Source organism: Leucopleurus acutus, assembly GCF_964270905.1.
Source record: "Leucopleurus acutus genome assembly, chromosome: 2".
Lineage (NCBI taxonomy): Eukaryota > Metazoa > Chordata > Mammalia > Artiodactyla > Delphinidae > Leucopleurus > Leucopleurus acutus.
Window position 1 is genome coordinate 177,813,452 of NC_139143.1, and position 70,980 is coordinate 177,884,431.

General features: G+C 48.7%; 2 protein-coding genes across 2 annotated transcripts; both read right to left on the reverse strand.

The window, feature by feature from the left end:
* Nucleotides 1-731: 731 nt before the first annotated feature.
* On the reverse strand, nucleotides 732-21,079 carry CDA (cytidine deaminase). The gene is made up of 4 exons (XM_082832447.1): nucleotides 20,847-21,079; nucleotides 9,896-10,007; nucleotides 4,699-4,756; nucleotides 732-1,237 (listed from the first exon to the last, which is right to left on the reverse strand). Exons 1-4 carry the CDS (start codon nucleotides 20,998-21,000, stop codon nucleotides 1,121-1,123), a joined length of 441 nt encoding a protein of 146 aa, XP_082688573.1. The 5' UTR covers nucleotides 21,001-21,079; the 3' UTR covers nucleotides 732-1,120.
* A 24,037-nt stretch (nucleotides 21,080-45,116) lies between these two features.
* FAM43B (family with sequence similarity 43 member B) lies at nucleotides 45,117-46,103 on the reverse strand (the record flags this gene model as incomplete). The annotated part of the gene is made up of 1 exon (XM_082832855.1): nucleotides 45,117-46,103. The coding sequence occupies one exon, from the start codon at nucleotides 46,101-46,103 to the stop codon at nucleotides 45,117-45,119; it is 987 nt and encodes a 328-aa protein (XP_082688981.1).
* Between the last annotated feature and the right edge of the window lie 24,877 nt (nucleotides 46,104-70,980).

Below are 70,980 nucleotides of genomic sequence, written 5' to 3' on the forward strand. Positions count from 1 at the left end.
GTTTATACCTCTCTCTCCCCATCAGACGGCAAGTTTCTCAAGGGCAGAGACTGTTTCTTATACATCTTTCCCTCTGCAGTATTTGGCATATAAAAGAGACTCAGTAAATAAGGGCAGCCAGACATCAGCTGTGGGAGAATGGGAAAAACACTCAGAGTCAGACAGACCTGGTTCCAACTCCAGAACTGCCACATCCCAGTGCGTGGCGAGGAGCAGGCACTGTTTCTAGAGCATAGTGGGAGTTACAGGACCTGGGTTCTGGTTTGAATTTTGCTGCAGTCCTAAAGCAAGTTACTCAACCAGGGCCCTCATCTGTAAGAAGGGGGAGATAGCTACTTCGCCGAGTTGTCAAGTACTTTAAATACAAAATAATCCACGCAAAAGTACTTGACACAGAGTAGGTCCTCATAGAGGCATTTGCTCTGCTGTCTAGACAAACTCACGCCTCCCCCTTTATACTTGGGGGTGACAGCATCCAGTGCCCGGGTCTAACTGAGCCCAGAACGACTCTAGAAACGGCCGTTGGCAGTAAGATCCAGCCCAGCGGCCTCCCATCTGGAGAAGGCAGGGGCAGGAAGCCTAAAAACTCAGCTCTCCACACCAGCTACACAGGTCCAAGGTGCCTGTTTCCTCTCCCAGAAGAAAGAATCCAGGTCTTTCTATAAAGACGAATCACCCTGCCCCTCCTAAGAGCTACAGCAAGGATTGAGACAGCAAAACGTGCTCTCCCGAATCAGTATGTTCTGTAATGTTTATAATTAGAAAAGTCGCTCAGAGCAGGATAGAACCTTAGATAGGATAGAACCAAGCAGGATAGCACAGACTTGGCAGGACGGAAGAGAGGGACGGGGGCGCTCTGAGTCCTAGGGAGGACCAGAAGGGTTGCAAGGAGGGGCTGTAGGCCCAGGCTGGAGGGAAACCCTGTATCACTTCAGTAGAAACCCCAGTGCTTGAGTGTAATTTGGAAAAGTCTTCTCTGCCCAGCGCCTGTGGAGTTGGGGACCACTAGGCAGGCGTCCCCAGGTCTGTGAGTACATCTTCATGAAGTTCTCTGGGTGGCTGTCCCCTTAAGCACGTGTGGGAACCCAGGGTCTCCCAGGCGGTGGGTGTTCCCCGTCCCTCACTGGATCTTCTGCAGGTCCTCGGGCCCAAAGGAGGCAGGCAGCAGCTCCTGGACTGTCCTGACAACGTACGTGCCATCCGGCTTGGTCATGTAGACAGCCCAGTCAGTGCCAAACTGGAAGAGACAAAGCCAGTGTGAGGGAAGCAGTGTGGCCAAGGGGTGAGGGCTGAGGGCTGACCTGGGTTTGAATCTGGCTCTACCTCTTACTGTCTAACATGCGTCTCTGTACCTCGGTGTTCTCACCTGTAAAATGGGAATGACAATAAACATACCTGGTGCATAGAGGGAGGAGCCCATGAAAGATGGCACATTAAGCAGTTAGCACAGTGCTTGCACGTTGCTAATGGGCGATCAATGCTCCATTCTCTGATTAAGGACTCATCCAGGGCTTTACAAGAACAATATCTAACCCCTGGGGCCAGATCCCCTCCTGCTGTGAAAAAGAACAACTAACATCTGCTTCCCTTAGAGCCTCTCCATAAGTCCTGACAGCCAGGAGAGGTGGCATGCCTGCCTCATCACACACCCGACATGGAACATGCAGGATTTCGCCATCTACCCTTTGAGGGAGGGGGATAGTATCCCCATTTTACTGATGAGGAAACTGAGGTTTTGCAGGGTAACGTCAGGAAAGCAGAGTTTTAGCCCAAATCTCTGTCCCCATCTTTCTCTTACATGCTGGCCGTGTGATGTGGGGCAAATGATTAAACTCTTTGGGTCTCTGTGTGTGTCTTGATCTGTGAAGTGGTTTTAGAGACAAAAGACTTATTAGGCAGGAAGATAGGTGTCCTAGGTGGAGAGTTAAATCAGCTGTGGTGTAATGGAGAGAGTCCTGGAGTTGGAGTCAACAGCCCGAGGCTCTGCCTGGCCAGTGCTGTGTCCTGGAGGTGCCTGCAAGCGGTGTCTGGCGCGTAGTAAATATTCCATCAATGGAAGCCATTCCTACTGATGACCTGTGCTTCCTAGTGACCGCTCAGCTTTGCTGTCTGCTGTTCACGCTTCAGTCTGAATCACCAACTTATTACCAGGCACAATCCATCTCTGGCTTTTTATTTTATTTTACTTTATTATTATCTTTTTAAAGTTTAATTTTATTTCTTTTTTATACAGCAGGTTCTTATTAGTTATCCATTTTATACATATTAGTGTATACATGTCAGTCCCAATCTCCCAATTCATCCCCCCCACCCCAACCACCCCCACCACTTTCCCCCCTTGGTGTCCATAACTTTGTTCTCTACATCTGTGTCTCTATTTCTGCCCTGCAAACCGGTTCATCTGTACCATATTTCTAGGTTCCACATACATGCGTTAATATACGATATTTGTTTTTCTCCTTCTGACTTACTTCACTCTATGACAGTCTCTAGATCCATCCGTGTCTCTACAAATGACCCAATTTCTTTCCTTTTTCTGGCTTTTTAAAATTAATGTTTTAAGGAAGGAAATGTTTCTGCTTGGCGGGCTCTGCCTGAGGGTATGGGTGTGAGTTGAGTGGAGGTGAGTTTAAGCACCACCAGGCCCCTGGCCCCCAAGCTTCATCTCTTATTATTTGCATCTTGGTTTCAGTTTTGCCTCTCCCTCCTTCAGCTTTTCCATTCCCCTTCTCTCGTCTGCCAGCATCTAATCTGTTTGGAGAAAACAGCAATGAGCAATTAGACTGAGGCGGGGCCTTGGGAGTCAGGGAGTTGGCATTCTGGTGTGCTTTCCTTATGTGGCCTTGGACATGCCATGGTGCTGGGCAGCCGTTTGTGCCCCTCTAACGGGAGATGAAGTGCCTATTGTGAATTCAGTGCCTTCGTGGTGGCATTTTTCATCTGGATTTGGGACATGAGTTCTGCTAATTGTGCCTGATTTGCAGTCCTGGCAAGAAGCAGAAGGAGGATGGAGATATTTGCATGTTCAAGAGATGCTTTGAAACCCCCAAGGCACAAAAGCAAAACTGAAGGAAGCCCCACTTCCCTCCATTTCAGACAGTTCCCAGAGCAGAAGCCCCCATGGAACAAGCAGGTCCTATGCTGCAAAGCATCATTATATCTCCACTGGGGCCGAAAATAATTTGTTCCATTTATAGGACCGTAAAGGCAGGGAGGCTTCCGCGGGAGCGTGGGCTTTGCAGTCAGCCTGAACTGCGGTGAATGCCAGCTCGCCACTGACCAGCTGCACGTCCTTCAGCAGGTCATTTCACTTCTCAGAAATGGGGATAATGACCCACACGTCTCTCCAGGTGGGCGGGATGGAGATTAAATGAGATGCTGTATTTACAGGGGCCAATGACGTCACATCAGAGCCCAAGGGCGTGGGGATTCTTTAAACTGGTGGCTTTAGCCTCTGGGGACTCTGGAGGACACAGGCCCCTTTGCGAGTCCACCAAAGCCACGGACATCCCCCCTCCCCCAATGTACGTTTACGCATCAAAAACTTCACTGAGCCCAGATTCAGAAGCCACGGCCAGATCCACCCCTTTGTTTTTAGGATTGAAGAAACTGAAGTCTTCCACCAAGAAGATCTTTGTAAAAAGTACATCAGATCCTTTAAGTTCCCTCTTAAAAACAACCAGTGAATTCCCTTTATTCTTTTCTTCCCCCAACTTTTGTTTCAATGTCATAAAATCATTTTAACCATTTTTAAGTGTATGATTCAGTTCTCTTTATTCTTGGAATAAAACATACCCTCCATTCCTGGCCTACTGCGTGATTGGCCCCTGCCCACCCCTCTGACTTCACCTCCAGCACCACGCACCCCAACCCCTGCCCCCGTGTTCTAGCCTCTTTGTCCTTCATACGACTCATCCAACTCACCAAGTATATGGGCGTTAAACTTGCTGCTTCCTCTGCCTGGAAATCTCTAGGCCTTGGTCTGCCTCATCTTTTCTCATTATTTATATCTCTGCTCAAATGCCGTCTTCCAAGAGAGGCCCTTCCTGGCCATCTAAAGCAGGGGGTTGGCAAACTTTTTTCCATAAAGGGCCAGGTAGTCAACAGTTTAGGCCTTGCGTGCCATAAGGTCCATGTTGTAACTCCTCATCTCTCCTGTGGTAGGACCAAAGCAGCCAGAGACAACGTGTGAGTGAGTGGGCGTGCCTGCGTGCCAATAAAACTTTATTTACAATAACAAGCAGCAGTCTGGATTTGCCCCTGGGCTGTAGTTTGCCGCTCTGACACTGACCTAGACTCAGCTGCCCCTTCTGTCACTCTCGACTCCTTTTTTCTGCATTCTTTTCTCTGTAGCCCTCATCCCTCTCAGAAACTCTACTGTTGATTTATTCTGCTCCTTGTTTGTCTGTCTCCTGCACTAGACTATAAAGTCTGTGAGTGCCGGGCCTGGCCTGTCTTTTCACTGCTGTCTCCCCAGAGCAAGGTCAATGACCAGCACAGAGCAGACACTCAGTAAGTATTTGTTGAATGAAAGAATAATTTCCAGTGATTCACGCAAGTTTGGGAAGGCCTTAGGAATCAGCCAACTCAGCAAACAGGACAGTTGCTGTGTCTCCTCGCTGGCAGCTTGGCTCAGCTCCCAAGGCCTGGGGAAGAGCAGGGAGGCATCCGTTCCAGAAAGAAAGGGAAGCTGCTTACCTCTCTCATGACCTGCCGGCAGGCCCCACATGGGGAGATAAAATCATCTTGCAAGTCACTGCGGAAGCAGAGAATCAAACACGGATCAGTCTCTTCGGAGGCCAGAGGACAATTGCTAAAATTCAGGCCCCAAGTCCTGCCCTCCTCCAGATTAAGTCAAATCCCACAAGGCAGTTCCTGGCTCACAGGTGTGCTGCGTCCTAGAGGCTGAGAAGAAGCGCACAGAGCTTTCCGCACTTGCGAGAGGCAAGGCCACGGGCAGGACCATTACTTTCATCAGTGAGTTCAGTAAACATTTAGTGAGCACTTACTCTCACCAACGCCACAGGGACACAAAGGTTAAGGAGAATTTGTCTCTGGCCTTCAGGAGACTGCTCAGCCCAGTGGGTGACATAGAAAACTAGATGAGTTATCATTTCAAACAAAATGCAGTAAGAATGCATGGTAACTAGGAGACCCTCCCTGACTAGGGAGGGAGAGAGAATATTTTATGGTGGAGGTGGCATCTGGCCCGGTCCTTGGAGGAAGTGTAGAGTCCATACGTCACCATTAGTGAGCACCTGCTCTGCCCCAAGCTCTTTACCAGGCACTCGATAGACATTATTTCATTTAATTCTCAGTATAACCTGAGTGTCAGAATGACCATTTTACCTTCAAGAACATATATTCAGTGAGATGAAGTAACAGAGTGCTATTCTGAAGCTCTGGGGGTTTCTGTGTTGCAGGCAAGGGATGTAGTATGTGCAAAGGCCCTGAGACATATGTGAGTCAATGAGAAAACTGGGTTCCCTGTATCGGAGAAAGTCAGAGAAGAGAAGCCTACAGCCAAGGGGTTGTCTCTGAGAGTGAAGGCAACTGAAGGCAGTCCTCCAGCCCTGAGCAGGACAAAGGATGGTGTTTAAAGAAAGAGTAAACTGTAAGAGCCTCCAAGCCTGATGAAGCACCAGAGGTTAAGCCAGTGGCCACCATCACCCTTGCTCTTCTGAGACCCACAGCTCTGTGATACCTCTGGACGACTACAGGACTTAAAATTTGGTTCTCGATCAGCTCTTCCTTTTGCTAACTACATGTGACTTTGACCAAGTCATTTTAACCCATGCAAGGGTCATTTCTTTGCCTATAAAATGTGGGGAATAATGCCATCCACTTTGTAGGAATGCTTAGAAGATAAAATGAGATCAGGTGTGCAAAGGCCTTGGTAAACTTTAGAATGCTATACACACATTGTTATCGCCTCTGCTAATCACTGGCACTCTTCCTTCACATATATAAGCTCTGTCATAATTTTAGTACCTTGTCATATACAGTTTTATTACATACTGTGTGCTTTATGTACTATTGTATAATTAATTTGCCTTATTGTGTATTAACAATAATTATCATATTGTTTAATAGGTGCCTAGAATGTGCCAGGCATCCTCCGAAGTCCTTTATAGTCATTATCACATGTTAATCGATGGACATTTATTTATTGAGCACCTACTATGTGCCAGGCACTGTCAGTGCTGGGGATACAGCAGTGAACAAACCAGGCAAAATTCACTGTTCTCAGGAGCTTTTGACTAGTGAGATGAGCCAGATAACCAACCAACCAATCAACCAACCAGTCAACCATGTATCAAGCGGAGACAGAGACAGATGCTATGCATTGAATAAAGCAGCTGAGGGGAGAGAGAGTGGAGGGGTGCTATTTTATTTAATCCCCATGACAACTCCCTTTTACATGTGGAGGTCCAGTCAAAGGAAGCTTCTGCTCATGGAAAGGTGGGTCCTCTCTGAACACACTCTCAGCTTCAGAGTGATCCCATGGGAACGTGAGAGGGTGGGGACCCCTGCCCAGGATGCACCCTGAGCCAGATGAACCCATCTGGTTTCCAGGTGACCGATGTTGCAGCCAGAGCCTCTCATAAGCTCTTTGGAGGCTGGACTCTTGTTATTTTTTATTTCATTGCACACATGTTGGCTCAGAGTTTGCTCTATGATAGGCAAGCATGGGAGGGAGCAACAAAGACCAATCAGAGAATCCCTGACTTCAAGGACCTTGCCGTCTGGAAGGGAGATAAAATCTGTGTGCCAATGTCATAACTACAGGCAGACTGTGGTTAGGGTTACGGGAGAGGTGTTCTAAGTGAAATTCAGCCTCCCTTCCATGGCCTAGAAGGCCCTGTATGATCTGGCCCCTACCAAGCTCACCATTTCCTTTCCCAATCTTGTGACATGCATGGCTAACTGCCCAAGGGACAGCCCCTTGAAGAGGGTGACCTGCGTTGGGGTTTTCAAGGTGGGGTATGAACATGCATTCGACTGGAATGTTGGATTTGGTCTCAGGTTCAACCACCAAAAGTCACAAGATGGTACATCCTGGCAGCAGAGCTCTGAGAACTGGGAGACAGCCCAATAATAATGGCTTACACTTACACTGCACTTCTCTGGGCCAGGCACTGTGCTAAGGGCCGTATGTATATTAACTCATTTAACCCCTTATAACCTTATAAGACAGGAGCTATGTAGGTACTCTTACCATCTACATGTTAAAGGTCATGAAAGGTGAAGTGACCTGCCCAAGGTCACAGAGCTGGTAACCAGGATTTGAACCCAGGATCTGTCTACTCTGCCTTTGGTAGTTCTGCAGCTTGCAGAAGTAATAATGATAATGTTAAAACAATAGTTTTAATTTATTGCACACCCCGAGTCCTCCCGACAGCCCAATGGGTAGGCATCACTCTCCTCCACTTTACAGAAGAGCTGGCCTCAGATTGTTGAAGCAATGTGCCCAAGGTCAGTAGTGGAGAAGGATTTGAAACCAGGTCTCATTAACCCGGGAGCCTGGCCTCCTAAGCATTACTCAACATTCCAGCCAAGAGAAAGAATGAAAAGCTTGGGAGAAGCATCCCAGAAGGTCCTGGGTGCACGGGAACCTTTTCTCCTCCCTTTCCCTTTCTCCCTCTCCGCTGCCCTTTGCCTCTTCCACCTTGTGCCGGGTGTTGACAGTTTCCTGTGGTTTGTGCTGACCTTAGTCACACACTGAGGCCAGCTTATCAGACTTGACAGGCTGGAAACCTATCGACTTTGATGATGACAGCTAGGGACCCAGTGGGGCAAGCTTATCTCTCTGTCTGCAAAATCCCATCTGAGCTGTGCACTTTCCACTTTACAGATCTCGAGGGGGCTCTCTGAGACGATTCACACTCATCATCGTTAACAAGGGAGCTGGCGCCTCCCATTCACCCTCTAAACCCACACTCTCAATTTAACAAATCATTAGTGCGGTAATGACTGCTTTTCTGGCTCGGGAACGCTGGCGCAGGCAGAGTACCTGGAGAGGAGCTGTTGGGTGCTGGAAAAATGCGTTTTTTGTGTAAACAAGGACATTTGCTAATCATCACTAACGAAACTCAGTCATGCTTTTTAAGAGTAGATAATGACCAAGAGAAAAAGCCTTTCATCTGGAACATTCTAAACAGAGCAGGGCCACCTTGCCATTATCCTTTTGTTGACTTTGGCCTCCTTTTCCCCAGAATATCATTATTTTCTTGGATCAGGTTTGAAACTGAGTTACCCCCACCCTCTTTTTATAAAGTGTAATTCACATCCTGATCTCTGTTCGTCCGCACAAAATGTTCCCAGGGCGGCCTCATTTATTCCTCCCAAAGCCGGAGGGAAGCCAGGATAGACCTTGGTCACAGGGAGAGCTCTCGGAAGCTGGGGCCCTTCTCCAGAAGTGCATCCTTGACTTCCGTTACTCAGGGAAGAAAACCTTCAATAATGTGGACCACCTTGGGGGCCAGACTGAGGCCAAATTTAGGATCTTATAAAAGAAATGGGGGGACTTCCCTGGTGTCACAATGGTTAAGACTCCACTCTCTCAATGCAGGGGGCCTGGGTTTGATCCCTGGTCAGGGAACTAGATCCCACACACATGTCACAACTAAGAGTTCGCACGCTGCAACTAAGGGGCCCGCCTGCCACAACTAAGACCTGGCTCAACCAAATAAAAACACATAAATAAATAAATATTAAAAAAAACAAAAAAGAAATGGGGTCTGGTTTCTGTCACACAGACGCCATAGGCCTTGCTCTCAGCCCCTACATTTCCGCCAGAAAGGTCCTGCATCTCCACCACAATGAAGAGATCATTCACACCTAGTCCATGACCCATGCACCCGGACGTCCCTAAAGACCAACACTTGGTCAGCCTTGCAGTCTCTTTCCGGGTGGATTCAAAACTTCCCAGGTTATTTTCCTTGCACCGTTATCTTGCTACGAGAACTCTCTCTCATAGACAATGCAACAGTACACAGAGAAGCAATTCGTCATTAAATCAGACGCATAATGGGGTCCAAATTAATAAAAGAGCCCATTCACATGTTTTGAATCCTGAAGCCACTGAGTCTGGGTCCAGGGCCAGTAAGAACTCAACAAATTCCCCTTGAGGGCACACACGTGGGAGCTTGGATAATTATGCCTGGGGCCTGGAGAGAGAGCTAATAAGTGCTCTGGCTCAGCCAGAACCTGGGCTGGAATCTCATCGGTTCAGACCATAGCCTGGGTTTGCCTGGGTGTCACCCCACCAGCTTGTCCTTTTATCCTGGTTCTTGCACCTAGAGGTGATTGATGCCAAGTGAAGGAGCTGGCACAGTGAAGGACGGATCTCAGTATCAGCTCAAGGAGAGCAGGGAAGAAGGTTTCCTTTCCTGGCACAGCATGGCACAGTGGAACGAGCCCTGGAGTCAGATTCTAGATATGTATCTGTCTCGGCTTCGCCACTAATTCCTAGGAAGGTGGCTTATCATCTCTGGGTCTCAGTTTCTTCAACTGTAAAATGGGTATAGTGGCCAGGCAAGTCTATACCAGGTGATTTTTAGGTCCCTCTAGCTTTGCTTCTATGCTGCCTTTCTATTGTATCTTACAGGGATGCTGTTGTGTTTTGCGCTGTTATCAGAACAAGAGCGCACCTGCCTTTGTCTTAGAGTTGTCTTGCTTGTTTACCTGCTCTTCAGGCTCACCAAGGGCAGAGTCCATTTCTTATTTATCTTCTACCCTCAGCACTCAGCCCAGCCCCACAGTGCCCCACACCATAGGAAGCGCAGCATAAACGCATGTTAGACGAATGAATGAATGGATGAATAACTGGTGTGTGGTGGGTGTTGGCTGAATAGATGAATGAATATTGCTGTGAGCAGCCTTTCCCACTCACCTGGAGATAGCGATTGCCCTGAACTCTTTGTACCCTTCTGAGATGGCCTTCTGGATGGCGGTTCGTTCAGCACAGACGCCCAGTGGGTAGCAGGCATTTTCTATGTTGCACCCTGAGAAGAGAGGAGAGACCAGTGCTATTTGCAGCAGAGCCACTTCCTGTTGCATGTGTAGAGTAAGAGGCTTACCCCATTCCAGTGCTGGGAGGGACCCGCTACTAGGAACAAGGTGCGGGCAAGGAGAGGGCAACTTGACCAGAAGCGTTGGGAGACTCCGTGACCCACTGGTGCAGTGGTTTTTCCCAAGAACCTCCCACTCTCATCACTTATCTGATGCCTGCATTTCGAAGCACAGCCTGGAAGCAGCAACAGCATCACAGGGCAGATTAACTCAGCCTCATCTCCCCATCAAAGGTCAGGTCAGGGCCAAGGGAGATGCCAAGGCTTAAGAAGATGAGCAGAGCCCCCCACCCTGGGTCTCAGAGACAGAAGCCACAGGGTGGGGTGCGGTGGTGATCCTGATTCAAAGATTGCACCTGAGTAAAAAAAATTTTTTTTTTAAATAATTTTTGGCCATGCAGCGTGGCACGGCATGTGGGATCGTGATTCCCCGACCAGGGATTGAACTTGTGGCCCCTGCAGTGGAAGCGTGGAGTCTTAACCACTGGCCCGACCACCAGGGAAGTCTCCAAAATTTTTGGTGTGGATACCAGCTGTCAGAGTTCAACCAGGGTTCTCTGTGAGTTGTATTGCAAAACAAAACTGTCAAAACCAACAAACTAACGAACAAAAGCTCTCAAGCTTTGCAAAAGATGTTTGTGATTGCACAAAGGGATTCCACCCCAGGGGTGTTCTCTGGAGTGTTCCTGGGGGCAATGGGCAAGGGCTGCTCCCAGGTGACAAAGCACTGGCATAGCCAGATTGGCTGACTAACAGACTCCGCATTTTCAGGGAGGTGAGGCCATGAACCAATGGCCACAGGAGCTGGGCTTTCCCCTGACCATCAGGCTGTCATATTCAGTATGTCACTCTTCATAGCTTGCCTTCTCCCTGAGGCAGGATATTCATTGTTCCCCAGTATTCATTTTCTCCTTCTTCCTTTAAGAAATACAAGTGATTCCCATTCCCATATGGCTGATCACATGGCCACGCAGAGACTATATTTCCCAGCCTCCTTTGCAGCAGAGTACGGCCATGTGACTAAGTTTTGGCTAATGGGATGTGACCCAAAGTGAGGTAGGAAACTTCTGGATCACACCTTTTGTAAAGAGACTGCTTGCCCTTTACTTCCTTTCTTTTCCCCTCCATAGGCTGGGTTGGGGCGGGACGGCTTTGACCAGTGCTTTATATTCACAGGGATGGAGAAGCAACAGCACAGAAGGAACCTGGGACCCTGGCCAACTCCTGGAACAGAGCTGAGTTGCCTACTTGCCCTGGACCAGCTGCCTACTCTGAATCATCATGTGAGAGAAAAAGAGAATTCTGTCAGGTATGAGTCATTGTATTTGGGGATATTTATTTTTATTTATTTATTTATGGCCGTGTTGGCTCTTCGTTTCTGTGCGAGGGCTTTCTCTAGCTGCGGCAAGCGGGGGCCACTCATCGCGATGCGCGGGCCTCTCACTATCGCGGCCTCACTTGTTGTGGAGCACAGGCTCCAGACGCACAGGCTCAGTAGTTGTGGCTCACGGGGCTAGTTGCTCCGCAGCATGTGGGATCTTCCCAGACCAGGGCTCGAACCCGTGTCCCCTGCATTGGCAGGCAGATTCTCAACCACTGCGCCACCGGGGAAGCCCTTGGGATATTTTTGTTACAGTAATTTAACCTGTATCTAACCAAAACAGAAATGTGTGCTAAAAATAAGATGTAGCTTTGAGCAAAAAAAAAAAAAAAAAATCAAAAATATGTGGTCTTGACTTAGCAGTTGGGCAATAATGTGAAAGAAAATACAGATGTGGCAAGATGGAAAGCTGATGGTCCTCGCTACTCTGCGGCAGATTATTTGGTAAAACCCCACCCTGCAATAACCTGGAAGGCAAACCATGGTACACACTCTTAGGACTTTCCTACCTAGCAATGTGAATCAGCCCTGTGGCAAAGATCTGATTCAGGCTGTCATTTCCACCCAGTCATTGTTTCAGGTGCCTCAAGGTAGCCACCATTAAAATGAGGCAGCCGGGCTGGGCTGGGCAGGGAAGCCAGTTAGTAAAAAAGGGAGTTGGCGGGCTTAAGAACTATTGCACAGAAAGGATTCTTCGGGTGTGCTACTCCTGTATGAAAGTGGAAGCAAACAGACCAGAAGGTTTCTAAGTTTTTGATAGATTTGGAAAGCCAGAGAAACCAAAAGTCTGGCCTACAAAAGCCTGGGATTGTTCCATTTCTAAAGAAATCTGGGGCCCCCAAGACTCCACCATCAGCAGTAAGTTGAGAGAGCTGTGTGCCCCCAAGGAGAGCATTCTCTCTGACACCCACTTCAGAGGTAAGGCTGAGGAGGATAATGGTGGAGGAAGAAGCTCCCGGAGGGCAAAGCCAGGGGCCCCAGTGGGCAGTGGACAAGGGGGTCACCCCCAGGGCAGAAAGGGGAGGCAAGGTGTACCCCGGGGCAGGGAGTTTTCACACTTCTTGCCCAGCAGGTCTGATAACTGCACGGACTGGTGGCCAACAGGTGTTCTGTCTTCCTAATGGGAGATTTGATGACTGTTAGCCTTTCCTGCTCCACATTGCGTATGGCCAGAGTGGGTGTGAAGTGGGGGGCAGATGATTATTTTTTAGTTTTCAGGCCACTGGATTAGCAAGGCCACACCCGACCTGAGAAGGTGGGCTGTGCACCACCAAGGGATCCTGCTTTTAGAGCGGGATGCAGTGACTGGGTGGACTTTGGGTTGTCACCCTCAGAAAATTTATAAGTGGGTCCTATGTGTGGGAAGAACGATGTACGGATACTTACAGGCCACAGGGGGTCTTGTGGCAAAGACTAGTCGTTCCCAGTGTCCACACTCTCAATAGAATCCGTTGGAGTTTAGTTGGGCACATGCCTACCCAGCTGGAGACCATGTTTCCCAGCCCCCCTAGAAGCTTGGGGTAGTCCTATAGGGTTAGCCAATGGGATGTGAGTGGAAGCGTTGTGTGAAACCTGACGCACACTGGGCCAATCAGAGTTGAGCACCTGACCCACACTAGGCCAATCAGAGTTCTCCTGTGTGAGGGACCATCAGTCCCTCTCTAACACCAGGAGCTGGGCCTGGGCCCAGCTAGTTTCCCTTCTTTATGGAGAACACCAATAGGAGGCAATGAAATGGACGCTCAGATGAGAGATGGTGGGAAGAGTCCGGCCTCCTGATGCCAGCTGCCCTTGAAGCCCAGAAACACTCCAGCTCTGCCACCATTTAGTTATAGGAACCAGTGCACCCTCCTTTTGCCTAAAATAGTTTAAAAAATAGTATTCCAATCATTTGCAACCCTGCAGAAATCAGTTAATACAGTTGGGATACAGGACAGGGAGCCATCAGGGAGCTGCAACCATGGAAGGAGTGGTTGATATTCAACGACTGCCTACTTTGGCAAAGCATTTGTTCATATTCACATGTGAGTTACTGTAGCCTGGATAAGTGGCCCCTAAATGCTCAGGCTCTCTGCTAGGTCAGTGAAAGTTAAATGAATAAATGAATGAGTCTTTCTTGCTCCCTGCCTAGTCTCCCCAGACAGGTTCCTGATGCCTGCTGGAAATGGCTTCCTTTAAACATACCCTTGCCTGCTCAGACCTGCCTGCCCCTCCCACCTTTGCCAACCTGTGACCTTGCTGCATTTGACTTCTGCCTCTCCCAGAAGCAGAAGAGCTGCTCCCCGCTCCACTTCCCGTCTAGCAACCCTCCCACTCCTGCCTCATCCCCGCCTCAGGGACACTTTTCCCATTAGACGTGATTCACATAAATCTTGGGTTTTGCTGATGTGATGTTAAAGCAAATGGCCGGACTGCAAAGGGCCCGGCCTCTCAGGATGATTGCCTGTGTCTGCTTTGGAAGTTCACAATGACCTCATGTAGAGAACTCTTCCTTCACTGTGTGTAAAAACTTCAACGGGCCACTTAAGGAGAGGGAGAGTTTGTTCTAGAAGGGAGTGCCCTCACATACCCTACTGTTCAAATAGACGTTTGTAGAAAGATCCGGTAGGTTTTGTTCTGCCCTGGGACCCTTTGCCCTCCTGGCTCTGAGGATTTGGGAGAGGGACTGCACCTCCTTGAGGCTCAGCGTGCTCATCTGTAAAATGAGATGACAGCACCTGCCTCGCAGGCCTCTAGTGAGAATGAGTTGAGATCGCGTGTGTAAAGCAATGAGCACAAAGCCTGGCACAGAGTACGTGTCCAGCAGCTCCAGCTGCTGGTTTTTTGTTTTGTTTTGTTTTTTGTTTTTTGCGGTGCGCGGGCCGCTCACCGTTGCGGCCTCTCCCGCCGCGGAGCACAGGCTCCGGACGCGCAGGCTCCAGACGCGCATGCTCAGCGGCCATGGCTCACAGGCCCAGCCGCTCCGCGGCATGTGGGATCCTCCCGGACCGGGGCACGAACCCGTGTCCCCTGCATCGGCAGGCGGACTCTCAACCACTGCGCCACCAGGGAAGCCCTGGAGCTGCTGTTCTTAATTGCATGAAAGTCAAGGCTTTGGTGGTGGAAGGCCTGTATGACTGAGCTTCTGTTCCTTCCAGACAAGGTGTCACAGTGGCCCTGTCTCTGTCCTTCAGGCAACTTTGAAATTCTTTCCATGACTACAAGGCCCTCGTAATCTGGTGCCAACCTGCCTACCTCCTGGACCTCAACTCCTTTTGCTATCCAGCTGTTCCCCAAGTATATACCTGCCACAGGGCCTTTGCACCGGCTGTTCTAACTGCCTGGAACTCTCCTCCCCCTATAAGCACATGGCTCACTCTACCCAGGTCTCTGCTCAAACGTCATCTCCTCGGAGAAGCCTTCCCTGATCACTCTATCTAAAATTGTTTCCTCCCCCCTCACCTCCCACCCTCTTAATCCATTTATCCTGTTTTAACACTTCACACTTTCCTGAAATGAATGTCTTTAATATCTAATTCCCCCACTATCCCCCAAGTAAAAATCCCTGAGGGCAGGGACTTTGTCTACATTGTACATTGCTGTATGCCCAGGGCCTGGAACAGCCAGTGTGCCCAGGGCCTAAAACAGTGAGGCCAGCGAGGCTCTCAGTTACTTATTATCGAAAGAGTGGAATTTCCCCCTTTAGTGCTAAATCTCTGAGATGCAAATGAATAACTGTATGTGGGGCCTCTAGCAAGTTCAAGTGTAATTTCCAAGTCTCGCTTCTAAAAAAACAGAAAAAAAAGAAGAGGAGGAAGGGAGGAAGGAAACCCACAAACTGTTGATCCTGAAAGGCCAGACAATTTTGTTTTGCTTCCCTAAAGCCCAGGGCACAAAACGTCATCTATACAGGCAAACCAACTCCATTCCCTGTGTTCCCTTCACTGACTCTGAAACACACAGGAGAGACGGGCTGGGACGGCACCAAGTTAGAGATCCATAATTATAAGATTGGACCAGAAATAATACTATGATGACAGTGCTGTATTACTCATTGCTTTGTTTTCATCTTTTCTTTTATTGCTCTCCTTTTATCTGCCAGGCACTCGTGGAACACTTCATCTGCATTCTGTTGTTAACCTTTTTAACAACTCTGTAAGGCAGATCCTATTCTAACCCCATTTTACAGAGCGTAAATCTGAGGTGGGGGGTCAGGGAGTCAACTCACATCCTGGCATGACAGATACAAAGAAGTGTCTTTCTCTGTGGCATTTCAGTGAGGCCATGTTCTGAGGAGGTTTGTTGCTTAAGGCAGGGCTGGAGTCGGATGTCATCAAGACATCAGCCAGGGAAGAAATTCACAAGGAGGTGACTGGGACCCAGTCCCCCAGAGAAGAGAGCACTGCCGGAGAGCACGTCCCCCTCTCTGCGTCCGCTCTGCCTCCGAGGGATCTTAAGATTCGAGCGGGGGTTCATCACACTCAAGCAAGTGGGCCTCGGCACCTTCTGGAGGGCTTCTTAAAGATTTCTCAGCTCCACCCCTGGAGCTCCTGCTTTAGTGGTTCTGGGTTGGAGCCCGTTAACTAGCACTTCTGACAAGTTCCCAGGAGGTGCTGAGGCTGTGGGTCTGGGACCACACGTGGGAATCACTGGACTAGAGAACTGTCACGTTCGCGTGCTTGAAGAAATACTCCACTCTCTCCATGTTCCTGCCTCTGCTGCAAGTGCAACGCACAGTTTCACGAATGGATCCTATTCCAACTCAGCTATAGAGACGAGGGATTTTAGTGAAGCTCATCTTTGTAATAAGCTGCTTTCGAGTGACAGTGCAGAGGACCAGTGGACGAAGCTGGGGTGGGGGGCACAGCGGGAGCGAGGCGTGGAGGGTGGGCAGGGCTGTAAGGAGAGGAAGCTGGTTAGGGAAGCCTGCTTTGACTCACCTAGAAGTGCTATGGGTGGGGCTGGGAGCCTGCATTGGGTCAAACGCTGTGGAACGGGGCCATATAGAGCTCCAAAAGGTGGTCCTGGGGGAGAAAGGGAGCCCAGGGAGGGAATCAGGGGCTGGTCAGGGGAAGACAGATGAAGGATTAGGTTTAAAGGTTGAGCCAAGAAGAGCTGAATTCAGCAATTAACCAGCATGTCCTTAAACGTTTTTTTTTGTTTGTTTTTTAACATGGTTTTTTCCTCACAAATTAATTACACGTGATCCAGAAAAGTGCTCCCCCTGCCTCCCCGCCAAATGTCAATGAAACATTGGAGTGCTGCAATCCCTCTGCGGAAAGGGAGAGACAGACCACCACCCCAAGAGCATGAGCTGAAGGAGAGAAACTCCCCCATCCCTTGGGTGATGCCCGCAGGGTGGTCCTCCATTGAGTCTCCTCCATGCCCTCCCACCCGGCAATCCACCATCGCTGGCTGGGAGCCCCGGGCTGACTTCGTTCCCCCAGCCCCCTTGTGTCCCATCTTAACTCTTCTCTCTGTGTCCTCACTGCCCCTTCCCCCAGCATCTCTTTCTTCTCTGGTGAGCTCCTCCTCTCTCTTTCGCTCTCCCCACAGCAGTGACAGAAGGTAATTGTTGTAGTTATTAACTACCATCCTGGTGGCCCAGCTGCAAGGGGCACAAGGCCCTGGCCGGGGTCAGGGGTAATGGAAGAAATAAGATCATCATTATGAGATTGTGACAGCAAAGCTCTCAGACTTGCTTTTGAATTGGACAGAACACCAGCTGCCTCTGAGGGTGCAAACTCCACGGAGGCTGGTCTTTTGTTCAGCTGGAGACAGTTACAGAACTGGGCAGACTTGGCCCGCTACGAGTTGTAAACTCAGTGTCTAAGTTCAGCTGTGCCCTCTCTGCCTCCTAATCGTCTCTAATTCACCCCCTGATGCCCTATCAGGTTTCCTCTGGTTGTTCAAGGTCCCTCCTCTCCAAGCCCTGCCTCACCGCCATCTACCCTCCCTTTCCTTCTCAGTGAGGAGATTCAGGGATTCTGGTAAATGCCCTCCATCTGTCCCCCCTCCTCAGCACAGCTCTCTCTGCCCCCTTCTGTGTATCCACATATCCTCACGCAGCGAGGGGCAGCAGGAAAAGCAAGGAATTTGGAAGCAGATAAATCTGACCCTCAGTTATCTCATTCATGAAATGTGTGTTGGCTCTTGGTTTGGTCTGCTTGGCACCTCCGCAGTCCTTCTTGTGGTAACAGACCCACCCACCCTGCACTGAGAAGGAATATGTGTGTGAATCAGCTGGCCCCATCACGCTACCCCATCACGACAACCGTGATTGGCCCAGGGATGTGCATGTGATTGGAGATGGACCAATCAGAGCCCTTCCCTGGAATTTTTCCATCTCGAGCTAGTGGGGGAGAGTTCTTTCCTCTTTGCTTTTTAAGGCTGTAAGAATGTAAACCAGGGATGCCTGCACTCATGTTCCCTGATGCCTGGAGAAAGCCCACCTTTAGGATAAGAGAAAGAAACCAGCATCCAGAAGGCTAAAGAAGAGCATGGTGGCATTAGAGTTCCTGGATCCAGCTGTCCCTGAGGCAAGATCTACCCTTGCCCATTGTGGTTCTGGTTGGTTTCTGGCATTGGCAACTCAAAGTGCTCTGACTAATGCATGTGACACTCATTGTCTCCTCTCATGTGGTGGCTGTGAGATTACAAAAGATCTTTCATAGAAGTGCTTAGAGAATGCTTAATCCATTGCAGTTATTAATATGGCTGTGGGTCCCTGCCCACCATGTCCCCAGCGCAATCCAGCTCTGTCTCATCCTTTCCCTGGTCTCCGTGGCTGGAAATCCTAGAACCATGTTCCTTTCCTTTATTCTAATACTGCCCACCCTAGACCCAGTCCATTAGTCCTGTATAATCCCTCTCAGATCTTTCCTTCTTCTTCGTCCCGTCTGCCGCTGTCCTAGGCCAAACCACTCATTCACTCATTCAACGAACCTTAACTATAGGCCGGGCAACATGTTGTCAGTGAGTAAGACAGACACTGTCCCCCTGACGCTCTTTCCTCTGTCCCAGTCTTCCTTGAGTACCTGCCAGCCTCATTGTCCTCAAACCCCACTTTCCTGTTACTCTTCTCGGCTCCCTACTTGCTACCTCGTCAAATCTCAGTGTCTCTACCTGGCCTTCAGAAGTGCTCCGCAATCTGCCTGAAAATCATCACCACCCCCCCATGAACAGTAGAAGCAGCCGCCATTCGTGATATTCTTATTTGGGTCCAGAAACTGTGCTATAAGCACTTTAGCTCCTTTAAAGGCATTAGCTCGTTTAAAGCCTCACGACCGGGGGTGAAATTCAACATCTTTAATGACTAATGCAGCCCAGGCACCAACAATCAGGGAGGACCGCCAGGCCAGAAGCACCAGCTTTGTCCACAGCCGTCCTGAAAGGCCGGTATTGTGATCTTCGGTTTACAGATGTGCAAGCTGAGACTCAGGAGGGTGAAGGGTCACACAGCTGAGAAACAGCAATGCCAGGATGCAAACCCAGGAGCCTTTAACTCCTCCAGGGCCTGTACCCCATCCCATAAGAACTCCATAAGTGCCCACCGCATAACCCTTTTCCCGGTGACATCAGGTCCTTCCCTGCCCTTTACATAGGCCACACCTCTGCTCACTTCATCCATTCTCTCCTACAATCATTGGTTGAGGCTCCCACTTTGAGCCATGGCCTGTGCAAGAGGAGGGGACCTCCATGTGGGGCAGGGACTGTCATTTCTGCTCACAGTGGTATCTCCAGCACCTGGTACATCACCTAGTAATTGGTGCTCGGCAAATATTTGTTGAATAAATAAATCAATGCCAGGATGGGGAGGGCCCCTCTCTGTATACCATCGGAGGGGACATGGAAGCGCTGGAAGGAATCAATGGCTGATTGCATGTTCAAGGCCCTGAGACATGGGGTTGGGGTGGATTGCAACGTTGTTTGAGGTGGTGGTTAATGTTTAATGCTCATCTGAGCCCCCGGGCCAGGACTGAATTTCCACATGACACTCAGAGATTCTTTGTTCCCCACAGGAAAGCAAACTTGGGAGTCAGGGGAGCTCTGGGTTCCCATCTCAGCTTGTGATCTTGGGCATTTAACCTCTCTGAGCCTCAGTTTCCTTCTCTGCAAAGGGCCGATATAATAACTGCCTTGAAAGACTGGAAAGGTTAGATGGATAACGTTGAGTCATGGTCCTTTCACATGGTAGCACGCACTTAAGGTGCTGAAAGATGTTTAAGACCCAGGTGACTCGTGAAACCAGAAGGAACCACAAAAGACAAGAGATAAGATGAACATCAAGGGGCCACTATAGAGGGGGAGGTGTGGCTCCCAGCCAGACTCGCAGCTGATCAGTGGTGGAGACAGGGGCTCACACCTGGCCCGGGAATGCTGGGGGTGTGGGTGTGGGTGGGGTTACCAATGAGAGGCACACAAGTGAGCCTCCCGTCTTTTAGCTGCTGCGCAGGCGCAGGCGGAAGGGGGATTCCTGGCAGCAGGGCTGGGGCTTCCCATCTATCACTCTGGGCCAATTCTCATCTGCCCTGGGGGCAGGGCGATGGTGGGAATGGGAGGGGGGAGGGGCACGGCTTCCCGGCCACCTCCACGCCCCGTTCCCCACTGTCCTAAAAGAGGATGTCCCTAAGCTTAGCAAAAACAAGTCTGAATTTCTGTTCAAGTGAGCTTTTCTATAAAAACAACAAACCAAAGAAAAGGAGCTTAGGAACAGATTAGTGCCAACTCAGATTCCTGTCCCTCCCTCCCCAGGCCGGCACTCAGGGCTGGTTACCCAAACTCTGACTGCCTTCTTTCCCTTAAGACCCTCTGTAAGGTCCACACCCCACTAAGGAGTAACCCCTGGATTCCTCGATTTCACCCCCAGCCATCCCCCTGGATGGTAGGTGACAGGAAGAAAGCAGGGCTTGAGGGACCCTAGCACTGGTCACAGCAACCTGTGTGAACTTGAGCAAGTCATGTCACCTCCGGACCTCAGTTTCTTCATTGAAAAAATGGGCATAACACCTGGCTCAGCGCGTGGGCGGTGAGGACTTGCCTGTAGCAGTGGAAGCCTTTGTAGGGTGCCAGACGTAGAGGAGGGCTCAGAAAGTGTTAACCTTCTCCCTCTCAGCTCAGGGACTGCAGATGCTCTGCGTTTATGGCATCCCTTTCCTGCTTCCCCTTCCCACTTCCTTCCCCATCTCTCCTCAGCTTCCCAGTCCTCCAAGAACGGAAAGCCACTGGATTTGAGCCGAATATTCATCCTCACTGTCTGGGACAGAAAGCAGGGCAGGGGTGAGTGGCAGAGTTACAGGAGCGGCCCAGGGAAGAGGGGAGAGAGTGCCCTTCCTTCCGCCCTTCCTTCTTGTCCTCCTCTGGCCTCCCACCCAGGCTGCCACGAAGGGGGACCCCCAAGGCACCGCCCTTACCGGAGAAGATCCTCCCGTCCCCGGTGAGGAGGGCGGCCCCCACGGGGAAGCGACTGTAGGGGCAGTAGGCGGACTTCTTGGCCTCCCGGCAGGAGAGCAGCAGCCGCTGGACGTGCTCGGGCTCCAGGGCGGGGCTGGGACTCTTCTGGGCCATGTCGGTCCCTTGGGGCCCGCGGAGGAGTGGAAGGGGAACTCCCAGCCAGTGTGGGCTGGGCCCCACCGCGACAGCAGCTCCTCCCCCGGGGTGTGTCCCTGCCTAGAGTCTCCCAGGTGCGTGCCTCTGGGGATGCTGGGCGGGGCCAGGTGAGGGAGAGGAGCCCCCCTTGGTTTGGGGACAGAGGGTGTGGTGTGTGTCCCAGTGTGGAAGGATGCCACTGTGTCCACGTGTGCTTCACACTCTCCCTTGGGGACCACTCCCACTGCTGACAGACTGATGGGTGAGAGGGTCAAGGGATGGGTGCTACTGTGATCTCAGCTGGAGGGAACCTCTGAGATCATCTACTCAGGACGCCTCACTTTTCGTTGTTGTTGCTGGCAAAATAGACGTTGGGCTGCTGGTAAAAGAAATGAGTTTGCATCCTGGCTCCACTACTTCCCATATGTACAACTGTTGGCAGGTGACGTGCCTTTCTGAGGCAGTTTCCTCATCAGTACAGTGGGGATGGTGACCATCTCTGTCCTGCATTCTAGGATTACAGAACAACTCGAGCTTTGGAGTTTAGTAGACCCTAGTTTGAATTCCAGTTCTGCCATTTATTAGCTGTATGACTTTGGGAAGTTAATACCACCTCTCTAAGCCTCAGTTTTCTCATTTGTAAAATGGGTGCACTAACAGTATCATGTAGCATTTGTAATGAGGATTGAATGAGATACAATTTGTTACAGTGAGCATGGTTGGAGGATTCCATGACGTCATGATGTAAGCATCCTTTGTGACTCCATGCAAATGGGGTTTTTGACATTAAGTGACCTGGCCAAGATTACATAGGAAGGGCAGAATACCAGTTAGGTCATCCAGAGGCATCCAAATGTCCCCAGACCCGCAGCAAACAGGAGTGAATCTGCTGCTTCTTTTAGGGCTTAAATGGGTGGTGTGGGGAAAGGGAAAGGGAGGGGAGGTGGGAAGTGCAGCAGCATCTCCATGCCCTGCACGCTGACATCTCTGGGCTCTGCAGTGTAGCATCTTTGTGTCCTGAGCCTGGAGCTCTCAGCCACGTGGAAACACAGGCAAACACCCAGCTGTAGAGTCTCCCCTTCGCCTTCCCTCCCTTCCCTCCTTCAGATTCCCCACACCTCCTTTCCACACATTTGGCCCTCAGAGAAGCAGCTGGTTCCCTCCCCCTCTGTCGCACTCTCCTCCTGGATTTATACCTCCGGCATCTAGAGCAGTTTCCGGGATCTGAGGCAGGGCTGGTGGAGGAAGCAGCGAGAGGGCTCTCCTGCCTCTTCTATCCCTGTACAGCCCAGGCACCCCAAAGGCCCTTCCCCCAAGGCTCGAGGAAAGAAAGCAAAGGATGTCCTGGGACCATGTGTACCCACTTGACATGGGAATAATTCTAAAGCTTTTGGTGGCCAAGTAGCATCACAATTGGGAAAAGACTTACGGTGCCCTGCTGGCCTGCCAGGCCTGTTAAGAGGCCTCACTAAGCAACCCTGTATCTGTCCCCTGCCCTGTCTTGACTCACCCCAGCTCAGCTCAGCCCAGCTCTGCCCAGGCCAGGGGCTGGACTCCTTGGCTCCACGGTACCAAGAGGACATGGACGACCTCCAGGCTACTGATGGCCCTTGGCGCCTTCAAAGCTCTTTACCTACCCATGCCGTAAAGGGGGACAGTGACCATTACAAACCCAGCTGTGCGGAGCTTGAGAGCCAGCAGTAGCTCTAGAATTCCTTATAGAGGGGGTTTGGGGTGGTCATCTGGATAGAAGGAGAGAGTAGGCCTGGAAACTTGGTTAGAGCTAAGTTATAGATCAACTATAGATAAATATGTATATAAAAACATTTTTTTTTGGCTTGCAGGATCTTAGTTTCCCAACCAGGGATCGAACCTGGGGCCCCGGCTATGAAAGCTCTGAGTCCCAACCACTGGACCACCAGGGAGTTCCCAAGATGAACAATATTAATGGCATTTTCTAAACATGCTTTAATCTCCACTTCACATAAAATTAAGAAAACTTAATTGCCCAGATCAAAGAATAGGAATATCGAAGAAGATGTTTTGAGTGACAATGGAGATTATCAAGGTCCCCAAAGCCTCCCCAACCTCCGCCCCCAGGCCTTTGCTCAGTGAGAAAAACCACCCAGAGTCCCCATGTTAGAGTTCAAATACCATTCACTCACTTATTCATTCAATAAACAGTTACTCATGATCATAGCTAACTCTTTTTTTTTTAAATAAATTTATTTATTTACTTATTTTTGGCTGCGTTGGGTCTTCATTACTGCGTGAGGGCTTTCTCTAGTTGCAGCGAGCAGGGGCTACTCTTTGTAGCGGTGCAGGGGCTTCTCAATGCGGTGGCTTCTCTTGTTGTGGAGCATGGGCTCTAGGCGCGCGGGCTTCTGTAGTTGAGGCGCACGGGCTTAGTTGCTCCGTGGCATGTGGGATCTTCCTAGACCCGTGTCCCCTGCATTGGCGGGGGGGTTCTTAACCACTGCGCCACCAGGGAAGTCCCCATAGCTAAGTCTATATGTGAGTGGGAATTGTTTTGGACTCTACTATGTTCCATCGGTGAATTTTTTCACTCCTACACCCATACCATACCTGTCTTTATTATAACTTTATAATAAGTATTGATTTCTGGAGGCCAAATACCCTCACCTCCCCCCACCCCCGCCTGCCACTTGAGCCTTTGCTCTTCTCTGTGCATTTTATAATGAAGTTTTCAATATCCACTGAAAATTTCTTATCTGGCCTCTGAAGGAATTTGTAAAATGTTGGAGTAATCTATTTGACTTTTTGGAAGAATTTTCTTGTAAAACCATCCTGAACCTCATGTTTTCTTTTAAGAAAAAAATTTAAACTATCAATTGAATTTCTTTAAATATTATAGAGCTATTTGAGTTTTCTATTGCTTCTTGAGTCGGTTTTAGTAAACTAGTTGTGTGTGTTTTTTTAAAGGGTTAGGGCCACTGTAGTGAAAGCCCAGAATCCTAACCACTAGGCCACCAGGGAACTCCCCTATAAAACTCTTTTCAAGATAAAGTTTTAAATGCTTAGAATTATAAAGCAAGCCAGTTGTATTGAAATACAGTTATCAGAATAGTTAAAATATTTGTGTACTTTTAAATTAGTGCATTAAATAACAAGCTCTAACAGTAAGCCTAATAACTACTGTGATTTTGAAGTCATGATAGGTGTAAAATGTATTTTGGAATACTGTAATAAAGTGATGTGAAAATATTTATGAGTTACATTGGTGGCAAAGTCACAGGTACTGTAATATTTCTGTGATTTGTTGTCTACCTTTATGAATGATGGGAAGGCTAAACTGTAGTTAGAAGTTAGTAAAATTAAAGGCATATTTTTTTACTTCTAAGTTCATGGGCTCCCTGAATTCTATCCAATGACTCAGTGGGAGTCCATGGGCCCTACAATAAGAACCCTTGCCTCATTTTTTAATTTTTTCTTCCTTTGCTGTGAGTCTGTTGTAAATGACGTATTATTGGCTTTAAAAATATTTCTTCTAAAAGTCTCTGTCTTTTGGTCTGATACTTAATCCATTTACACTTACTGTAATTATTGTTATATTTTAGATTTTCCCTGCCATCGTTTTTTTTTTAATAGATCTTTATTGGAGTATAATTGCTTCACAATACCATGTTAGTTTCTGTTGTACAACAAAGTGAACCAGCCACATGCATACATATGTCCCCATATCCCCTCCCTCTTGAGCCTCCCTCCCACCCTCCCTATCCCACCCCTCTAGGTCATCACAAAGCAAGGAGCTGATCTCCCTGTGCTATGCTGCTGCTTTCCACTAGCTAACTATTTTACATTTAGTAGTGTATATATGTCGATGCTATTCTCACTTCGCCCCAGCTTCCCCCTCCCACCCTGTGTCCTCGAGTCCATCCTCTATGTCTATATCTTTATTCCTGCCCTGCAACTATGTTTATCAGTAACTTTTTTTTTTTTAGATTCCATATATGTGTTAGCATACAGTATTTGTTTTTCTCTTTCTGACTTACTTCACTCTGTATGACAGACTCTATGTCCATCCACCTCACTACAAATAGCTCAAGTTCGTTTCTTTTTATGGCTGAGGAATATTCCATTGTATATATGTGCCACATCTTCTTTATCCATTCATCTGTCGATGGACATTTAGATTGGTTCCATGTCCTGGCTATTGTAAATAGTGCTGCAGTGAACACTGTGGTACATCTCTCTTTTTGAATTATGGTTTTCTCAGTGTATATGCCCAGTAGTGGGATTGCTGGGTCATATGGTAGTTCTATTTTTAGTTCTTTAAGGAACTGTTTTCCATAGTGGTTGTATCAATTTACATTTCCACCAACAGTGCAGGAGGGTTCCCTTTTCACCACACCCTCTCCAGCATTTATTGTTTCTAGATTTTTTGATAATGGCCATTCTGACCATTGTGAGGTGATATCACATTGTAGTTTTGACTTGCATTTCTCTAATAATTAGTGATGTTGAGCATCTTTTCATGTGCCTCTTTGTCATCTGTATGTCTTCCTTGGTGAAATGTCTGTTTAGGCCTTCTGCCCATTTTTTAACTGGATTGTCTGTCTTTTTGATATTGAACTCCAATGGCTGTTTGTATATTTTGGAGATTAATCCTTTGTCTGTTTTTTCATTTGCAAATATTTCCTCCCATTCTGAGGGTTGTCTTTTTGTCTTGTTTATGGTTTCCTTTGGTGTGCAAAAGCTTTTAAGTTTAATTAAGTCCCATTTGTTTATTTTTGTTTTTATTTCTGTTACTCTAGGAGGTGGGTCAAAAAAGATCTTGCTGTGATTTATGTCAAACAGTGTTTTTCCTATGTTTTGCCCTAAGAGTTTTATAGTGTCTGGTCTTACATTTAAGTCTTTAATCCATTTGGAGTTTATTTTTGTGTATGGTGTTAGGGAGTGCTCTAATTTCATTCTTTTACCCATAGCTGTCCAGTTTTCCTAGCACCACTTATTCAAGAGGCTGTCTTTTCTCCACTGTATGTTCTTGCCTCCTTTGTCATAAATTAGATGCTCATATGTACGTGGGTTTATCTCTGGGTATTCTATCCTGTACCATTGATCTATATTTATGTTTTTGTGCCAGTACCATACTGTCTTGATTACTGTAGCTTTGTGGTATGGTTTGAAGTCAGGGAGCCTGATCCCTCCAACTCCATTTTTCTTTCTCAAGATTGCTTTGGCTATTTGGGGTCTTTTGTGTTTCCATACGAATTGTAAAATTTTTTGTTCTAATTCTGTGAATATGCCATTGGTAGTTTGATAGGGATTGCACTGAATCTGTAGATTGCTTTGTGTAGTATAGTCATTTTCACAATATTCTTCCAATCCAAGAATATGGTATATTTCTCCATCTGTTTATGTCATCTTTGATTTCTTTCATCAGTATTTTATACTTTTCTGAGTACACATCTTTCACTTCCTTAAGCAGGTTTATTCCTAGGTATTTTATTCTTTTTTGTTGCAGTGGTAAATGGGAGTGTTTCCTTAATTTCTCTTTCTGATTTTTCATTGTTGGTGTATAGGAATGCCAGAGATTTCTGTGCATTAATTTTGTATCCTGCAACCTTACCAAATTCATTGATTAGTTCTAGTAGTTTTCTGGTGGCATCTTTAGGATTTTCTATGTGTAGTATCATGTCATCTGGAAACAGTGACAGTTTTACTTCTTCTTTTCCCATTTGTATTCCTTTTATTTCTTTTTCTTCTCCGATTGCTGTGGCTAGGACTTCCAAAACTATGTTGAATAAGAGTGACCCTGCTGTCTTAGTTACTATAAATATCAACTAGAATGAAGTTTGACTTATACTATAGAAAACTCCAAATAATAATGGTTTAATTAAGATACAATTTTATCTCTCTTTTAGTCTAGGACTCCATAGTCATCAGGGATCCAGTTTCCACCTTCTTAGTTGTAGCTTCCATCTTCAAGTTTATCTTAAGATTCAAGATTGCTGCTGGAGCTTTAGCCTTCACAAACTCATTCCAAGCAGCAGGAAGGAAGAATGGTGGAAGAATAAAAAGTGTGCACCTCCACTTACACTTCATTAGCCATAACTTAGTTATCTGGTCTCATTAATAGTAGCAAAGGATACTGGGAAACACTTTTTTTGGTTGGGTACACTGATGACCTGAATAACATCAGGGCTATTTTATTAAGGAAGAAGAGCATGGTGGACTTTAGCAGTCTCTGCTTTAGTCTCCCGACCACAGGTGTGTCCAACCATCAACAGCAGTGGCTCTGAACTTTCATTATGGTACCTGACCCATAGAGGACTGGCCTGCCATCTGGTGGCAGGTTGGTTACATTGGATTCCTTTCATTGTGCAAGTGGCATAGATTTGCCCTCACTGGAATAGACATTTATTCTAGCTATGGTTTTGCATTCTCTTCTGGCCGCGCTTTTGCCAGCAACATCATTAGCGGATTTACTGAATGTCTTATTCATAACCATGGTAGTCCAAATAGCATTGCTGCTGACCAGAGAAGTTTTTCAGCGAAAGAAGTAAAGAAATTGGCAGATGAGTATGAGATTCACAGGTGCTGCCACAAACTCTTATCACCAGAATCATCTGGCTTTATGGGTTGGTGACGTGACCTACTGGTACTTGGTTAGTATTGGCTAGAAGACAACTTTGTACAAATCTTAAGTGCTGGCCCAAGTTGGCATATGCTCTGATTCAGCAACCAATGCAAGTTGATGTTTCTCTCTTTTCCAGCATCCATGGGTCAGGGAATCTTAGGCTGGATCACTTAAAAAATTTTTGCTCCCCTTTCCCAAGGCCTTGGGCTCTGCTAGTTTAGAGGTCTTGGTATGCAAAGGAAGAATGTTTCCACCAGAGCACCACCGAGGTCCCACTGATTTGGAAATTGAGACTGACATCTGGCAGTTTCAGACTCTTCATGCCCTGGATGAACAGGGAAAAAAAGGTGGGTGGGTGGGGTGCTTTTGTGTTGACTAGAGTGACTGATTCTGGTTACCAAGGGGGGAAATACATTTGCTGCTGCACAGTGGGAACAGGGAGAAGAAATGTGTCTCTGGATCCCATGAAACCCTCTGGGGTGTCTTCTAGTTCCATGGCCAATGGTTAAAAATTAATGGAAGATGACAGCAACCCAGTGTGAGTAGGACAATCATGGGCTCAGCTTCCTCCTGAATGAAGCACAGGTGATCCTACCAGGTAAAAACCTTTGACCACATGAAGTGCTTGCTGAAGGCAAAGGAAAAATGGAATGAATATTAGAGGAAGGATGTTATAAATGCCTCATGACCAGTAACAGAAATGAGAATTATATCACTTATCTATATATTCTTCCTTCTTTGCTACGCCATGCATATATTTAGTGATGGTGCTAATTGTCTCTCTTTCTTCTTCTACCATTTTGTATAGGGTCAAATGTTGGTGGTAAACTGTACAGTTCAGTGCATAGATTATAGAATATGGAATATTGTGGGATTGAGGTTCGAGAAATGAACATACTCAAGCTCCCTGGAGTGGGAGCTGGGTGCAGTTACTGCTGGGACTTTGGATTTTTTTTTCCTAAGGAAAGGATAAGAATGTTCTTTTTTGAGATACCTTTGCATTAATTTGGGCAGTAACATGCTGTGGTTGTTTTATGGATGTTTCAGCATGGAAAGTAGGGTGGAAATTGATGTTGAGGAGCTAAGGAGTGAACTGTGGCAAATACTGAAGACCGACCCTGCTCAGCATCTCTTCATAATGACTTCTACTGTAGAGGCTGGAAGGCTAGAGAAGACATTACCAGGCTCTCTTGCAGCTAGGATTTCCATATGTCACCTGGCTTCTGCCAGGAAGATGCAAACAAACCAGAAATGGAAAGTAGAATTGAGCACTGGGAGGAGGTAGACACATGGCTCTTCTGGGTGTGCTGCAGTGGAGGCATTTCAGTTCTTCTGAGGCAGGTGTGGAGGAAGCCCTAGGGCCAGTCCAGTTCCCACCTTCTCGGTGCTCACAGGAGTGTCAGCTGCTTCCCACCTCGGCAGCTTTCCTGACTGTGACTAGGACAGTGAGATTCTTGAGTCAGCAGTGGTGGCAGAAGCTCCCCTGAGGGGCTAGTTTTGCAATGAGGTTTGGGGATTATTCCTGGAATAGAGTCTGCTTCTCAGCCCTTCTAACGCATTTGAAACCAGCCTAATCACCTTAGTTAACCTAAAAATAGTCCCCATGCTCCAAACATCCCAGGGGAGCTCCCAGGCCAGTCCTTTCCCTACTCAGAGCCCAGGGACAGAGGAGTGAGGGCAGAGCTGGTGGGGGAGAAACAACTTCTTCTGGAACTCTCTGCACAGTGGCCTACTCTGGGTAGCACCAGGCACTTGCAGATTGATTTTTTTTTCTTTTTTTGGGAGTCAGGAAGGTGGGAGATAAAATCAAATAAGGAGATGTGCGAAGCTGTGTGGGGAAGGGGACCCAGGAGTCTTGCATTGAAATAATGACAAGGGGAGGCATGATGGATTAGTACCAAGGCCTTTCAGGGGAAGATGGGTTTTTGATTCTAATGAGAGCCTCTGTTTTGCATTTTATTTAGACTCTTAGGCAGTGTATTCATTTCCTAGGGCTGCTGTAACAAATTACCACAAACGTGGTGGCTTAATACAACAAGAATTTATTATCTCATAGTTCTGGAACCTGGAAGTCTGCAGTCAAGGTGCCGGCAGGACCATGCCCCTATGCAACCTGTAGGGGAAAATCCTTTCTTGCAGATTAATTTTTAACATGATCCAGGGGAGTCCAAAGGGCTGAGTTCCCACCTCTGAGATCATGAGATCCTATTCCCTTCCAGGGGTCTCTGGCCCGTGGGGGAGGCAGCAGGAGAGCTGGACCCAAAGGTGCACCCTCTGTGGCAACCCTCTGTGCATCTCTGACCAAGGTGAGCAAGGATATGTCTGCGGTGTCTCCCTCCCCTCACAGGTCATGGCTGCAAGGACACAGGGGAGGAGGGGGAGGAGTCTGTCTGCCTGGGGGTGGGGGCAGCAGGAAAAGCCCCAGAGAGGAGGTGATACTGCAGCTGGATCTTGAAGGACAAGTAGTTCACCAGTGAGTTGAGTAGGGAAGGGCATTCCAAGAAGAGGGAACAGCTGGAACAATGGCTCAGAGATGCTGTCCACTTCTGTTTCCCTATAGTGATTAAAGGTAAAATCTTTAAAGTGTCACATGTATGGGGGCTTGTTCTGGGGCCTGCAGAGGAAGATGCAGGGGAGGGTATTCTAGGCCCTGCCAGTCTCAGATAAAACGCATCCCAAGTGATTGACTAGATCGGGCAGCCGTGAAATGGGGGACATCAGAGTTTGACGAGTTCCTGTCAAGTGTGAGGTCTTGCGCTGGGCGCTGTGACATATCTGCCATCCTCACAGCCACCCTGTAGGAGAGGAGGGCTGCCCATTGTACAGATGAGGATGCTGAGGCTCTGAGAGATGAAATCTGTGGCACAGGGTCCTTCAAGAAGCAAGAGAGTGGCAGAACCAAGATCTGACCCAAGATTTTTATGACCCTAAATGCCATCCAGGGAGAGGACAAAAGGTTCAGTAAGACACGTGGCAAAAACACAGCTGCGTTTTCCTCCTGCCCCTGGGCGGCTCAGTGGAGCTTGGGGCGTTCCTGTAGCAAACCTGGTTCTTCAAAGAGAGGGGCCTTCTGCTCTCCCTGGGGTGGGGCTCTGGGCGTGCAGAGGGCCCCTTTGCTACACAGGGAGACCACGTTCTCCTGGCTTCACTCCTACTTCTCTGCCGTCTCCATCCTTGGCTTCTTCTCTGCTTAGCCACCAAGCACGGAGGGGTCTCTGCCTCTGTCTACATTCACTCCTCTCCTCTCCCAGGTAATTTCATCCAGAATTATGGCTTGAAATGCCATCGAGGATCATCACTTCCAAACTTACGTGCTTCGTTCTTGGAAATAGTCTTGCTTATCCAGCTGCCCACTTGGCCTCTCCATTTAGATGTTTATTAGCATCGTAACTCGAGGAGATCTGAAACAAAACTTCTGTCCTCACCCGATCCCCAACCTGTCCCTGCCCCTGCCCTGGTCTGTGCCTCAGTTAAAGGGATGATCAGTCACTCAGGCCGCAAACCTAGAAGTGACCCTCTATGCCTTGCTTTCCTTCATCCCCCATTCGCTCCACCACCAGGCTCTGGCTCTACCTTCAAAATACGTTTTGAATTCAGCCACTCCTCCCCATCTTCACTGCTGCAGCCCTGGTCTACGGCACCACCGGTTCACAGCTACACCTCTAATTGGTCTTCCTGCTTCCTCTCTTACTCCCTCTCCCGATTCCATTCTTTAAAAAGGGGTCTGCGTGAGCTTTTGAAAACACAAACAACCCCGAAGTTTCCACTAATTGGAATGGAACCCAAAGCCTTCACCGTGGCTAACGCAGCCCTGCCCACCTCTCTGGCCTCACGTCCCGTGAGTCTCCGTCACCCGCTAGCCACATTCAGCACACCAAGGACGTTCTCTTCACAGGATCTTTGCGCAGGTTGTTCTCTCTCCCGGATGTCTCTTCCCGAGGGGCCTTCAAACGGCATCTGCTTTGAGAGCCTTTCCTGACTGCATCTCCCCACCACTCTCTTCTGTTACCCCACTCACTTTCCTTCAGAGGGTGCCTCACTATCTTGTAACATTAGCTATGGGCTGACTGTCTGTCTAGAATGGCAGATGGATGTCTATCTTATCTCCTGGGCACCTATGGCCTGGCACACTGTAGAGGTTCAAAAACCATGTGAAAGGGAGGGAAGAAGCTCCCCAAAGTACAGTTCAGGGCAAACTCTGGGGCCCCAGAAGAGACCCAAGAGTCCACAGTAGATTTGTCCACCTTGGTTACTTAACCTTATATAACTGCCCATTGGGGCACCTGGTCTCTGTCTGAAATTCCTTTCTCCCTGCATTCAAGAGTAGTCAGGTTAAAAAAAAAAAAAAAGAGTAGTCAGGTTAAAAAAAAAAAGAGTAGTCAGGTTAAAAAAAAAAGAGTAGTCAGGTTAAAGTCCACCCAAGGCAGCCCTTAACCTCCTAATCTGCAGCCACCACAGGCAGATTTAAGGTGACCTCACAGAATTCTTCAATATCAATTCACCTTACACTGGGGTAACTAGAAAGGCCAACAGAGAGGGTCCCCAAAGCAAAGAAACTTGCCTTCATAATATGATAATAATAATGACTACACTTGACTGAGCTATTATTTCATGCCAAACAAGATATAATGCTTTCCATACATTTTCTCATTCAACCCTCAGAGACACACCTTGAGGCTGTTGTATTCATTATCTACCGCTGTGTAACAAACCACCTTAACATGGGGTGGTTTGAAGGAATGACCATTTACTTGCTCACAATTCGGTAGGGCAGCAATTTGAACTGGACTCAGCTGGGCTGTTCTTTTGCTGGTCGTGCCCGGGGTCACTCACGTGTAATCATCCAAGGGAACAAATGGGTTCAGGAGGTTTAACGTGGCTTTGCTCATATGTCTGGAGGTTGGTGCTGACTGTTGACCGGGTCAGGTGTCTCCAGCAGGCCAACTTGGGCTTCTTCCAGCGGATGGCAGAGTCCCAGGACAGCAAGCCCCAGTGTGCAGCATTTTTCAAGCCTTTGCCTGAGTCACGTTTGCTGATGTCCCATTGCCAGAGGAAGTCCCACAGCCAAGCCCAGAGTCAATGTGAGAGGGGACTTACACAAGGAGAGATAATTCATCAGAGGCCATTACTGAACAATCTATCATGGAAGTTAGTATGTTATTATCCATGTTTTATAAGTGAGGAAACGGGGAATCAGAAAGGGTAAGAAACATGCTCCAGGTCACATGGCTACGAAGAGGCAGAGTGGAACGGAAATCCTTGGCCCACAAGCCTCAGGATCTCCACTGCTTTGCAAAGGCAATTAAGTCCCCACTGTGAGGAACCAAATTCCCACCAAGGGAAATGACGTCAAGCTCATCTTCACCAGGCTCTCAGGTGCACTCCTTTTATTACATCCAGTCAAAATCACATCAGCTGGGACTTTCCTGGTGGCGCAGTGGTTAAGAATCCGCCTGCCAATTCAGGGGACATGTGTTCAAGCCCTGGTCCGGGAAGATCCCACATGCCGTGGAGTAGCTAAGCCCGTGCGTCACAACGACTTAACCTGTGCTCTAGAGCTTGCGAGCCACAACTACTGAGCCCACGTGACACAACTACTGAAGCTGGTGTGCCTAGGGCCCATGCTCTGTCCACAATAAGAGAAACCACCACAATGAGAAGCCCACGGACTACAACAAAGATTAGTCCCGGCTCACTGCAACTAGAGAAAGCCCGCGAGCAGCAACGAAGACCCAACGCGGACAAAAATAAAAAAAAATAAATAAGATAAATTTATAAGGACTTCCCTCGTTGTGCAGTGGTTAAGAATCTGCCTGCCAATGCAGAGGACCCAGGTTCGAGCCCTGGCCCAGGAAGATCCCACATGCAACGGAGCAACTAAGCCCGTGTGCCACAACTACTGAGCCTGTGCTCTAGAGCCCACGAGCCACAACTACTGAGCCCGTGTGCCACAACTACAGAAGCCTGTGTGCCTAGAGCCCATGCTCCGCAACAAGAGAAGCCACAGCAATGAGAAGCCCGTGCGCTGTAATGAAGAGTAGCCTCCGCTCGCCGCAACTAGAGAAAGCCTGCGCACAACAATGAAGACCCAACACAGCCAAAAATAAATAAATAAAAATAAATGTAAAAAAATTTATAAAACAGAAATTGCATCAGCTTAAGTTACTTAACTTCTGCTTCTCAGGCTGCTCATCTGTAAAATGGGTCTAGTAACAGAGCTCTCTTTTCACTATTTTGTTTATTGTCTGTTCTCGCCCTGCTAGAATGGAAGCCCCTTGAGGGCTGGGATTTTTGTCTGTGCTGTTCACTGCTCTAACCCCAGTGCCTAGAACAGTGCCTGGAATAGCGTAGCTTCTCAATAAATCTTTGTTGAGTGAATAAATGGATGGATGGATGAGTGGGGGATTAGTAGCAGGATAGGTGGGAGAAGATGAGGAAAGGATAGAGCCATGTCTTTGAGAAAGCTTAAAAAAAAAAATTGAAAAGCCACTGGCTTCTCTTCTCTGCCTGGGATGGTTTGCAAACCACCTGCTTGGTCTTCAAGCCTGTGGTGAAGCCCCTCATCCCTCATGCAAAGTCTAATCACGTGGGGCAAGGGGGTCGCCTCTTTTCAAGGACGCCCACTGTTTTTGGCTCTGTCTTCCTTAGCGTTCAGTGTTCTCTCCATCCAGCTGGCAGATGAGGAAAGCAAAAACAAGGCTTCCTCGGGGCAGGAACGTGAAAGAGGCTCACATGCCATTGGCTGGAACGTAGTCACATGGCCACACCCGACAGCAAGGGAGGCTGGGAAATGTGTAGTCACGCCTCTGCAGGGAGAGGTGACGGCTTTGGGGATCATCTCGCCAGTCTCTTCCACGACCATTTCTAGCCCAGAGATTTCGTAACCTTGGAATTTTCCATCTCGTAGCACCCGCTTTCCTTACACCACTCTACTTTTTCTACTTTTTCTTTGCCAAACGTGTGTCTCCTTCTAACAGAATGCATTCATTTACTGTGTTTCTTATTTATCATTGGCCTTTCCTCAATGCAGGCTCCACAAGGGTAAAGGTCTTTGGTGTTCTGTTCATCACCGTCTCCTCAGGACCCAGGACAGGGCCTGGCGTGCAGAAGGCACTCAGTATTTATCAAAAGAAAGTTGAATGGATGCGAGTGTGGCCCTCTGGCCTGCAGCCTGGTCCTGAGAGCACAGTAAGCCCTAGAGAGATGGTAAGTCTCTCCTCTGCCTGCTGGGAAAGCCACAGTGGGGTCTGGAGAGTGTCCGGGCCTGGCTGAGAAAGGGCGTTGTGCCTGAGCCTTCCCAGGTGACTTGCCCTGTGCAGGTCAGCAACCCTCTTCTCGGGCACAGCTCCACACCCAGGATGCCCGGACCCCTGACTCCATTCAGGCCAAGAGGCATACCTCTCCGGAGAAGCGGCCATTGCGGCCAAGTCACCTGTACTCCGTGCTGTCCTCACGCACAGGGCAGCCTATACCAGTCCATTTTCCCAGACAGAACCTGATTTTTTATGTTTGTTATTAAAAATATTTATTATTTTATTTTAAATTTTTTATTGTTTTGGCCACACTGGGAGGCTTGTGGGATCTTAGTTCCTTGACCAGGGATTGAACATGCACCCTCGGCAGTGAAAGTGTGTAGTTCCTGTGAATTCCCTGGAACCTGGTTTTTTAAATGTAAAACACAGAAGGGAGCTTGGTTCCTCTTTTCCAATTTTGGGGAACAAACACAATGGTCAGGTGGCAACTTCAGAGCATTTGAGCTATAGAGCCGTCCAGCTTCCGTAGCCTTCCTGTGCCTCATTTTTTTTTTTTTTTTGCGGTACGCGGGCCTCTCCCTGTTGTGGCCTCTCCCCCTGTGGAGCACAGGCTCCGGACGCGCAGGCTCAGTGGCCATGGCTCACGGGCCCAGCCGCTCCGCGGCACGTGGGATCCTCCCGGACCGGGGCACGAACCCGTGTCCTCTGCATTGGCAGGCGGACTCTCAGCCACTGCGCCACCAGGGAAGCCCCCCTGTGCCTCATTTTTGAGAGGAGGAGACAAAGCCCAGAGAGGTAAAGAGACTTGACCAAGGTTACCCAGGGTTCCGGTGACCAAGAACTCCCGAGCAGTGCCCACAGCATGCTCCCAGAGGACAGGTGTCTGGGTCCCCCTCTTGGCTGGTTTCCTTCTCTGGGCAAGTCACCAGTGATGGGAAGGGCACAAGAAGACAAGAAGAGATGGCTTGGGGCGGTGGGGGGGGGGGATGAGGAGAGACCACCCTGAGCTCCGCCTGGAAGCAGGGGAAGCAGGGAAGCAAGCTCCCCCTGTGATCAGGGACCAAGCAGAGAGGAGGGTAGAGGCAGCAGAGAAGGGTGGTAGCCTGAGGGCTCCGAGAGAGGCTCTGGTCCTGGCTTTGAAGGTGAAGAAAGAACGTCATCCTGACTTGTTGCCTTTGAATCTTTGCAGGATCCCGACCCCCTCCCAACCTCTACGGAAGCTGGCAGCCAGCACTCTCTCCAGGAGCCAGGGCCACCAGCCTTCACAGCCCTGTTGTAGCACAGACACCTCTTGGTGCAGAGGAAGCACCACTGGACAAGCAATCAGGAGACTCGGGCTCTGTCAATTCAAATCATTACTAAGCACCTACGACTTGCCAGGTGCTGTCTTCAGCAGGCAAGGGCTCTGCCTCATGGGGCTTCTATTCTAATAGGGGAGACTGTTGATGAACAGACAAACACATGCCTGAGATCATTACAGATGATGACAGCAAGCAGGGTAATGGGACAGATGATGGCTGAACAGGTTAGTTTGAGTCGTGGGGAGGGTGGAACCAAGGAGGGCCTCTCTGAGGAGGTGACATTGGAGCTGTGATCTGTATGTGAGAAGGTGGCAGCCATGTAAAAATCTGAGAGAGGTGTGGTCCCTCCCTGGGAAGTGGCAAGTGCAAAGGTCCTGAGGCAGAAATGAGCTTGTGTTTGGGCAAATATGACCGGTGAGAGGGACAAGAGGAAGAGTATAAAAAGAGGCTCCTTCCCTTTGTCATTATCTCTGTGGGATTTGAGTACATCTTATCTCCTTATTTGACCCCTAAATTTTGGGCATCTGTAAGTTTAAACAAACCTTTCTTGGTCCTATTTCCAATTTTTATTTTAACATCTTTTGTACAGAGGACAGGATATTATTAGTCTGAGAGTCAGAAGACCTAAATTATGGCCCCAGAGTTTCCAGTAGTGAGAAGTGTGACCTTGGACAAATCCCTTTTCTCATCTTTAAACCAGGAGATTGGACCACAAGCTCTAAAGGCCCTTCTGGCTGAGACACCCCAGCACCGGGAATTCATGTTAACTCTTCTTGATCCTGTTTATTTTCAGCCCACATGTGGATCTGCTCAGCATACATCTGCTCCTTCTTCCAGGATCTGCACACATTTATTAGATGCTTTTAAAAACAAGAGACAACCTGTACAGACATTAGCAGGAGATGGTCAAATATATCATGCAGCTATTAAAAGAAGAATGAGTTACACTGAAATCCCCTGAGCTGGACGGAAGCGCATGATAAAAGTGATAAAACTAGCTGTGGGATGTTAGAGAAAGACTCCCGTTTTTGTGAAAACCAAACGACAAAATCTCTGTGTGTGTGTACGTGGGTTTGTTTATGCTCACAAGTCAGGAGAAAGGTGGGAGAGAATAAGCGGCAGTCTGCAACATTAGTTATCTAGGAGTGTGTGTGTGTGTGTGTGCGCGTGCGCGCATGTGCACACACGTGCACGCTTCCTCTAAAGACAGCAGCACGCTTCCCAGAACCCATCCCACCCTCTGGGCCTGTTTATCAATGGGATTCTGGCAGAGGGTACGTGATGCCGGCCTCCGAGTTTGTGTCCTTTGGGGACTGAGGGAGGTAGAGAGGAACAGGTGTGGGCAGTGTCCACTTTGATCTTGGAATGTCCCTCTCACCTTCTGGCACCTGCGCCTCTACTTCAAAGGCTGCTGAATGATCACAATCTGAGGCTGGTTTTGGTGGCAGGAGTTGCACCAGAGCTGTCCAGGGCCTGTGGGATCCAAGATCACAGGCATGATTACAGCACGAGAGGCACACGCTCCAGCCTGCTGTTTCCGGCTCCTGCTTTAGGACTTCAGAGGCAGCTTGGGCTGCAAGGGTCTTCCAGGCCCTCCCTGGCCATCCCTCTGACTGCAGACAGATGAAACCAGCTATCCCTCCAGCCTACCCTGGGAGGCGGTGTGTGTGGGGAGCTTATTGTTTGAGCTGCTTCCTGGTCATGTAACTCTCCCCTCCAGGGAATCCCTGCAGATGTCTATTTTAAACCTCCCTTGCAGCGGTCCATGTTCATTTCCTTTGCCTGGGCTCCTCCCCCCAAATAGGAACCCTTCAGCCTGGATGTTGTGGAGCGGCCTCGCTCCGGCTTTCTTGCCCGTAAGGAAGTCGGTAAGGAAGCGCCCTGCTCCGCATACGGTGCTTGATGCTCTTCAAAGCCTCTCGTGTTGCATCCCACTTGAATGGCCCTTTACAAGAATCCTCTGAGGCAGAAATACCTAGGAGTATTGCCTCCATACTACAGAAGAAATGGGGATGCAGAGCGGTTAGGTGACTTGTCCATGTCCCAGAATGAATAACAGGCAGTTCTGGGTCTTTGACTCTTGAGAGCAGCCTGCTCAGATCCCGATCCCTCATCACAGGTGCCCCCTCCACACGGAAGGTGTCCTGGGAGATTGGCTTAGTGGCCACATTTACATCTGATGAGCCGACTCCCCAGCTGCGGGGGAGTGGACCAGGGTGGGTTCATGATCTGGGGTGACCACCTAGAGCCTGGGCTGCACTGATCAGCCTTGTGCTCTAGCATTTGCACGAAGGCCAGAAACTGAGTGAAGAGGCACGTGGAGTCAGGGTCAGAGCCACGTGCTGATGGAAGGCATGGAGGGATGGGCACTGTGAGCTCCATCCATAGAGGGAAAACTGGGAAGGTGTGTGAGGGGCAGCCCGGGTGGAAGACCGGGTGACCTCGGAGAGGGACAGGACCTGGGGGCTTTTGGATCCCATGAGCTGCCTGGATGTCCCCAAATCAGGCAACCCTGGCAGACCCTGAAGCTTTTCAACAATCTCCCTTTTCCAGAGGTGGGGACCTGATGATAACAGAGACGGCAGGGCCAGGGCTCTCTTAGATGTAAGCGACAGAAGGCCCAACTCACACTGGCTTAAGCAAAAAGTACAGCTTATTGGCTCAAGGCGCTGAAAACTCCAGGGGCAGACCTGGGCAGGTCCAGTGAGATCCAGGGGCTCAAGTGATGCTTCGGGGCTTGTGGCCTGCTCTGCTTTTCCCTGCTGGCCTCTCCCCTCATGGTGGCAAGGTAGCTGCCAGCAACACCAACACGACATACTCCCCACCTCTCAGGAACTCCAGCAGAAAGTGAGCATCTCTCTCCCCAAGAGTTTCAACAAAAGTCCCAGAACTAAGTTCCACTGGCTCTGACCATGTCACATGCCCATTCCAGAACCAATCTCTGGGGCTAAGGATACAGGATATTCTGATTGGTCAGGCCTGGATCACACGTTCTCCTCTGGAGCCCATGTGTGTGAAGTCAGCTCTGCCCAAAGCCCAGGGACCAAGAGCAGAGAATGGTGGTTTCACCAGGAGCATCAGGGCAGTGGGTCTCAAGAAGAGTGCGTTAGTCAAGGTAAGCTACGTGCTGCATAAAACCCCCCAACATGTCAGTGGCTAACACAGTACAATTTCATTTCTTGCTCCCATTGTTAGCAGGGCTGGGGCTCTACTTCCCATATCCATTCAGGGACCCAGGCTGGTGGAGGCTCTGTCATCTTCATCATATAGCTTCCAAGGACACCCTGGGTGATGACATCCAGCCGGCCAGCAGGAGAATAAAGCAAAGGTTGCATTTTGTTTGGTCCAGGCCCTGGGAGTGACACTCAGCAATTGTATTGACCAGAACTCAGTCACATGACCACGTCTCAGTGCAGGGGAGAACGGGGAGGCAGTCTCTACCATAAAGGGGAGATGGATGAATGCTGGGCAGACAAAAACAAGATCCACCTGAGCTTTCCAAGTCCTTTAGCCTTTGTCAAGGGTTCCCAGCATGCCACAGTACTGGCCCAATCTTCCCGGCTGAGGTCTCCTTTATGATGGCTTGAACTCCACCTTCCCCCTTAATGCCTCACCTGCCCATCCTCTTTCCCTCTCAAGTTGAGTGGTGAGGAGGCTCAGTTATTCTGGATCAGCTGAAAAACCCATATGTGCTTTATGGACAGGAGGCAGTCGAGCAAAGGGAGAGAGAGGACAGCTTTGGCTCAGAGACTCGACAGATCTGCGTGTCAACCCCGCGATCCTGTTCAGCTGTCCTTTACTGGTCCTTAAGCCAGCAGCCCCTTCCTCTTCTCCAGAGCCTGTAGCTAAGGGCAGACAGGGACTGGAGGGAGGCTGACCCATCACTCACAAAGGACTGGCATCTCAGCTGGGAAGACTATGCGTCAACATTGCTGCCGGCAGCAGCTAAACATTCATTCATTCATTTACCTCTGAAGTGCTTACTGTTTGCCTGGCATTGCGCTGGGTGCTAAGGCGAAAAGGAGGCACAAAAGCTTAAGATATTAGACCTAATCTAGTGTTAAGGCGATCAGGCTTATGTCGGTTGAACAACTGGAGATGAAATAAGACAAGCTGAAGCTGAATCTTCTACCGTGATTTAGAGATGATGCCACCCCACGGCATGAACAAGCAGCATATTTAGTGTCTCAGGGACCAGGCACCTGATCTCCTCATCCCAGAGCTGTCAGTAAGGGGAGCTCCAGGTAAAATGATAATAATCAACGTAATAGCAGCAGCTACAACTATTATGTGCGTCGGGCGCTGTGCTAAATAAATTATCCAAGTGCAAAGCTTTCATTCTCCCAACAACCATGTAAAATCTAGGCTCACCCACCCCTGTTTTCACAGATGGAAAATCAAGGCTCTAAAAGCCTTCAGAAACCTGCTCCAAGTTATAAAGCCGTCAGGTGGCAGCTCTGGGAAGGGCAGTCGGGTCTATCTGCTGCTCAAGCCCAGGTCTGATCGCCTGTGTGTTAAATTAGAGATGGCATCTGTCTGGATGGTCCTCCCGCTGCCCAGACAGCGCACCTGGAGGTGGTTGGTCTCCTCCAGGAGCTGCTCTGTACTGTGAGTGGCAGCCCTTTTCTGGGGCTGGGCTAGACCAGAGCGTGAGAAGGCCCAGTCCTGGGGATTTGGAGCTCAGAGCAGACCCCGGGGACGGAGGCCTCAGTTTCTTCCACTGGTCTCATCTCTTGAGCTGCTGTTTTCCTCCCCGAGAATAGCCATCCATCTGAGCAGGGCGTCTGAGGATAGCTCTCCTTCCGCATCTCCAGGCAGAAGCCTGGCAGAAGGAACACTTCTCCACCCCCTTGGTTTCCTATCCCATGATGGCTCTTCCATCTGGCTCGTTCATTCATGTGTTCATTCAACAAGTTAATATTGAGCCTCAGGGTCTGCCCTGCCATGGTCAGGGTACTGAAGGGGGTGGGGAAACGAAGAAGGATCAGTATGAGAGACAAGACACTTCCATATAAACAGGAATCCCAGGGGTAACCTGAGGAGGACCACGAGAAAAGGATAGGCCACGTCCCGTGTGTTTGAGAGGAGAGATCACCCCCAGGTTTGGCAGGAGTTGGGGAGGGGTGTGCATTAAGGAAAGCTCTGAGGAGGTGGGATTTGTGCTGGGCCTTGAAGAAAGGGTAGGATTGGACACGTGCAGCGGAAGGAAAGGACACCTGCGGTAGTGAGAAGAGCAGGGGCACGGCCTGGAGGTGGGAGCACCTGGCCATGCCTGGGGCTTGGGAGCATGTCCACGTGCAGAACAAGTACACCAGGAATCAGGATGCCATCAGCGGGCCAGCTTTATCCTCTAAGCTGTGAGCCGTGGCGCAGTCACTGCAGTCACAAGCCAGCGCCTCCGGAGTGGGATCAGGAGAGCAGGAAATAAAGCCCCAGAGGTCCCGGGAAGAGGCTAGCCCAGCTGAGACACACTGTCTGAGCTGTCCCTGGCTGTCTGTTGCTCTCGGAAAGCCCTCCATTGACACATTCACACTCCAGCGTTACTTCTCAGGCCTAGTTGACCCAGTGGACCTAAGACACACACAGCATGGGGGCTGGAAGGAAAGTTTAAAGGGCATCTCACCCAGTGTTTAAAACTCGAAAAAGAAAAATCTGTAGGGCCCCATTATTCAACTGGAATCCCATAAACCCCAAAGGGAAAACAGAGAAGATGCTCCAGTTCAAGCAGGTGGGGGGCGGCCTCCCCATTCTGTCTCCCCATCACTCCCCACAGCAGCTCCTGGGGCACCCCTGGGAAATCTAGGACTGGGAGAACTCTCCCATTTTTATTTTACAGGTGGGGAATCTGGTGCTGGAAAAGAGGCACAGGGACACCAGATGGCTTGCCCAATGCCTCAGGGATCTTCTTGAGCTTGTGTCGAAGATCGGGGGATAAAGGCAGTCAGCGCATAGGTGGAGCGGGTCTGGTTTTCCAGGATGCATCTTCCTCCTTTGGTAGCAACGATGCTTGGGACCTGCTGGCTGGGGCTGCCCTCAACACCCAGTCTGTAGCCTGGTGGCAGTTGGCACTGTGCTGGCTCCCCTGTGGTTTATCTCATCCTCAACCCACTGTGGGAGGGAAGGTGGACCAGCTCCTTCCTCCATCACACACATTGAGAATAGAGATGTGGGAGTTAGGATTAGTGGTTAGGATTCCGGGCGTTCACTGCCATGGCCCTGGTCAGGGAGCTGAGATCCCGCAAGCTGCACAGCATGGCCAAAAGAGAGAGAGAGAGAGAGAGAGAGAGAGAGAGAGAGAGAGAGAGAGAGAGAGAGAGAGAGAGAGAGAGAGAGAGAACAACTTATAATCACCGTTGCCAGGGAGAGTGGAGTGGACGTGGGGGGAAGGCACACTAAAAATCCTAATGTAAAGAGAAGAATCCTATGGGTAAAATGGTTGTTATCACATGTGCTGGGCATTTTATTATCTGCCAAAGCTTTTTCACAGGCATGATTCTATTTAATTCTTATAATCAGCCTGTCAGGTAGATATTAGCCCCCTCCCATTTTACCAGTGATAAAGGTGAGAGGCTCAGAGAGGCTGAGTGATTTGTCCAACATCATACAGCTGGTAAGGAGGCAGGGACAGTCCCTTCACTCTGGTCTTCTAACTCCAGGTCTAGCGAGCATACTGTGAGCAAGGAAAGGAAGGAGGCAGTTCTGTGTGTGTGTGTGTGTGTGTGTGTGTGTGTGTGTCTATGCTTTGCGAGGCTGCCAGAGAAGAGTAGAGGAGCAGAGGCTAAGGCTGGGAGCGTGCTTGTGAATTATTATATTGCAAGTGTTCCTTTAATTATACGCATTTCACTTGAGAATATAAGAGCCACAGGGAAGGGACTCCTGGACCGCTAGGACCTAGCTTAGTGCCTGTCCCAAGGCAGGCATTTAGTAAATTTCTGCTGCAAGCATCTGATTAAAGAGGGTGTGCTTGTGACCTTGTTTCTGGGTGAGGTTGTCTCTAACCCCAGAGGCTGCCTTGCAGCCCATCCTCCTCTCCCGGGGCTGACATCTTCCCACTTCCTTCTCTCCTTCTGTATACGGGGAGAAACACCAACAAATCCCCTGGCAATGCATACGAGGGAAGCAATGAGCATGCAGGGCATCCCTGCCACCCCCAAAACATGTGAAGTCAAGCCCAGATTTCCCCTTCAGAGTCCCCCCCCGACCCTGCCTGGGTTCCTCCAGGGCGAAGCAGCAGTGGTACCCTCTGTTCCAGCAGCTCCAGGAAACAGAACAATCCTGATTGCTGGCGATTGCAGAGGCACTCGTCTGGGCTCTGGACAACTCTGGGATCAGTGCCCAGCTCAGCACAGAAATAAAGACGATATCCAAGCTCAGGACTCCTGCTGTTATAATGGTCTGGACAGATCTCTCCAGCTCCTCTGAAAGCAAATTGGGTTGCCCACCCCTCTCCCTTACATCCTTGAGGAGACCCAGCAAATACCACCTGCTTTGACATACATACACATGAATCTTCTCAAAGATACATGGCTGATGAGAAGGCCCCAGCCCAGTGCCCCCTCCCTGCCAAATGTCCCAGAGACACTTGTGTTTGGTGCTCAGGCAGAGAGACATTCCGGGGTGCTGAGAAAGACAGCTGACACCCCTTCCAGGCTTGGCACAGGTGCCGTGCAGGCGAGGCACCTGCTACTGTCTCCTTTCCCGACATGAAGGGAACAGCTTCCTGGCAGCAGCCCCTTCGTCCCCCCCTATCCTGAGAGTTGGCTCCAGCTGCTAAAGGGGATACTTCCTGGGGTCTTCTCCTGCCCTTTAAGGTTCTGATGATAATCTTTTCACCCCCAGCAGGCCTGGCATCAAACACAACACAAGAGTGGTGACAGGCTGAAAAAGCAGGAACACTTTATTTACAGTGATCATTTGGTGACACATAGATCTTTGGGCTTTTAGTGGCCTTGCTGAGAGACATGTGGGCAGGGGCCCGCTCTCTCTGTTGGGTTACCGCATCCTCCTGCCTCATCCTGCTATGAGAATCCAGCTGCTGTCAGGACCCTCGTGCTCTGACAAGCCTCAACTTGGGGGCATCCCTCCTGTGTCCATTTTCTGGGTAGTCAGTGCGCTCAAGCACTGCCAGAGGTCCTCCTTCCCTCCTCTGGAGGTCTCGTCTTGGTCCTGGTTGTGGGGCACCTAGCGGGGAACCACACACTTCGGTATGCAGAAAGATGGGGGGTGAGGAGTCCTGTGGGGGGTGGCAGGTGCCAGGGCACAGGCTTGGACAGCCGTCTGGTGCAGAGAGCTGTTACCTGGCCTAGCCTGTGTTTGGGGTTGGTGGGAACATCCCAGTCTTCTCCAGAGCCAGAGCAGTGAAGTCCCAGAAGTCCTCCAAGGGTAGAGAGGCCAGGTATAGAGAAGTCTTCCTTGTGTGTATGGCAGCAGACTCAGTTGCCACTTTGGGCCTGGCCTCAGTTCTCCAGGGCTACTTACTCTTCCCGCTACAAGAATGCCTCCCCAGGGTTGGTCTCATCCCAGGGAGGAAGGCTAGCTTGGTCACTGCCTCCACCTGGCCAAGATCCAAGGCCACCCTCCTGGATTTCTGGAAACGTCTCCCCCTCTTCTCTTGAGAGGATGTTTGGGGAGGGAGGGCGTGGTCTATGGGTAAAGAGACTTGGTGGGAAGCGTAGGGGGCAAATCCACAGTGGAGGGCTCCGGGAGACTCAGGTGGGGAGAGAGGTGAGCACTGAATTCTGCTGCTCCCCCATCTGGTTCCCCAATACAAGGGCGTGTCAGGCGTCACCGTGAGCCAGGATGAGGCTCGCGCCGACAACAGAGACCACGAGGGAGGCAAGGGCCGGGGTGCCAGGGGGAGCCGTAGCGGGCAGGGCCGGGGTTAGAGGCTGTAAATCAGGCCGGCCGGGTCTGGGGCCGCAAGTCCTGTCCCTTCGGCTCTCAGCGCGCCTGGCCCGCCCGCTCCCGGTGGCCGGCCTTCCAGCGGCGAGGCTGCGAGGGCGGCGGAGGCGCCGGGGCGCCCCGCAGGCTGCACGTCCTCAGCTCCCGGGCCAGGCTGAGCACCTCCGGCCGCTCGCTCTGGGGGGTTCCTTCCTCGAGCTCCTCCGCCTCCTCGTCCTGGTCCTCGTCCTCCTCCTGGATGCTGCTGAGGCGCGGCGCCCCGCGGCCGCGCTCGGCGGCCGGCGGCCGGTAGGCGCACTTGGCGTTGAGCAGCCGGCGCAGCGGGGCGCGGGGCACCGAGGCGGCGGCGCCCCCAGCGAGGAGGTGCTGCTGGCGCACGTGGCGCGCGTCGCTCTGGCGCTGCAGGCGCTTGAAGTCGCTGAAAGCCGCCAGCGCGGTCTGGCGGAGCAGGCGGGCCAGGGCGCGCGCCTTGTGCGCCCGCGCCAGCAGCACGGCGTGGCAGCGCAGCACCACGGCCTTGTGGCGCGCCTGGTGGCGGTAGACCCAGGCGAAGACTCGCGGGTGGCGCCCGTCCGCCGTGCAGTAGGTGATGCGCGGCAGCAGGTAGGCGTGCGCCGGTCTGCGGCCCCCCGAGCCCCCAGAGCCGCTGCGCTCGCACGGCTGCATGCGGATGCCGTGCGGCCCTAGCGTCAGCTTCATCTTGGTGCCCCCGCCCGGCCCGCAGCGCGCCCAGATCTTGCCCACGGCGTCGTCGGTGCAGCCGTCGCCCTTGGCGTGCAGGGTGACGGCGTTGCCCAGGTACCACACGGTGTAGGTCGGGTCCTCCTTGTTGAGCTCCACTTTCTGGCGCCGGCTGCGGAACACGCGACCCAGGCGCTCCAGCGGCCAGTCGGGCAGCAGGTCCGGGCAGGAGCGCAGGAAGCTGGAGAGCAGCGACGTGTAGGCGAGCCCCGGGCTCAGGCTCTTCGCCTTGCACTTGGCCTCGTCCTCCACTAGCACGAATTTGTTACGTCTCCAGGGCAGCATCGCGGCGGCGGCGGCCAGAGTGGCTGGGGACGCCGCGAGCTCACGGGCGTCCTGCCCGGCAGCCGGGGGGAAGGGAGGGCGCGCAGAAGCCCGCGGCCCCGGGCTTTCGAGAAGCTGGGCGGCGCCGGAGACAGTCGGTGCCCAGAGATGCCCAGTGCCAGGCAGGGCTAGCTAGCTTCGCAGATGCCCGGTGCCCAGCCGGGCTGGCAGCCGAGATGCCCGGGCGGCGGCCGAGCGTCCGGGAACAGCGTCCCCCGGGAGTCGCTCCAGCCGTCCGGGAAGCAAGGAGGGGCAAGGGCTGGGCGGGGAGGAGACGCCCCTCAGGCACGAATAAGGGGAATCCCACGGCCCCCGCCGCCCAAATTGCGGCGGCAGGGAGGTCGCCAGAGCCGGGGCTGGCGGCTGGCTGCTCGGAGGGGTAGACCGAGAGAGCGCGACTGCGGTGGGGACTCCTTCACGCGTCGCGGCTCCACCTCCCCGGGCTGCCTACATCACCGGGCGGGACCGCTAGCTCTCTTGTCCCCTCCTCTCGCCCTCCTCTCTCTCCTCCCCCGCGCAGGCTAGCAGTGCTCTTCGCCCGAGACCCAGCACAGGCGCGGTGGATCGGGTTTAATCATTATCGTCGGAGGGGAAGGGGTGGAGGTAGGAATCTCCTGAAATCCACCGGAGGGCTTTGCCAACGCAAGTTTCTCAGGTCTCACTGGTGGTCTCTAAGCTCCTCCTGGAGCGTTCGGTATCCCCCTCCTCCTTCCAGGATTCCCATTGCCCCTCACATCCCTACCCGCATCTCTGAGGGTGAGTTCGGGTGGGTTCCTGATGGGCCGGCCTGGCTCACTTGGCCTCTTGTCTGCGCAGCAGAAAGCCAGATGAGGCGGCCGAGCAGTGCGATGGAAAAGTACTGTCGCTTGGTGAAGCGTTCTCCCAGGTTCTTCCAAGGTCGTGGGCCAGGCTCCTGCGCCTGAGCTGGGAGACCAGTCACAGCTCCAGCAGCCGGTAGTGGCTCTCGCCTGGACTAAAGCCGGGAGGGTACTCTCGGAGGGTGGGGAACCTTCCAGAGTGGTCCTGGGTCTGTGGGAATTGCAGATCAAAAGCTCCTTTGGCCAAAGGGCAGCCTCTGACTCTCCCGGGATTAAATAGATACCACTACTGTTTGTGATCACCTCTCCTCCTCCCGGCCGCCACCTCCGGGGGTTTGCATTCATTATGTCATTATCGCAGGACTACCCAGGCTCTCAGTTAAGCAACTTGCCCAAGGTCACAAAGCTGACAGGAGGTGGAACTGGGGCTCCACTCAGGCTCGGGTGACCCACGACAGGACCCTCACTCTTCTGTGAGTCCACCGTATGCTGCATATGGATGGGGCATTTTCCACCCTCCCCTGAGACCTTCCAGTGGGGCCTCTTACTAGGGAGGGGTCCTAGTGTACTGGCAAAGAGATACTTGTCCCGGGGTATGGGGACACATCTGCCCCTTTCAGGATCTGTTAAATCACAAGCTCCCTAGAATTTCAGGACTGCTCTGATTGGGGCCCAGGAGTCTCTACAGAGCCGACACCCAAGCCCTTTCGGTGGCTTCAGAACAGGTCATTTGGGGAGTCTTCCAGGTCAGGAATGAGCCCAGAGGCTTGGGCTAGGCCAGGCCAAGCCAGGTGACCTCCCAGAGTGGGGACAGCCTGGGCACATTCGCCCCAGGCCAGCCGGTTGGGCTCAGAATCCCTGGTGGGGGGGTGGAGGGATAAAAGCAACCCTCCCCCTCACAAGGCTGCCTCACTGAACGCTCCTAAAATGACATGCAAATAAAGAATAGGAAATGACTTGGAACTGCAGAATCTTAGCTTCAGTGGGGGCCTCAGAGATTACCTGGTCCACTGCAGCCTCATTTTATTTTATTTTTAAGGTGGAAATGTCTTTATGGCTTGTTGCTGATTATAAAAGTAATACATGCTTGTGGTAAAAAAAAATCACTCCAGAAGGACATGGAGGTCTCCTACTGTCCCCACGCCATAGCCATGGCCTTATTTCTCCATAAGAGGACAGGCCCTGAGAGGCACAAGGGTCCACCCACCGGACCTCCCTGCCTCGGGGTCCTCTTCCCCACAAGCATCGGGAGGCTGGTGGGGGCAGCCAGTAGCAAAGTTCCTGCTTGCAAGGCTGAGATACCTCCAAGCTTTGGGGAAGGCGTAGCCTCCTGGGGTTGCTAGAGTTAATGTGTCATGACACGGGAAGCCCAGTTAAGTTTGAATTTCAGCTAAATGACCATTTCTTTAGTATAAGCGTGTCCCAAGCATTGCCTGCATTCGACCCCGTAACTAAGCCTCCTGCCTCTCAGAGAACAGGAAGGGGTGGGGCGCTGCACTTGGGAGCCTAGGGTAGGCTCGCTCACCTAGTCCTGCTTCTGTTCTGTTGCCACTGCTTTTGGAATATCGGCGGGGGGTGGGTGTGGGGAGGGTTACCCGGGACTGTGTTGAGATCACAGTGTGCAAGGGTATGTTTTGTTTGTTTGTTTGTTTTTAATTTTTATTTTTGGCCACGCGGCATATGGGAGCTTAGTCCCCTGACTAAGGGGTATCTGTGCCCCTGCAGTGGAAGTGCAGAGTCTTAACCACCGGACCACCAGGGAAGTCCTGCAAGGGTGTGTTTATGTTAAGTCCTCTGGACCACAAAGCAGCATTTGACATCGTTAGCCATTTTGTTACCTTGTGGACAACTCACCTTGGCCTCCGTTGCAGGGACTTCCTCCCTCTGGCACCGCCTCTGGGACCACTCCTCCCTTCAGGGGATCCTCCTGACATCCTGGGGCCTGGTGTCCTGCCTTCGGCTCCTCTTCCTCTAAACTTGTTCCTTGGAAGGGTTCAGCTGCCCTAGAGCTCCCACTGTCCTTTCTATTCAGAAGACTGGAGAGGCCGGCCTGGTCCCATTCATCCAGGCAGAGCTCAAGGCTGTCCCCTCCCTTAAGTCTTCCTTCCCTTCTCTCCCGTCCATGGTAGGAGCTCCCAGCTTTGTACCAGAGCAGTATCATCACTGCTTCACAGACTGGCATGTAGTTGGACTTTTTTTTTCTTTTTTCAATTTAATTTTTAGCTCTAGCATATATATACTGGTATTAGTTGAAAAAGTCATATAACTGCCTTATTGTAGACGTGTAATTAAAAAATCAGTCCCCTACCCCATCCTTTCCCCAGTCTCAAGTCTCACTTCCAAAGACAACCCCTCTTTCACGCATTTTAGATGGAACTTCTGTCATATGCCTCCTTATTTATTTTTTTTTCTGTACGCGGGCCTCTCACTGTTGTGGCCTCTCCCGTTGCAGAGCACAGGCTCCGGACGCGCAGGCTCAGCGGCCATGGCTCACGAGCCTAGCCGCTCCGAGGCATGTGGGATCTTCCCGGACCGGGGCACGAACCCGTGTCCCCTGCATCGGCAGGCGGTCTCTCAACCACTGCGCCACCAGGGAAGCCCCCTCCTTATTTTTAAATAACACACCTAATTCAGATTTTCCACTTTTTGTAACTTTATCTATTGCCTCTCTTCTATGGAAGGTGAAGATTTAATGCCCTTTCATCTACCCGCATCCCACACATTATTTTCTCTTCCTTCCTCTCAGTTTAGTTATATCATTTTGTTGCTGTGGCATCAGTATTCAGTGTTCAAGTATTATGTCTATGTAACCATTGTTCATAGCTGAGCCTTGAAGTGTGTTATGATTTCATTTTTCCTTACTGGACAACATTTTTGCTTTTCTAGAAGTATTTAATCACCTTATTAAAAAACAAAAACAAAACAAAACAAAACAAACTTCCTTATGTACCCATCACTAATTCATCCCCCAACTGTCCAGCAGTACTGTAAAATGTCCCTCTACCTGGTTGAACACACCAGGTGGTCCTTCAGGTCTCTGTGTTTCTTAGAGACACCCCTCCTGAGGCGTCCTCCCTGGGCTCCAACCTGGACTGCTTACCCTACAGACCTGTAGAGCCATTGTCCTGGGACCTTGTTTTACTACCACCCCGGAAATTTCCTTTGATTCTTTCCTGTGTTGGATCCTGTTTTCTGGTTCCCTTGCTTTCTGCCTTCCCCCCGACCCCCGCTCCCAAACAGGGTTTATTTCCTTGCTTTGGTAGAGCATGTATTCCAGTAGCTTTGATTGCTGGTTCTGCTGGGTGTAGAGTTCTAGATTGGAAATAAATTTCCCTCAGGATTTTGAGGAGTTGACCCATGATTGCTGTTGAAAAGTCAAGCGACATTCTGATACCCGATCCTGTGCGTGTGTGACTTGAGTGTTCTCTCTGAACGTTTTTAGGATCTCTCAGAGGTCTAAAGTTCCAAACGATGTGCATTTACTATGGGCACCTCTTGGTGAACCTTTCAATCTGGAAGTCAATCTCCTAATCTGAAAATCAATTTTGGGGACACTTCTTTCTGCTGATTCCCTCCATTTCATTTCTGTTTTTGTTTTTTTCTAGTTTAGTTGGATGTTGGGCCTCTTGGATTGATTCTCTAATTTTTCAACATGTTCTTTCCAATTTTCCATTTTAAAAAATGTTTGTTCTGTTTTCTGGGACATTACCTCAACTTTATCTTCCAACTTTTCTATTTGGATTTATTTTGGTATGTCTCTTCTCATAATTTTTCACTTCTAAGAGCAATTTCTTGTTCTTTTTTATAGCATCCTATTCTTGTTCATGGACATATTATCTCCTGTTCCTCTCAAAATATTAATTATAGTTGCTTCAAATTTTTTTAAAATTTTAATTGTGGTGAAATACACATTAACACTTAACGATCTTAACCATTCTTAAGCGTACAGTTCAGTATTGTTAAGTATATTCACATTGTTGGGCAACCGACCTTTAGAACTTTTCATCTTGCAAAATCAAAACTTTGTACTAACAAAACGACTCTCCATTTCTCCCCCGGTCCCCACCACCCCCACCCCCAGCCCCTGGCAACCATCATTCAACCCTCTGTCTCTATGAATCTGAGTACTCTAGGTACACTATATAAGTGGAATCTCCCAGTATTTGTCTTTTTGTGACTGGCTTATTTCACTTAGCGTAATGTCTTCAGTGTTCATCCATGTTGTAGCATGTGTCAGTATTTCCATCATTTTTAAGGCTGAACAATAATCCACTGTATGTATATAACATATTTTGTTTAGCCATTCAGCCACTGATGGACACTTGGGTTGCTTCCACCTTTTGGCTATTGTGAATAATGTTGCCATGGACATGGGTGTATAAGTATTTCTTGGAGACCCTGCTTTCAATTCTTTTGGGTGTATAACCAGAAGTGGAATTGCTGGATCATATGGTAATTCTATTTTTTAAAAAATAAATTTATTTATTTATTTATTTTGGGGTGGGTCTGCGTTGGGTCTTCGTTGCTGTGCGTGGGCTTTCTCCAGCTGTGGCGAGTGGGGGCTACTCTTCATGGCGGTGTGGGGGGGGGCTTCTCATTGCAATGGCTTCTTATGTTGCGGAGCACGGGCTCTAGGCATGTGCGCTTCCGTAGTTGTGGCATGTGGGCTCAGTAGTTGTGGCTTGCAGGCTCTAGAGCACAGGCTCAGTAGTTGTGGCACGTGGGCTTAGTTGCTCTGCAGCATGTGGGATCTTCCCAGACCAGGGCTCGAACCCGTGTTCCCTGCATTGGCAGGCAGATTCTTAACCACTGTGCCACCAGGGAAGTCCCTGTCATTGTGGTTTTGATTTGCATTTCCCTAATTAGTGATGTTGAGTATGCTTGTTGGCTATTTGTATATTTTCTTTAGAGAGATGGCTATCCAAATTTATTTTTTTGTTGTATTGTAGGAGGTCTTTATAGATTCTGGATATTAACCCCTTATCAGATATATGATTTGCAGCTATTTTGTCCTGTTCCTTAGGTTGCTTTTTAATTCTGTTGATCACGCTCTTTGATGCACAGAAATTTTAAATTCTGATGTAGTCCACTTTGTCTCTTTTTACTTTTGTTGCCCGTGCTTTGGTGTCATATCCAAGAAATCACTGCCAAATCCAATGTCATGCAGCTTTCCCTCATGTCTTCTTCTAAGAGTTTATAGTTTTAGGTCTTATTTTTAAGTCTTTGATCCATTTTTGAGTTAGTTTTGGTATATGATGTAAGGCAAGGGCCCAACATCATTCTTTTGCACGTTGATATCTAGTTTTCCTAACGCCATTTGTTGAAATGACTGTTCTTTCCCCATTGATTTGTTTTGGCACCTTGTTGAAAATCATTTGACCATATATGCAAGCATTTGTTTCCATCTCTATTCTAGTCCATTGGTCTATATTTCTGTCTTTATGCCAGTACCACACTGTTTTGATTACTATAGCTTTGTAATAAGTTTTGAAATCAGGAAGTGTGAGACCTCCAACTTTATTCTTTTTCAGGGTCCTCTGAGATTCCATATGAATTTTAGGATTGATTTTTATTTTTCTGAAAAATAAATATCATTGGGATTTTGGTACGATTCGCATTAAATCTGTAAATTGCTTTGGGTAGCATTGGCATCTTAACAAGATGAAGTCTTCCAATCCATGAACATGAAGGTCTTGCCATTTATTTGTGTTGTCTTTAATTTTTTTCAGGAACATTTTGTAGTTTTCAGTGTTCAAGTCTTTCCCCTCCTTGGTGAAGTTTATTCCTAAGTATTTTATTCTTTTTGATGCTATTGTAAATGGAATTTTTTTCTTAATTTCCTTTTCAGAAATTGTTCATGCCTAGTGAATAAAATGCAACTGAGTTTTGTAGTTTTGTGTGTTGATTTTGTATCTGGTCATTTTGCTGAATTTATTTATTCTAAGGTTTTTGTGGAATCTTTAGGGTTTTCTAATGATAGTTGTTTTTTGTTGTTGTTTTTATTTCTTTGGTGGTTTTTTTTTTTTTTTTTTTTTTTTGCATTTGGTCTTGTTGCTGCGTGTGGGCTTTAGTTGTGGTGGGCGGGGGCTACCCTTCGCTGCAGTGCATGAGCTTCTCACTGCGGTGGCCTCTCTTGTTGCAGAGCATGGGCTCTTGGCATGCGAGCTCAGTAGTTGTGGCTCGCAGGCTCCAGAGCGCAGGCTCAGCAGCTGTGGCGCACGGGCCCATTTGCTCCATGGCATGTGGGATCTTCCAGGACCAGGGCTTGAACCCGTGTCCCCTGCATTGGCAGGCAGACTCTCAACCACTGCGCCACCAGAAAAGTCCATGACAGTTGTTTTTGAAAGTTTTTTTTTCAGTTTCATGCATTGCTCTTCTCCCTGAGTTCTTTCTCCCTGTTTAAAAACAAAAAAAAATTAAAAGATGTACATCTCTGACTGTCATGCTTACAGCTTTCCTCTAATGTCTGGTAATCACTATCATCTAGCCCTATCTGAGAGGCACAAACACTGATTGGAAACTCTGTGTATGGGAGGTGCAGGGGGATGAACAGGACTTGTCATATATGGGCCTCCTTATCTGATGACACACACAGCCAGGTTACAAAGAAACCCTGGCAAAGACTCTCTCCTTGACCAAACTTGGCTCAGGCTCCTCTGAATCCTTTTCTCGACTAGGCTCCCTCCGGCATCACCCAGTTTTAGCAAGAATCTTGTTAAGTCAGTTTAGACAGAATCCCCCACCCTGGATATCTGATCACATTCCTCACCCTCCCATCATCCCCTCTGTTGATAGCTGATCACCTGGGTCTGCCCTCAGCAAAGATCCTGTCAAGTGGGTTTAGGCAGAATCCCTTCTTAGCTCTGACTTTTCCTCTTAGTAATTTGCCCTCCACTGACCCTCCTCCCTGCTTCTTGGCTCTAAATACCGCCTTGTTCTTGTTGTATTTGGAATTGACCCCAGTTCCATCCTGAGGTTTCTCTATTGCAGTCGTTCCTGAATAAAATCTGTTTTTACCCACTTTTCTTCACCCCTCCCCCCCAAATCTGTTTTTACCACTTTAACCACCATCCAGCTCTGTTTTTTTTTTGTTTTTGTTTTTTTAACCGCCCTCCAATGTTGAGGTCTGTAGGTCTTTTCTTTTGGGCTGGCCAGGGTCCCCAGAGAGAACTCCTAGCGCCTCCTGGCCATGGGGGAGGGGATGTATAAACCCAGCTGCCAGCATTCTGGGGGCGGAGTAGAGACGGGGCCTCCTGGAGGTCTCACTGATCAGTAGGCGGGCTGCCACTTCATCCGTGTTCAGGATGGTGCCTCCCTGCCCTCGGCCACACCTGGGGTCCTCAGTCCAGAGGTGCGTTGGGTCCGTCTCCCCAGAGAGGAAAGCCCCAGTCTTCTGGTGCAGGGGTGGGGTGGGATCTCCATGCTGCTCCGGAGAGGGGAAGGTACCTGGGGCTCTCACTGCAGACTCTCACTGATCCTCGGTTTCTACATCTGACCTGCTGTCACCAGAGATGTCTGGTGCGTGGGATTCCTGGGTTTCTGGGGCTCCTCAGCATGACACGACTTGATTCTTTCTGGGTTTCCATCCTTTGTGCTCCACTGAGCTTGCTATCCCTTGTCAACATCCTCCAACATGTTGTTAACGCCTCTCAGCGGCTGTCATCGCCTCCTTTTTCTTTGTCAGTTTATGCCACTTTTGTTCCTTTATTGTCATTTTAGTGAGGCTTGGGGAAGGAATGGGGACTTCATCTCAATGCTCCATGTCTAACGAAAATCTCTCCTCAGTACTTTTCTGATGGTTCATTACTGTGCTCAAGATTCGTGTGTCGCATTCCCTTGGTCTCATTATCATTTGTCCCTGGCAATGTGAACGTACCTCAATGCATACCAATCGATTAATTAATTCATATTTATTTATGCATTTATTCAGCAGCTTTGTTCTGACAAATACGGAAGTTGGACTAATCGCCACAGTCCCTTCTGGTTTGGACATTCTGCCATCATAGGAGTCATTGTACTAAGTGCGTGCTGAGTTCAAAACTGGACACCGTGGGGGCACCTAGAGATAGGTGGAGATGTGTAAGACGTTCCTGTTGGAACCAGCCTCCACAACGGCTCCCGGTGAGGCTCACCTCCTGGTATTCGTGCCTGTGTGTGGCCCCCTCCACCCTGAATAGGGCTGACCTGAGTAATGAAAAAGATATTGTGGATATGACATTGGGTGATTTCTTTTTCTTCTTTCTTATTTTTTTAAAAAATATTTATTGGGCTTCCCTGGTGGCGCAGTGGTTGAGAGTCTGCCTGCCGATGCAGGGGACGCGGGTTCGTGCCCCGGTCCGGGAGGATCCCACATGCCATGGAGTGGCTGGGCCCGTGAGCCATGGCCGCTGGGCCTGCGTGTCCGGAGCCTGTGCTCCGCAGCGGGAGAGGCCACAACAGTGAGACGCCCGCGTACCACAAAAAAAAAAAAAAAAGGATTTATTTATTTATTTGGCTGTGCCGGGTCTTAGTTGTGGCATGCGGGATCTTTTAGCTGCAGCATGCAGGCTCTAGCTCCCCAACCAGGGATGGAACCCGGTGGGACCCCAGTATTGGGAGTGTGGAGTCGTAGCCACTGGACCACCAGGGAAGTCCCCAGCACCCAGTGATTTCTGAGGCTAGAACTTGAAGGACATTGTGGCTACTGCCTTGTTCTCTCCTGGATCACTCTTGCTGGAAGGTACCAGCTGCCACGTCATGAGGACGCTCAAGCAGCCCTGCGGAGAAGTCCTCATGGCAAGGAACTAAGGCCTCCTGCCAGTTCACCACCTGTGTGAGGAAGCCATCTTGGAAGTGGACCCTCCACCCCAGTCAAGCCTTCAGATGACTGTAGCCCCAGCTGACATCTAGGCTGCGACCTCATGAGACACCCTGAGCTCCCAAATTCCTGACCCACAGAAACTGTGAGATAATAAACAGTTATTCTTGTCTTAAGTCACTAAGCTTTGGATTTGTTTTTTAGCAAAAGATAACGAACGTAATCCCCAGTCTGTCACACAGGCCCCCAAAGCTCTGATCGCATCCCCCTCTCCCTGCTGCCCAGCTTCCCTCTAAGACCCTCTTGCCTACATCTCTGTGTCTCAGCCATGCTTTACCAGCCTCCTCCCAGTGCAGCTAACCTCTGAGTACCATCTTGCCCCAGGTCCTTTACACATGCTGTTCCCTCTGGTCCTCAGCCTTCTTTCTCATCTCCTCTTCCAGCCTATTCATCTTTCAAGCCATTGCTTAAAAGTCACTGCTCTTAGGGAAGTAGTTCCCTGAACTGTCCTGACTTCCTTGGTTGTGTCCCTCAAAGTACCCTTCAAAGCATTTATCAGAATTGTTATCAATTCATTATTTTTTTTTTTGGCTGCGTTGAGTCTTTGTTGTTGCACACGGGCTTCCTCTAGTTGCGGCAAGCGGGGGCTACTCTTCATTGTGGTGCGCGGGCTTCTCATTGCGGTGGCTTCTCTTGTTGTGGAGCACGGGCTCTAGGTGTGCGGGCTTCAGTGACTGCAGCACGCGGGCTCAGTAGTTGTGGCACGTGGGCCCTAGAGTGCACGGGCTTCAGTAGTTGCGACGCGTGGGCTCTGGGGCGCGCAGGCTTCAGTCGTTGTGGCTCACAGGCTCTAGAGTACAGGCTCAGTAGTTGTGGCGCGCGGGCTTAGTTGCTCCACGGCACGTGGGATCTTCCCAGACCAGGGCTCAAACCCGTGTCCCCTGCATTGGCAGGAGGATTCTTAACCACTATGCCACCAGAAGTCCCTCAATTCATTATTTGTGTAATCATCTATTTAATGACTGCCTTCCTTTACTCCTGAGGCTCCAGGTACTCTGAGGGCAGGGAATGCATCTGTCTTTCACACTGCTAACTTCACACTGCCCTGGATGGCATCAGGAACATAGTAGGTACTCAAAAGATAGTTGCTGAATAGCTGAGTGAGTTTGACTCAGTTTTCATTCTCTCCACTATGAGAAAAACAGCTTAGAGCAAATCCCTAGTTGATGGCAGGTCAGTACATTATTCTTTTTTTTTTTTTTTTTGCGGTACACGGGCCTCTCACTGCCGTGGCCTCTCCCGCTGCAGAGCCTAGGCTCTGTACACGCAGGCCCAGCAGCCATGGCTCACAGGCCCAGCCGCTCCGCGGCATGTGGGATCCTCCCAGACCAGGGCACGAACCCGTGTCCCCTGCATCGGCAGGCGGACTCTCAACCACTGTGCCACCAGGGAAGCCCAGTACATTATTCTTAAAGGACAGCACATACAGTTTTATTTAAAAAAAAAAAAAGTCTCACTTCTGAAAATGACTCATTTTGTGACCTTGCGCTGTTTAACTTTCCTCTCTGAAAAAGGTAGATAGCAATTGGTAAAGTGCTTCTCTTGGAGGCCAGGAACTATTTCATTTAGAGAGATTTGGGCAAGGTTTTCAATGCTCTTAAAGTACAATTATCTTAATATCCAGGTGATTGTAAATGATTATATAAGTGATGAATATAAATGAACTATGATTTGCCATGTGGATATATTTCAGTTATAAGGATGTGTGTGTGTGTGTGTGTGTGTGTGTGTATGTGTGTGTATGCATGCTTTTTGGTGCTAAATTGGTAAACATCTGTGTGTGCATATTTCTTTTTAAAGAAGCGTTTGCTCTAGAATGCTCATGAACATCCAACTTCTGCTGCACATTTATTGGAAGCTGTCATTGTTTGACTTTGCTCAAAGCTGTATTCATTTCTAACAGTAACAAACCAATATTTACTTATGTGTCCAGAATTACGCAAAACCTTTTCCTTTATCAGAGCCAATCCTCATGATTACTTTTGCAAGATAGGAACTATTATAATTCCCATTTTACAGATGAGGGAACAGAGGCTCAGAGAGGTAAAATAACTTCTCTAAGGCCACACAGCTAGTAACTGACGGAGCAGTAACTAAAATCTGTTTGGCGTGTTCTTACCCTTTGGAAGGATCATGCATGTGTATTTGTTACTAAGAAATAAAGAAAAAGAGGAAGGTGACCAAAATTACTATTCGTTCTGAAGGATTTTAAGCATAAAGGAGCCTTCACAATAGCATTAGTCTGTAATCAGATGCCCCAGTACTGAGTGGTATGAATGTAGGAGGTGAGCAAAGGTGTTGGATGAAAATGTTACCTTCAGCGCACCTGTATTCATGAGATAAGCTCGTGCAGCCATCAAATTAGAGTCCAGTGCAAAGCAAAATCATGTTTGCATAACAAACAGAACAGCCTAAATAAAGGCTGGTATTTGAATACAGCTGGATCTCAGGAGTGCAGGCAAGAGGAGACTCCTGCAGCCCCACAGGCCCTGAGCGAGATGGGAGCAAAGACAGGGTCAGAGGAGGGGATTTAGAGGTCGGCTTCATTTTGTACTGATGCTGATCTCACTGTGAATCCCTCTACTTGACCCCCTCTTCTAACCACATATAGTCACTCTTTTTTAATTTTAAAATTTTTAAAAATTGAAGTATAGTTGATTTACAATGTTGTGTTAGTTTCAGGTGATTCAGATATATATATATATATATATATATATATATATATATATATATATATATATATATTTCAGATTCTTTTCCATTAGAGGTTGTTACAAGATACTGAATATAGTTTCCTGTGCTATACAGTAGGTCCTTGTTTATCTATGTTATATCTTCATTCACTCAATCAGCCATTCAACAAACGATTTCCGACCACTTGATATGTAGGCACAGGGTACAGAGGATAGCAAGGAATACGTGGGCCCTCTCCTCTGGAGCTTACAGTCCTGCTTGGGAGAGGGCTGTGTGTCACAGGAATATACAGTATGAACTATTATGCAAATAATGATGTAGTTATGTGGCGAGAAGGATGGAGTGCTCTGAAAGGGGCTCCTAACTTAGTCAAGGGGATCAGAGGCCACTTACCTGAGGAAGTCATTTCTTTAGAAACAGAGGAGTTGTTGGGGGAGGGACTATTAAGTAATAAAGAATTAGTGTCTTCATTATCTATGGGTAATAAATCACCCCAAAAACATAGTGGCTTACAACAGTAAGAATCATTTCATTACCTCTCCCGGTTTCTGTGGCTCAGGAATTTGGGAGCAGCTCAGCAGGGCAGTTGTTGAGGTCTCTCATGAGGTTTCAGTCAGATGTTGGCTGGGGCTGTGGTCATCCAAAGGGTCGACCGGGGCTGGGGAGTCCTCTCAGACACGGCTCACCCGTGTGCCTGGCGAGATGCTGTTGGCCATTGGCTGAGGCCTCAGTTTCTCTTCATAGCTCTGCTTGTGTGCCCTCAAAGCCTGGTGGCTGATTTTCCCCGGAGTGAATGAGCCAGGAGGCCAAAATGGAAGCTGCAGAGTGTTTCTCTGCCATAGTCCATTGGTCACACAGGGCCAGCCCTGATCCAGTGGGGGAGGGGACTACATCAGGGTGAGTGCTGGGAAACTGGATCACTGGGAGGCATTTTGGAGGTGGGTTAAGAAGGACACATCAGTCGGGGTTAAATGATGGTGCTCCCATGCGATGTTTTCCTGCAGCCCCCTCCAGGAAGGGTGGCTTCTGTCCCACACCTCTATCCACTGGACCAGCAGTGGGACAGACGTCCTTGTTGCTCCCAAATCTAAATCCCCTTTTCCTCCCTAAAATCTCCCAGGTCACTAGACCATGCCCTCCAGTACTCCTCGTTGCTACAGTTATCTACCAGCCCGGGGGGCCTTCTTTCCTAACGTCTGAGCTCCTGGCTCAGTGTTCTCTGCTCTGCCACTCCTTAGTGACTTCAATATCCACAAAGTGACCCTCTAACATTCCCACCTCCCGGTCCCTCCTCTGAGGATCCTGTCTTCCCATCTTAGTACTCATCCCCACTGTCATACCCTTGACCTTTCCATTATCAAAAATTGCAACCCCTACATAATGTCAGTTTAAAGCATCCCACAGTGTAAGAACTTACCTTCTAGTGTCTCATCTCCAGCACTGCTTTGACCCCACCTGGGCCTCCAATCTTGCTACCTTTCCATCCTTCTCATAGCTCATTTCCCTCCTCCCTCAGCTTAAATCCCGCAACTTCCTTGCCTATCCCTGTATTAGTTTCCTGTTGCTGCTGTAACAAACTGTCACAAACTTAATGGCTTACAACAACAGAAATTTATTCTCTTATAGTTCTAGAGGTTAGAAGTCTGAAGTAGGTCTCACTGGGCTAACATCAGGGTGTCACTAGGGCCACGCTCCTTCTAGAGGCTCTAGGGAAGAATCTGCTTCCTTGCCTTTTCCAGCTCCTAGAGGCCACGCGTATCCTTTGGTTCACTGCCCTTGCCTCAATTTTCAAAGCCAGCAACATTGGGCTGAGTCTTTCTCATGCTGCCATTTCTCTGGTTTTCTCTTTCCTTCCTTCCTCTTCTGCTTATAAGGACCCCTGCGATTACTTTGGGCCTATCTGGACCACACAGGATAACCTCTGCATTTCATGGTCAACTGATCGGCAACCTTAGTTCTATCTGCAGCCTTATTTCTAATTCCCTTCTGTCATGTAGTCTGCTATATTCCGAGATTCCAAGGATGAGGATGTGGGCATTTGGCGGGGGGGACCATTAATTTTCCTCCCACAAACCCCTCAAATGCTTTTCCCTTCCCCAGGGTTATTTTACTAACCTGAGCAAAATCCCAAATCTCGTTTCATCCAACTGTCTACTTATTCCATGTCTGTACCCATGCAGCTCAGCCTGGCTGGAGAAAGACAGAAACCACAGCTCGCTCCACATTCATGACCACTGGGCTTGGGTAGACTCTTAGACCACCAGGCAATTCTACTACATTTCCCTAGTCCATTCACTCTCCCTCTCCTGCATGATAATCTCATACCTCCTCCTCACTCTTCAAATCCCCACACTTCCTCCCTTGTCCCTACTCTCAGCTGAAGCTCTTGCTTCCCCGAGAAAATTGGGGCAATAAGAAGAGAACAGACTCAGCAGTGCATCCACCCGCCCACCTGCACCTGTACTCATATCCTGCCTCCCTCTCACCACTTTAGACCAACAGCTCAAAGCCAGCCCCTCCACTGGAGCTTGGAGGCTGTCCCTGCTCATGTCCTCAAGGTCGTCACTCCAGAGAGCCCCTGCACTTCCTTCTGTGGTATCAGTACCCACCCCCACTCTTTTGGATCATTTTCCCGTCAGCACACAAGCATGCTATCATTTCTCCCATCACACAAAACCAAACCGAAATAAAACCCTGTCTCGATCTGACATCCTCTCTCCAGCCAATGCCTATTTCTCTGCTTTTCTTTACAGCAAAACTAGAAAAAGTGCTCTCTTGCTTCTTGGGTCCAATTTCTTGCCTCTCACTTTCTTGGATCTGCTCACATCCAGCCTTGGCTGCCACTGAGCTTCTCAAGGTCACCACCAACTGCCAAGCTGCTAGATCCAGTGGTGGATTCTCCGTGCTGACCTTCCTGGGCTCTCAGCAGCGTTTGATACAGCTCACCCCTTCCTCCTGAACATACTGCCTTTGTGTCCTCACTTGGTGCCCTCTGCTCTCCATGGCCACTCGTCTCAGCCTCCCCTGCTGAGTTCTCCATATCTCCTTGACCTTGAGATGTTGGAGTGCCCCATGCTCCCTTGGTGATCTCATCCAGGCTCTTAGCTTGAAATACCATCTTACAAGCTAACCACCTCCAAATTCTATCTATAGCCTGGACCACTCCTGAATCCAGACTCTTTCCTACCCTCCACTTGGAGGTCAAATAAACTTCTCAAAATTAAAATGACCAAAACCAGGGATGGCCATGCCAGCCTCTCAGTTAGTTACTCAGGCCAAGAATTTTAGCATCGATCTTGACTCTTCTCTTTCCCTCACACCCTCAACCAGTCTGAACCAGTTCATGTCAGGTCCACTCCGAGTGCACCCAGGATGTGACCCCTTCCTGCCACCTCCACTCCTCCCACCCGGGTCCACCCACTTTCACCTCCTGCCTGGAGAGAGATGCAGCAGCCTCGTCACTGCTGTCCTGCCTCTGCCCTGGGCCCTACTCAGTCTATGCTCAACACAGGGACCCTTCTAGAAGGTAAATCCAATCAGGTCCCTCCCCTACTCAGAACCCTTCAGTGGCTCCTGTCATAGTCTGTTTGGGCTGTTGTAACAAAATACCATAGATTGGGTGGCTTATGAATAACAGAAATTCCTTTCTCACAGTTCTGGAGGCTGGGAGGTCCAAGGTCGAGGCACAGGTAGATTCGACGCCTGGTGAGGGCCCACTTCCTGGTTCATAGACGGTCATCTCGTTGTGTCCTCACGTGGTGGAAGGGGTGACGGAGCTTTCTGGGGTCTCCTTCATAGGGGCACTGATCCCATCCATGAGGGCTCCACTCTCATGACCTAGCCACTTCCCAAAGGCTCCACCTCCTAATATCATCACATTGAAGAATACGTTTGAACACATGAATTATGGCGGGAGACAAATATTTGGTCTATAGCACTCCCCATGGGCTACCAGGCTTCAGATGAGCAGCCTAGCTGAACTTGTCCCCTGCTCTCCTTTTCCTTGATGTGATCACTCCCCACTGGCCTCCTTGCTGGTCCTCTAACAGGCCAGGCACACCTCCACCTGGGAGTTTTCAGACACCCACAGATCCCCTTATCTCTGCCTTCACATCTTTGCTCAAATGCCACCTTCTCAGACCAGCGTGCTGACCATTCCATTTAAAACTGTGACTCCCTGACCCTGACCCTTTGCCAGCACTCTCTGCCCTCATCCTCTGCTGTATTTTTCCCCACTGACCCTTGTCACCATCTGCGTTCGTTTCCTGTTGTCCCTGTAACAAATGACTGCAAGCTTAAAACAACACAAATTTACCCTCTTACACTTCTGGAGGTGAGAAGCCCAAGATAGGTCCACAGAGCTGTGTTCCTCTTGGAAGCTCTAGGGCAGAATCTTTCTTTGCCTTTTCTACCTTCTAGAGCTGCCCACATTCCTAGGCTCGTGGCCCCCTCCTCCACCTTTAAAGCCAGCAGCATAGAATCTTCTCGCTCTGACCTCCTGCCTCCCTCCCACAAACACCCTTGTGATCACCTTGGGCCCACCTGGGTACACCCTCAACCTCAGGATCCTTAGCTTGATCACATGCGCAAAATCCCTTTTGCCACGTAAGGTGACACATTCACAAATTCACAGAGATTAGGATGGGGGCCTCTTTGGAGGGCAGGATTATTCCACCTACCCCACCTTCTGATAAACCATATGTTACTTCTTTATTTATCATCTAGCTCCTTGAGGGTTTGGACTCCTCAAGGAGGATTTTGGTCTGTATCCCCAGTACCTAGGACTATCCATGGCTAGTAGTAAATGCTCAATAACTATATTTTGAATGAACATCTGTTGTTTTGGCCATGGCTGTGTTTGACTGTTCTTGAGATATGTACCACCAGCAACAGCGACTCTGTTTGAAAGCACGTACCCCCTATGTGCCAGGCGGTGTCAACAGTGCCTGGGGTAGCTTTGAGGAATGCGTTGGGCAGCCCCCCAATCCAGGCAGCCTGATGGGAGGCTGCATTTTCCTTCCATCAGCCATTTTTTTTCAGGCTGCTTCAGTGCAATTTGATTGAATGCCTTGATGTTTATCAGAGTCCCCATGTGGAAGGCTTGGTCCCGCCCCACCACTCCAGGAGATGTCTAGAAAGAACCTTGTCTCTCTCAGATTTGAGCCAGAGATTCATCTTCAGTCTCGCAAATGGTATTTTGTTACCATGGCAACCAGACTTCTAAAAAAACGATGTCAAGTAACATGCGGATCCCAGTGCTCATGGCAACCACCATTCTGCATATTTTGGGGAGCAAATGTGTCTTGCCTTCTTCCTGCCTGAGTTGAGGAGGGGGAAGGTGAGCTTAGCAGCACAAGGTTTCCTTCCAGAATTGATGAGACGTTGAGGTTTGGGGCAATAGCAGGGTCAGAGGCTGGACACCTCCTCTAGTGTAACAGCAGCTCTTTTCTACAAGGTCGCATAGCCAGTGCCTTACACCCCACCCCCCATGCTTGAAAGGAGATCTGTCTTCTGCCTCTCCTGTCTTTGATGTTCAAACCTCTGGAGACTTGCTTGGGTTCTACCAGGGAGATACACGGTAACACACACACACACACACACACACACACACACACACACACACGCACAACCCTGTGGGCTGAGGATCTGAAAGGTGTAGGCATCACTCTTCCCTCATTCTTGCATTTATTTGCTCATTGATTCATTCATGTGTTCCCTCAGTAAATATTCACTAAGAGCCTACTACGTGCCAGGCCCTGTGCTGGGGCCTCTGAGGCAAACAGGATGTGATTCAGGATGTGATCCTCATTCTCCAGTCCAGAACCTTACAGAGGAGGTAAGTAAACACACAAATTACTCTGAAGCTTGAAAGAAAAAGGCGTACCTAAGGCACAGAAAGGAAGGGAGTGATTAACTCTGGCGGAGATGTAGGTGGGAGTGGAAAACAAAGAACCCGGCCTTGTTTTAAGTTCTTTTACAGAAAAGATTGGCCAAATTATATACATTTGAGGAAGATTTAAGAAAAGATCTCTAACAGGTTTCTCAAAGGCATTTTTCACTACATACTCCATTGCATCAACTGAAGATGCACATTTTCCCCATTATAATGCTTCTGAAATCAGCATGTGTTTTATGATCAAGTATATATTCAATGAAATGTTCCTTTCCCTGGTCCCAATTAAATGGATGGTGTGCCTTAGAATCAAAGAAACATGAGATTTCCCTTTACTTCATTCCCAATATTCATTAGTAACTGAGCCTGAGACCTCAGAGAATCTCCTTGGGCTTGGACTCTTCACGTTTCTTCTCTGAAGAAGTGCAGCCTTTCCCATTAGACACAGGGTGTGGTTCAAGTTAGGAGGATTTCGAGGGGTGTCTCTGCACTGGGCGGCACCTTAGTTAGTGTTTAAGAGGGTGGGTTCTGGAGCCACACGACCTGGGTTCGCTTCACATCAAGGCTCCATCACGTTCTAGCTGTGTGGCCCCCTCGGAGCCTCGGCTCCCTCATCAGCAAGGCTGTCCTACTACACACTGTTAGGGCTGGTGACCCTTCAGTGTGTCCCTTCCGGACACGCCAAACTCTGTACACCGAATACAACAAAGCAGAAAGATCAGTTTACTGCGAGGCTTTCGACCTGCGAGTTGGAAACTCAGGGCCACAGGAGCAGTGAGTTCCAAGTTGCTCCCAGATTAAGGGATTTCTGGGGGGGTAAATGCTGAAGATACTTGGCTTTTTCAGCTGACTGGTTGCCTTAGTGGTCTGTTTTTCCTTGTCTCTCTCAGATTTGAGCCTGAAATTCATCTGCAGGCCTCTCTAGCACATGGGTTTGTTATCCCTCTTCCAGTCCTGACAGGTGATGGTCACACGGTTTGGGGACTTTTCAGCAGTTTCTTTTACTGTGACATGCCTCTGCTCAAAAGCTCCGTGCTGCTTACAGAAAAGAGTCCGGACTCCACAGTTTCTGGAACCTAAGTCTTTTGATACAAATTTATTGAAATATTGAAAGGACCGCCATGATCTTGCTTTAATGTGTCTTTTCAGCCTTTTCCCCCACTGCCTCTCCCTGACCCTGGTGGAACCTATTTTTCTGTAACTCAACTGGTGCATTTTTTAGGAACCTCACGTTATCAAACTGTGTTGTTTAATAATAATTGTTTCAATAGAAAAATAATAAAGACTAGAGTGTTTCAGTTTTGGGTTTTTTTTTGTTAATTAATTAATTTATTGGCTGTTTTGGGTCTTCGTTGCTGTGCGCGGGCTTTCTCTAGTTGCAGCAAGTGAGGGCTACTCTTCATTGCGGTGTGCGGGCTTCTCATTGCAGTGGCTTCTCTTGTGGTGGATCACGGGCTCTAGGCGCGTGGGCTTCAGTAGTTGTGGCACGCGGGCTCAGTAGCTGTGGCTCACAGGCTGTAGAGCGCAGGCTCAGTAGTTGTGGTGCATGGGCTTAGTTGCTCCGCAGCATGTGGGATCTTCCTGGACCAGGGCTTGAACCAGTGTCCCCTGCATTGGCAGGTGGATTCTTAACCACTGTGCCACCAGGGAAGTCCCAAGAGTGTTTCAGTTTTTAAACACTGAGAGTTGTTTTTGTCTGCTCATCAGACCCTCCTCTCTTCCAGTCCCAGCCTCCAGCCTCTAGACCACAAGGGTGAGCACACGTCCCAGATTGGGCAACCATATTATCCTATCTCTTGGCCACAGTGATTGGTCCAGGCAAAGACATATGACCCAAGACAGCCAATGTGAGGTCTTCCCTGAGATTTTTCCCTTGTCGTCCACCTGCCTCCCCACCCTGCCCTAGTTCTTTTTGCATGATGAAGAGCTTAACCTGATACTTCTTGCAACTATGATCTAATTGAAAGGAGAAAGACTAATGGTGCTAGGAGAGACTGAAGCAAACCAGCAGAGGAAAGCAAAGGAGGGGAGGAGGGAGAGGGGAAGGGGAGAAAAGAAGAGAATGAATAAATACTGATGAATTTGAGCCCTGAGCCCTGGATCCATGTGTCCTAGAGGCCAGCTTCACCACTATGCTTTTCCTACTTAGAATATTGGGTCTATAATTCTTCCATTTTGGCTTAAGCTAGTTTGAGTTGGGTCTGGCTAGGACTACAGCAAGGCAAGCTTGCTTGTATGCTCCAGAGAATGAGTGTCCTTAAATTTGTACCCTAGAGTCCTCACTGCCTAGTCTTCACCTGAGTTAAGTTTCAATGACTTGTAACTGAATGAATTCTTGGCTAATAAAAACTCTGCTTATATTTTGTAATTGCAAGTTAGAAACATATTAGTTTCTATTTGATCAACGTATGAGTTGATCAAATTAGCCAAATACATTTAAATATTAATGAGAATATCCTGAAGAACACAGACAACTGGGTCAAAGCCAGTGGATTTCTAGGCTAAGAAAGTAATCTGTAGCCCATTTCACAACTGCCAACCACTGGCTTGGTTATAACAGAAGCTGTGAATTAGAAAACATGATTGTATTGGTTATAACCCGGTCATATATCATTTGTAAACTTCTCAGAGCTCCTGTCACTCTGACTTGTCTTATGGCTGGTAGAATGGACGCTGAGAATTCATTTGAGGTGAGATTGACTTGCTATTAGTATTAAGGGGAGAAGTCATATTGTTAGTATTAAGAGCGGTGCGGATAGGGAGTCAGAAAAATGTTAAAGAGTAGTTAAGGCTATTATCGTTAAATTGATTAAGTAGGAGTAAGCTTGTAAAGCTGATTAATAAACTATGGGCTGTAGTATTGATTCAGATAAAGTTACTTTTTGATAGCCAAGTCAGAGGTATAAGTATGATAGTAGGAATAATAAATTTTAGCATTGGAGGAGGTTGAGGTTTTGTACATAGTCAGTACCATACGTGTTGGAGACCATGACTAGTAAGGCTAGTCCAATAGCTGCTTCGCAGGCTGCAAATACTAGGAGAATGATTGGTATCATGTTGGCTCATCATGTTGGTATCATCATTGGCTCGGGTGAAGTGTGTATTTAGGATTGTAAGGGCCGCTAAGATGAATAATGATAGTACTATACCTTCTAGACATAATAATGCGGATATTAGGTGGGATCGGTACATTAATAAGCCTGTGAGGGATACTGTAAAGGCAATTAGAATATTAATGTGGACTAGAGACATTTGGTACTTGTGAGTTTAGATCACAGTCTAGTGGGTCGAAACCACTTGTTTTACTTTAAACTAAGTATCATATTTATCTCATTCTAGGCCTTTTTGGGTTCACTCATAGGCTAGGCTAGCTGCTAGTAAGGAGATTAGGAATAAGGCCATAAGAAGTATTGTTGTTAGATTATTTGTTTGGATTGCTCAAGGTAAGGGGAGCAGGAGAGCAATTTCTAGGTCAAAGAGGAGGAAAGTAATTGCTACTAGGAAGAATTTTATGGAAAAGGGTAGGCGAGCAGATCCTATTGGGTCAAAGCCACATTCGTAAGGGCTGGTTTTTTCTGCATAGCGTTTAGTTGGGGGAGTCAAAAAGCGATAAGTATGAGTAGTAAGGCTAGGGTTGTATTCGTTAGGAGCGTTAATAGAAGGTTTATTGTTCTTTTTCAGAGTGTACCGAAACTAACTGATTGGAAGTCAGTTGTACTTGTTAATACTAAAAGGACTATGAGCCTCATCAATAGATTGATACATAGAGGAATAATCATACGACGTCTACGAAGTGTCAGTATCAAGCAGCGGCTTCGAAGCCAAAGTGGTGATTTGATGTGAAGTGGAACATTATTTGGCGTATGAAGCAGACGATAAGGAAGGTGGATCCGATGATGACATGTAGTCCGTGGAAGCCTGTGGCTACGAAGAAAGTAGAACCGTAGACTCCGTCTGAGATCGTAAATGGGGCTTCATAGTATTCTGATGCTTGGAGTAGGGTGAAATAGAGGCCAAGTATAATTGTAATGAGAAGGGCTTGGAGTATGTGTTTACGGTCACCTTCTATGAGACTATGGTGGGCTCAAGTGATAGATACACCAGAAGCTAATAGTACGGAAGTATTGAGGAGTGGGACTTCTAGTGGATTTAAGGGGTGGATACACGTTGGTGGTCAGGAGCCTCCTAGTTCGGGAGTAGGGGCAAGGCTTGAGTGGTAAAAGGCTCAGAAGAAGCCTGTAAAAAATAGGACTTCTGATAGGATAAATAAGATTATGCCATATCGAAGTCCCTTTTGAACGGTTGGTGTGTGGTGGCCTTGGAAAGTACTTTCTCGAATGATGTCTCGTCATCATTGGTATATTGTTAGGGTATTTGTTAAAAAACTTAAAGTCAGTAGAATTATTGAGTTGAAGTGGAATCATATGATTAGGCCTGATGTTATGAGAAATGCTGAGAGAGCTCCTGTAAGTGGTCAAGGACTGGGATTTACTATATGATATGAGTGGGTTTGGTGGGTCATTATGTATTGTCCTGCAAGTATAGGCTTACTAGTAAGGTGAATACGTAGGCTTGGATTAGGGCCACAGCGAATTCGAGGATAACTAATAGAGTGAGGATAATAAATGTGATGAGGGCTGTGAATAGACTAATGCTTATTAATGCAAGAGTTGCACTTCCAATTAGGTGTAGTAATAGGTGACCTGCTGTGATGTTCGCTGTTAGCCGTACTGCTAGGGCTAAAGGTTGAATAAATAGGCTAATCGTTTCGATTATTACTAGTATAGGAATTAGGAAAGTGGGTGTGCCTAATGGTAAAAGGTGGGCTAGAGATATTTTTGTCTTGTTACGGAAACCGATAAAGACGGTGCCAGCTCATAGTGGAATAGCTATGCCTAAATTTATAGAGAGTTGAATAGTAGGTGTGAATGAGTGAGGTAATATTCCAAGAAGGTTTGTGGAAGCGATGAAAAGGAAAAGTGAGATGAGTATTAGAGATCAGGTTTGTCCTTTGGGGCTATGTGTAATTATTAGTTGTTTTGATGTGAGTTTGGTAAGTCATTGTTGGATAGCGATTATACGGTTATTGGTTAATCGATTTGGTGTTGGGAATAGTATGGTGGGAAATATGATAATTAGAGTAGTAATGGGAATACCTAGTATAACTGGGATTATGAAAGAGGCAAATAGATTTTCGTTCATGTGTGGTTTCAAGGGGTTTGTTGTTTTTGTAGTTTAGTGTCCATTGGTTTAGGGGAGGGAGAATAAAAGTGCTTCGAGATTTTTAGTTGGAGTAATGCGAATAGGGTGAAGATCATAGAGAGAATGGTAAGGAGCCATGTTGATGTATCTAGTTGTGGCATACCACTAAGGGGAGTTTATGACTCTCAATCTTTAACTTAAAAGGTTAACGCTGGTTTAGCTTCTTAGTGAGATTATAATATGGATGCAGATCATTTTTCAAAATTCTCTAAAGGTACTAGTTCGAGAACGATTGGTATGAAGCTGTGATTTGAGCCACAAATTTCTGAACATTGTCCATAGAACAGACCAGGTCGTGTTGATATTAGGGTTGTTTGGTTTAGGCGGCCAGGAATTGAGTCTGTTTTTAGGCCTAGGGAAGGGACAGCTCATGAGTGTAATACATCTTCTGAGGAGACTAGTATTCGGATTGTCATTTGTATGGGTAGAACCATTCGATTATCTACTTCTAACAATCGCAGTTCACCTGGTTTTAGATCTGAGGTTGGAATTATGTATGAGTCAAAGTTTAGGTCTTCGTAGTAGGTATATTCATAGCTTCAGTATCATTGATGCCCTATTGTTTTTACTGTAAGAGAGGGATTGTTAATTTCGTCTATTATGTAGAGAATTCGTAGAGAAGGTAGGGCGATTATGATTAAGATAACGGCTGGGAGGACAGTTCAAATAGTTTCTACTTCTTGAGCGTCTATTGTGCTAGTGTGTGTTAATTTGGTTGTAAGTATTAGTGTAATAATATAAAGAACTAAGGAGCTAATTAGGAAGACGATCATTAATGCGTGGTCATGAAACTGTAGAAGTTCTTCTATAACAGGTGATGCTGCGTCTTGTAAGCCTAGTTGAAAGGGATATGCCATGGAGGTATACAGGATTTTCACTTGTGATTTAACTTTGACAAAGTTACGTAAGACTTTACTAATACCTCGCTCATAAAGAAAGACATAATGATTATGATGTTGGCTTGAAACCGATTAGAGGGGGTTCGATTCCTTCCTTTCTTGAATATTTTAGGTTGACGTATACTAGTTCTTCGAATGTATGGTATGGCGGAGGACATCCGTTTAGTCATTCAAGGTTTGTGGAGGTGAGGTCTACTGCTAACACTTCTCGTTTAGATGCGAATGCTTCTCAGATAATGAAGATTATTAGTATGACTGCTGTTAGTGAGATAAATGAGCCTATTGATGAGATGCTATTTCATGTTGTGTAAGCATCTGGATAGTCGGAATATCAGCGAGGTATTCCAGATAGGCCTAGGAAGTGTTGTGGGAAGAATGTTATATTTACACCTACGAATATAATTATGAATTGGAT

Bases quoted from the DNA above. Each gene is read 5' to 3' on its own strand.
- CDA (XM_082832447.1), bottom strand. From the start codon at position 21,000: ATGGCCCAGAAGAGTCCCAGCCCCGCCCTGGAGCCCGAGCACGTCCAG. The intron at 4,757-9,895 runs GTGAGTGGGAAA...CTGCTTCCGCAG, and splicing joins AGGGCAATCGCTATCTCCAG to TGACTTGCAAGATGATTTTA. The intron at 1,238-4,698 runs GTAAGCAGCTTC...TGTCTCTTCCAG, and splicing joins GCCGGCAGGTCATGAGAGAG to TTTGGCACTGACTGGGCTGT.